This window comes from Triturus cristatus, chromosome 7 (assembly GCF_964204655.1).
Source record: "Triturus cristatus chromosome 7, aTriCri1.1, whole genome shotgun sequence".
Lineage (NCBI taxonomy): Eukaryota > Metazoa > Chordata > Amphibia > Caudata > Salamandridae > Triturus > Triturus cristatus.
This window is the reverse complement of record NC_140590.1, coordinates 1,645,394,546-1,645,466,634: the sequence shown is the minus strand read 5'-3', so window position 1 is coordinate 1,645,466,634 and position 72,089 is coordinate 1,645,394,546.

The following is a 72,089-nucleotide window of genomic DNA, read 5'->3' as shown; positions in this document are numbered from 1 at the left end:
ACAACTCTCTATCCACTCACAAGTTGGTTCAGTGGTTTCTGCTTGTTTTTTTTCACTAAGACTAATTAGGAAAGTATCCCGTTTTTTCTCCCTCTCTGCCTTAAAAATTATTGTGTTGGCCATGGTGTTGTCGCGAGTTGACTATGGTAACATCATCTACAATGGAGCTCCAGCCTATGCGTTTTATCGCTTGCAGCTCATTCAGAATCAAGCGGCTCGTTTGATTTATGGCTTACCCAAATACCATCGTGCCACTCCCCTGCTTAAAGCTTTGCATTGGCTCCCGGTGAGGGAGCGTGCTCTTTTTAAACTCGGTTGCCTCACTTTTCAGGCAAGATCGGGTACAGCCCCCGAGTTCATCTGCGCTGCCATAAAACCGTACCTCCCAGGTCGCGAACTCCGCTCTGCCCACAAGGCTCTCCTGACCATTCCTCGCTTCAAGAAAAAGAAATCTAGCGGAGCGAAATTCGCTTCTCTCGCCCTGGTCTTCTGGAACTCTCTTCCTGCCACTCTCCGTACTTCTCCCTCATATATACAGTTTCGGAAAGATCTTAAAACCCTGTTATTTGAGCAAGCCTACATTGTCTAGCCTCTACTGCCGACTGCTACTGCACCACTTAAAGCGCCATGAAACCGCATGGTATAAGTGCGCTTAATAAATGTTTTTAAATTCAAATTCAAATGTTCACTGCACAAGTGGTGTTGTTAAAATTTGGCTAGGTGGATTCGTTTGCAAATTAGCCCTGTTCAACCAGTATTATAGGGCTCTGGAAGTTAGTAAATTTGCCAAATGGGTCTGAACTCAGATGAAGCACTAGGAACAACTTGTTAAGTCAAAATATCTGATCTTACCTCAAACCCATCTGAACCTAAATCCCACTGAGTAAAAATAAGTAGAGCACAGTGGAACAATAGTAAAGTCTCTAAAGCAAAGAGATAGGGGAGGATATTTAGTAGAAAATTACGCAGCACTGCACTCAGGGCCGGACTGACTACCGGGCGTTTTGGAATTTTGCCGAGCAGGGGGCTGATTTCACTGCGGTGGGGGATGATTTCGTTCATGGAGACCTGCGTGTACTTCAAAATAATTAAAGCAAAACGAATTTTGTTCAATACACGCAGGTCCCCATCAACGAAATCAGCCCCCAGCTCAGCAGCATTCCAAAACGCCCGGTAGTCAGTCCGGCCCTGACTGCAGTGCAAGCCATCTTTCTGCGCCAAGCTGCATCATTAGGAAAGTGCAGGCATGCATCGTATTTACAGCAATATGAAGCATCCCTGTGCTTTCTTTTGCATTGGCGCCCAATTGGCTGCCTAGCAGCAACACAGGCATTCTTGCACCATGGTTCAAGGGTGCCTGCATTGCAGGGATGATTGTTTTTGTGAAGGAAGGGACAGTGGGGAGTTAATGAAAAAAAAAACGGACTTAACTGGAACGGCCGGCCGGCCGGCTGGCACCTCCTTTCTCCCCTTGTCCTCTTCCTTCTTCTTGTCCTGGCCTGCAGCAGGAAGCAACTGGGCACACAGACTCCACTGAGCCAATCACAACGCTGCACTGCAGTCACTGCAGCATTGTGATTGGTCTGAGTGCCATGGTTCAGCACTCAGATGGGGACAGGGAGCTTGTGTATGTTTCTCACCAGGCTGTGTAATGCAGCCTGGTGGGGAACATGCAAAATGTGCATGACTGTTTGACCGGCCCAAGAGGGCCCACCAAACTGTTATTAGCACTTAGGGAGTGCAAACCACTCCTCCCCCTGCTCTGGCCATCCCGCCAGACCACTGACTGCAATAGGAAAAAAAAAAGATAATAAAGTTATGTTATTAATAATTTTATTTTTCCTTTTAAGCAGTGGGGCGACGCTTGTGCCACTGAACATATGCAAGGGTATCACAGCTCAAATGCTGAACAGCACACTTCCTCATGAGTCAGTGATGAGTGCTCAGCCCCACACCCAAGGACCACCACTGGCTGATCAAGGCTCAGCATAAGGACTGATATTGGCCACCAGAAGCACATTCACACTGTCAGTTTCAAGCAGGGCTGGTTTGTTTACAGTTTTTGAAGGCCACAAGAATGTGAGACAGGCACCAGCACATAGTATCCAAAACATGTCATACGATGCAACTGTAGTGTAATTCCTATATCCGTGATAGGCTCTGCACATTGGAATAATATACACTATAGATTTGACATAGGACTGAGGTCAGTATGTCTCTATCGAGTACATTAAACCTAATTACTTGTGTGTGGCAGCTAACTCAGAGGTCACTAGAAACTTTTCGAATATACAAGAAGGGATTAGTTTCTGACAACCGCATAAACATGACAACTTTGTTTCCCTTAGAGTTGGAACAATTTCAGAACCGTGGAAACAATAGATAACAGTTTCACTCAGTCAATCGTGCATGCTTCGTTTCTACAGAGTTGCACAAAAATAGAGAGACGGGCGTTTTCAATGAAAAGGGTTTATTAAACAGTCTTATTTCTCATGCAAGAGATATGAACTGCTACAATCATAAGACAGGCTGCGAAGTACAATATGTACAGAGTTAGCAGTAAGATAAAATAATACTGCATTAGCATGGTTTGTAGCTATGAAATATATTAATTAACATACATACATAAATAACACAGGCTAAAATGTGAATACTCATCTGATGCTTCTAAATAGTTCTACCCCAGTGTACCTAACCTAAGTGTAGTACGAGGTAAGAAGTAGGTGCTGTTTTTTAAAGTATAGCTAGCTATAGCTATAGTTTTAGTTTTGCCAAGAGTTGCCAAAAGTTTCTATAATTTCTAGTATGCTCCATACCTTAGAATGTGCGAGGTTGGAATCTCTTTCCGGGACTCGATATCTAACACCCCTCAAGGGGAGTCAGAAACACTTGAGCTGGATTCTCTGCGAGGAGGATGACAACATCTGGTCAGTGCATCAGGCTGGAACTCGATCTCCTTCCGAACTTGCCGTGGCGAACTGCAAGTAGGCAGTCGAGCTGGACCGTACCGGAACCGTGGTTTGCCAGGGCAAGTGCAGGTATTTCTATACCTTGAAGGTGTTTAGGAATGCCTGTATTGACGTAAAAGTCGGGCATCGGAATGTCATGAATGAACCCCTAAGGAATAGATGTTCATGCATACTAAATGAGTTCTTGGAGAAATAAATATCCAGGCCAGGGAAATTCCTAAAGGTTTAAGAGTCTGGTTTTCCAAGAATTCGTTGTGACGTGGATGGACGGATGTAGGAGTCCATGCCTGTATTTGGTTAGCATGGACAATGCCTAAATAAGGGCTGGATTTTCTATGCCTAAATAAGGGCAATATGAATTGTACCTATATAAGGGCATAAATCGGAAAACCTATATACGGGATCTAAATCTACACACAACACCCACTCCAGTTTCGTATGAACGCCATTACTAAATCCTAAACATACTAAGCATGTCTAAAAGAGAATATTGCATGATAATCGAAAACATGCTAAAACATATCCAAAAACATATGTCCTAAAAATGCATTACAAACCCATTGCTATGCATAAGGTGCTGTACATATTAAAAGCAATGTTTCATTCTAAGTATATGCGTGCATTGAAAATGCCAACAAGAATTAACCAGAAATATATACATATGATGAAATGGCTCGTTAATTCAGAAGAAAAAGGGCCGAAACCATTTCATATCAGGTTAATATAAATCAATTGTTGATGTGACAAGGTGGCATAATGTCCCTGGAAGTTTTTCAAAGAATTCTGTTCTCTATAAATAGTTCTACTATAAGAAGATTACTGTGCCAACAAATGAAAAAATACAAATTTTGGAGAAAAAAATTAATCATAGGAAAAAGTTCCAAAGTTAGTCCCTTGTCTGTAAAGAATGAAGGCCAAATTCAGAGTCTCATTGGAACACAGTGTGCCTGAATCAAAAGTCAGTATGTGGATCTGGAGAAAACATGAAATCTTCTAATCCTTTAGACAAAAAGTCATCTACCGTTGTAGGTGAAAGTTGGAATACCTCGTTTAGAAGATTAACTGCACATAGATGTGAACTATCGCCTTCAGCATTGGTTGCATCAGCAATGTTCGAATCGGATGTTACCTGCGTGCTTGATGTTTCCTCTCATATCTCAGCAGTAGCAATTTGCGTCTGTGAGATCTCAATGAATGCCGTCATCAGGATTGGTGGTTATGAGAGACAAGGGAACCCGGAGGTAATACACTAGGGACCTTGGGCGTTAACTTATTACAAAAAACAGTGGACCCTAGTAGTTGGGGGATTAAGATAAGGATAGACACAAACTAAATAGTATTTATGTCCTTTGTCCAGCCGGACAGGAATTTATTTGGCGATGCACAAAATCAGAAAGTAATGTCAAGGGGGCACAGCCCGTGACCTACAGTGAACAAGACAAAACAACAAATATAGGCAACAGCGAGCAAATCGGTCTGTATACTTATAATCAGTGAACAGACTTGATTATAATTTGAGTGACCATTGTACATAGCATTCACAAGCATATTCAGTACATATGATCCTAGTGTATCGACGACGTTTCGATGCCGAAAAACAAAATAAATGGCATCATCTTCAGGACAAATATATAAATCGTGTTTGTCTTGGAATTATAAACAATTTGTCTTTCATGCAAGGCTGGTCCATAAAGCGGGGAAGGTAGTTCAGGTAGAGAAAGATTAAGATCCCCGCCAGAGATGCCGCGTCCTGCGATTCTGCAACCGGCACCACTTGAGCCGTGATCTGGACGGTTTCCTTGATAAATACGCGGGATATCCTGATATCGACCACCACTGATGGTCTTAATCTTTCTCTACCTGAACTACCTTCCCCGCTTTATTGAACAGCCTTGCATGAAAGGCAAATTGTTTATAATTCCAAGACAAACATGATTTATATATTTAGTTTGTGTCTATCCTTATCTTAATCCCCCAACTACTAGGGTCCACTGTTTTTTGTAATAAGTCATCAGGATTGGTAGCTGCTGGGGACAACACAGAGCATGGGCCGTTACCGGGTCCAGCAGAGTATCGATATCCGTAGGCATGACTGATGGGAGTGTTAGACAGATGTCTAGCACGCATTCTTCACCGCAGGTCAAGCAGCGTAGAACAGGTAAGATGCAATCTTGCCAGATTGGTCTGAATGACAGAAACCATGTGGTGTTTAATTCCCATAGACGAGGTAAACCCGAAATTTGGACGATGCGCTCACGACACTTCATCTCCAAAAGAGCTCTCTCCATGTTGATTTGGGTGTCGATGGTGAGTTGGCTTGCCATATTGTAGCAGTAGGAGCAAAAATAGGATCCCTGCAACAAGGCTTTTGCCTTTACTTGAAAGTTCATACAGTGGCGTCACTAGGGGGGTGCGGGAGATGCGGACCGCACCGAGTGACACCATCACATGGGGTGACACTATGTGGAGGTACGGGGCACGGAGCCACTTTTGCATTTTGGACACTGTACGGTTATCCTTGGGCATTTCAAACTTCAAATTGAGCAGGGGCGGCAGAAAGATCAATCCAGCAAACGTGGAAACGTCATATTGGCCAGGAATCGCAAATAAAATAACATGTGCAGGTTGCGTTGGATCCATTGCAAAAAGCTAATTTACCATAAATCAAACTCAAATGTTTTGATTTCATTCTGGACATATTTCTGAAGTTTGATGCCGTTAACCGTTCCAGAAACAATTTTATGCAATGACCAGGGCCAATTTATTACACCTTCATATTTCATGTTCAGTAGAGAAGTTTCTTTAATGCAAAGAGTGAGCATGTGCTATTGACTTTCATCTCCTGTAGACTCAGGCCAATGTGGAACGCTGCGAGGAAAACAAAAACGTGTTTAGTGGAATTGTCGAATTAATCCCAGCCACTGGCAATTAAGAGGGGTCAGAAAACTGCTTCTGTAGCATGCTCTGAAACACGTGTGATTTACGTAAAATAAAATGGTAACCTCACTGCTGAAGACTGGGGAGTAACGTAAAAACACGGTACCAAATCAGTGTTACACCACTTTTCAAAAACAATTAATGTACTAACAAGGTATTTGTGAGTGATACTACAAGTCAGGTTTTGTAAAATAACATTGCCAGTGGAAGGTGAAATGGAACCACTGAAAACAGTGCAGAGAGACCCTATGAACAACTCACCGACTCAAGCAAAGGCCTGTGAAAGAATGAAAGACTCCTTGGCACAAAGCACAGACTCGCATCTTTACCCTTCATGTGGTGAGGCTCGTATTACTTTGGACTGAAGCACTGGCATCCAGCTGCTGTTTCTACATGCTCTAGGATTAGGTGGTGATATCCCACAGTTATGTGGTTGAGATGGGCATGTGGCTTCATCACTGTAAAATTCGGCATTATGGAGTCAGGACAACTAATGGTTTATAAAGATGAGGGCCCGAGTCACAAATGTAAACTTACACTTTTGTGTAAGTTTACTACTTTGTGGTATTCTCAAACTATGTGCAGTGTTTAACTATTCTTCACTCCCTATACTTACGTGGGCAGAGTTCTCCCCTCGAATACGAAGTCACTGGGTATGGAGAACTCCGCACACATAAGCATAGAGCCAGTGGCATCACTAGGGGGGTGCGGGGGTGCGGGGGTGCGGACCGCATGTCACCATGAGGTATCGCACTGGGTGACACAAACTCTAGTGACGCCGCTGAGTTCATTTCCTAGGAAAAGGACATTGAGATGGGCAATTCTGGACTTTTTAAAGTTGAACTTGTAACCCTCAGAGGTGAAGCCCAATATAATGGTGTTCACCCTGTTCAAGTGTCTGTCCAGGTCATCGTCTGTCAGATAGATATAATCGACATATGACAATGCCTCGTCATCATAAATTTGTAGTAACTCTGTTACTCTTGCTGAGAATAACCCCGGGCTGTTTTTTGAACCCCTGTGGGAGTCGACAAACTTGACCCTGAGTACCCATTATTGAGAAAGTGGTCAAATATCTACTTTCAGGTGCAATATTTTGACAAAAGAAACCATTTGAAATGTCTAATGTGGTTTTGTACTTTTTACGCACAATGTTATTCATTAATGCTGTACTGTGTGCATTTTGCACTGCAAATGTTTTACAACATGAGTTTAGGTGTCTGTAATCCAAAACTAGACAATATGTATTGTCTGGTTTGGAAACAGGAAACAAAGGATTGTTCATTGATGAGGTACATGTTTCAATCACCCCCTGGTATTCAAGTTGATCTAAGATCTCCCTGACTTGTTTGTTAGCTTCTTGCTTAACTGGGTACTGCCTTTGTGCAGTTGGTTGATTCTTTAACTGGATTTTGTGGTGAGGTGAGTCCTCATCCCATCCTACATGATTCTTGTATAATGCTGGGGCTTGGGCCACTGCCCATTTCCTGGCATAAGTATATTTTAAATGTATTGGAACATCGTTGGAGAAGGCTGGCATAATGATGTCTTCACCATGTGGGCACTCTCTGACAAATTCTGGTGGCCAGTCTTGTTCTGCTAGAAGTATATCATAACCCCTTGAAAGATGCTCCCAAAAGAGTGCTTTCACTTTTCTTGGTATGTCTCCCTCCATCTGGAGTGTTATTTGATATAACCTATGCGGAGAACTAACCCTGCTGTCTGGCGTTTCAACTCAAATGTCCTCATTCAAGTCCACTGTCTCCAGAAGCCCCTTTAGGTTCTGGCGAGCTACTGTAACTTCTGCTGCACTGTCCAACATTGTCTGAGCCCATTCTCCGTTCTTGAGTTGTGTTCTCAGAATCCTCGGCATGTCTGAACTTCAGACCTGCTTCCTTCTTCTTGGAGAATTGAGGATTTTGTTTGTTTTTCTGAACGTGTTGATCGTCTTTGGGCTTCACGCGCTCTTCTTTGTTCTCTGACCGTCCTCTTCTTTCGGATGTCTGTGATGATATCTGAAAGGTACGAGAGGAATGTGTATCAGTATCTTGATATCTGTCAGGTTTTCTCAAATTATCCCCATTCCTGAGATTGTACCTCCTTTCAGAGGGCTCCTTTTGAGGTGACCTACCTCGGGATTGAGAACGTTTCTCTTTGGAATGCTGTTTGCTATTTTCCCACTTCTTTTTAGAAGAGGTAGGATTGTTTTTAGGAAAGACCTTATCAGGACTTTCAGACAGTTGTGGTTTAACTGTATATTTCTATTAGCTTTTGTATGTTATTAAGTAATTCCTCGTCTGACATTGATTCAATGTCAGGGCCAGGTGTGTAGCCGGCTAAAATCGGCCATGTTGCTCCTGGTCTACCTAGTGGACCGAGCCTGGTAATGTGATTGTAATGTTTTAGGGCGCCTTTAAACCAGAGCTCATGGTCCTGGTATGTGAGTGGAATTTCAATATCCTTGAAAGGAATATATTCGTCAGGTAGATCATCTTTGTAGAAGTGAAACAAGTGTGTTACTGGATTTGATTCTGGGAATACTATCCATGAATAGAATACCTCTGTCTGGTGAGATTCATGTGCCTCTATCACAAAAATTGCTCTACCACCTCTTGGTGTTAGGCCATGTTTTATAAGTTTTAGAGTGATGGCTCTCCTTAAATTTGGATGGATGATTATAGCATCCTCGTCGGTTTCTTGAAAACCTGTACGGTTAAAAGCTGCTGTGACTTGGTCAGCCGCAGCTCCACCAGTATTGGTGTTTGTGCCGTTTTCGGTCATTGTTTAATGAAAGTTTCACAGCGAGTTTCAAGGGAACAAAGATAAGGTGCACAATATTTTTGGAACACACTGTATCCTTCAACGCTGAACAAACCAAACAGCTAATACATAGGATTTTTTGTCCTACTCAGCTATGGCGGATATTTTATCCCTACCCACTCCAGACATCTTATGGAGTATTATGAGTAGGGGTCTCTGAGAAAAGCACGACTGAGTTACTCCAGTATCTAGCATTAAATTAGTGCCTTACCAAACCGTTGGGCGCCATGTAGTGTAGTTCATATATCCCTAATAGGCTCTGCGCATTGGAATATTATACACTATAGATTTCACATAGGACTGAGGTCAATATGTCTCTATCGAGTACATTAAACTTAATTACTTGTGTGTGCCAGCTAACTCAGAGGTCACTAGAAACTTCTCGAATATACAAGAAGGGATTAGTTTCTGACAACCGCATAAACATGACAACTTTGTTTCCCTTAGAGTCGGAACAATCTCAGAACCGTGGAAACAATAGATAACAGTTTCACTGAGTCAATTGTGCATGCTTCGTTTCTACAGAGTTGCACAGAAGTAGAGAGACCGGCGTTTTCAATAAAAAAGGTTTATTGAACAGTCTTATTTCTCATGCAAGAGATATGAACTGCTACAATCGTAAGACAGGCTGCGAAGTACAATATGTACAGAGTTAGCAGTAAGATAAAATAATACTGCAATTGCATGGTTTGTAGCTATGACATATATTAATTAAAATAGATACATAAATAACACAGTCTAAAATTTGAATACTCATCTAATGCTTCTAACTAGTTCTACCCCAGTGTACCTAACCTAAGTGTAGTACGAGGTAAGAAGTAGGTGCTGCTTTTTAAAGTATAGCTAGCTATAGCTATAGTTTTAGTTTTGCCAAGAGTTGCCAAAAGTTTCTCTAAGTTCTAGTCTGCTCCATACCTTAGAATGTGCGAGGTTGGAATCTCTTTCCGGAACTCGATATCTAACAACCCGCAAGGGAAGTCAGAAACACTGGAGCTTGATTCTCTGCGAGGAGGATGACAGCGTCTGGTCAGTGCATCAGGCTGGAACTCGATCTCCTTCCGAACTTGCCGTGGCGAACCGCAAGTAGGCAGTTGAGCTGGACCGTACCGGAACCGTGATTTGCCAGGGCACGTGCAGGTATTTTTATACCTTGAAGGAGTTTAGGAATGCCTATATTGACGTAAAAGTCCGGCATCGGAACGTCATGAATGAACCCCTAAGGAATAGATGTTCATGCATACTAAATGAGTTCTTGGAGAAATCAATATCCAAGCAAGGGAAATTCCTAAAGGCTTAAGAGTCTCGTTTTCCAAGAACTCGTTGTGACGTGGATGGACGGATGTAGGAGGCCATGCCTGTTTTTGATTAGCATGGACAATGCCTAAATAAGGACTGGATTTTCTCTGCCTAAATAAGGGCAACATGAATTGTACCTCTATAAGGGCAGAAATCGGGAAACCTATATACAGAATCTAAATCTACACACAACACAACTTTACAATATGTAGGCAGTAGTGGTGCCAAATAGTGATGGCCTGCTGCCTACAATTGTTAGGTTGGCAAGTACGGGTTGCACGGGAGCTGTGCATACCTTCTTTCCACAAAATATGAAAAGTTGGTAAACAGAAGTGTAAGCCTACATCGCAGAAAACGTACAGAATTGTCAACAGCATAGCAAGTGTTCCTACAATTCAAGTACCTCTAAAAAGAGGCTAAATGGGAACTTTGGGAAAGGAAAGATGTGCACAGCAGCTAGATGACCCTGTGCCAAATTAGACTCTTCAGCTAGTCCTAGTGTTTTATCCAAATCACTCTGAAAGTTGGAACTCTTAAGCCCATGCTCATAATACTAAAAATGTAAATGAATAAAAGGGTGGGTCCCAGAATGCAAAGTGATGTTGGCTAAAACTTGTCTCATGTCATCACATATGACATGAGGGCCACTTGCCAGCTTTCTCTTTGTTTAATAACACTACGAACGAGTGCCTGGCACCTTTCTTTAAACTGCAACAAAAAGCAGTTACTGACAGAGCCTTCAAGTGAAGTTTGAATTTAAATGTGAAAATTTGTGTTTTGAGCCCAGGAACAGAGCTAAGCAAGTGAATATACGATGTTACATCATGGTGTTTACACCGCGATACCTTTACGATGCAGGCATTACAACGCAAGTCGTTACAACGACTTGCGCTGGAGGGCGCTGAACTTAGGAATAGTATGATTTACTATTCCAACCCCTGCCTACGTTACAGTAGGGAAGGTGTTGGAATAGTGAATCATACTATTCCTTAGCTTAGAGCGCCATCCAGCGCAAGTAATTATAATGACTTGCGTTGTAATACCCGCATTGTAAATGTATTGCGGTGTAAACACTGCGATGTAACTGATGTTTTCCATGCAAGCTTGAACAAACACAATTCTCAGGGACCTGAAAGATTAAAAATACTCATTTGGAGGATTATTTGTGCATTCATATTTGATTTTTGATTGAGATCTGGTATGAAATTGTGTTACTGGTTGAGGGAGTAAAACCCTATTCAAGAAGCGAACATAATCCTTATCAAAGTGAAGTCACAAGCAAACTTCAAATGAACTTGTGCTCAACCCTCTGGTAGCTTGGCATAGAGGAGTTGGCTTATCTTAGAGGCAATGCGCAAAGTATTTGTGCAACACTACAAACAGTAATAAAATGAAAGCCTGCCACAAAAAGTAGCCCACCAATTTAGAAAATAGAGTTGATTTTGCTAAACAAAACAGGACCAAAACAACAAAAATCCAATTAGCAGAGCTTGCAGTATACAGGTTTCAAGGTTTCAGTGGGAATAGTGCCAAAAAGCACAGAGCGCCAATTGTGGATATCTTTTCATGCTGGGCCAGGACAAAGTCAAAAGTTTATCCCAACCATGATGGAACACGGGCCTGCTACAGGAACCCAGTTAGGACCACTGACCAGCGTACCTTAAATCCTGGCTGTAGAGCATTGTGAGGTCCCATGTCAAAGATGAGTCACACAGCCATAGTGTTGTGTTGGATCCGAGGGAGTGCAGAGCTGCAGGGTGAGGTTGTGCATTGTTGTCAAGTATCCCATAGATGATGGCCTGCGATGTGAAGTCCGGCATTTAGGATGTGTTAGGCAATCAAGGTGATACATCTGTTCCGAAGAGCTGTGAGGCTGTGGTGTGGGATCCTGTGTCGTTGAAGAGGTTGCTGTCCATGAGAGGTTTTCGATGCATAGGCCTGGGTTGGCGAAGCTTTGCACAGCAGCTGTTCTGATGCAGTCTTCAAGGTCGATGCAGAGTCTTTTCGCTGGGAGAATCCTCACACTAGAGGAGATGCATTGGTTTTGCTCGGGGTTGCACCGAGCAGCAGAGGAGGTGCATCGGTGTTGCTAAATCCAAAGATGGGCTGGAAGAACACCTTCAGACTCACTTCCAAGGGTCCAGGACTGGGATGGTACCACCCATAGTTGCAGACTCTGGGTGCTGGCTATAAGAGACTAGCCCTCACTGGAACTCTGGTAGTCCTGGGTTCACGTTGCATGTCCAGTCCTTCTCAAACAGGCAAGAGGGCAGTAGGCAGCATGTTAGCACAGCAGGAAGAAGTGCTTTGGAGCAGTAGTCCTGCAAATTGGAAAGCCTTTCAGCAGCACAGCAGTCCTTCTTCCTGGCAGAGTTTCCACAGGTCCATAAGTGTACTCAAGAGTTGGTATCTGTAGTCCAATATTTATGCCTGATAACTCCTTCGAAGGTGGGAGAAGCTTATAGACGTTTCCCTTTGGAGTGCGCAGCTTTCCTGGATCCCCTGCCCTGGCTCCATACTAACTACAGGGGTTACTCAATCCTTTGTGTGAAGGCAGGACGCAGCATATTCAGGTATAAGTAGGGCTGTGCCTAACTCTGACATACCGTCCTGCTAGTGATGACCATCCTGGCACACCTAAGCTCTCTATTGTGTGTGGCTGTTCTGGGAGGAATACACAAAGGCCAACTGCCAACTATAACCAGTCATGTGAGACAGGTTGCAGACACTAAATGGCTATGGCAGGGAAATGACAACATTTTAAAAGTTCCAGTTTCAAAGTTGAAATACAAAATCCGCCTTTTCCATAAAAGAGGATTTTTCATTATATTTTCAAAGACACCAAACATGAATTGTTTATCTGTTCCTATTTAGAAGTTATAGGTTTTAAAATGTATTAAGGTGAGTCCAATTTTGTCCTATGATAGAAGCTAGCCTTGCAGAAGTGAAAAACACATTTAAGAGTTTTTCACTCCCAAAACATGTACACATTTTAATTACATGTCCTGCATTTTAAATACATTGCACTTGTGAGCTGTTTAGGGCCTACCCCAGGGGTGACTTACATGTAATAAGTAGGCAGGTTTGAGTCTGGCAAAGGGCTTGTTTTGCCAGGATGACATGGCAGTTTGAAAACTGAATACACAGGCTGCCGTGGCAAGACTGAGACATGTTTAAATGGCTATTTAAGTGGGTGGCACAGTCCGTGGTGCGGGCCCACTAGTAGGACCTGGGCACATGAAGAACCATTTTACTAGGGACTTGCCAGTCAAATAAATATGCCAATTTGGTGTAAGCCAATTCTTTCATGTTTTAAGGGGAGAGCACTAGCACTCTATCACTGGTTAGCAGTGATAACGTGCACAGCATCCTAAATGCCAACAAAACATGTTTAAAAAAACTGAAGGGTAGAGGCAAAAAGTTTGGGGATGACCCTTCAGAAATGGGCCGAGTCCAACTCAACCCCCCTCCAGCCAATAGACAGGGTAGACTAATCAATACCTTGGTGGTGCTTCCCTGCTTAGGCGATAGAACATGGATGAAGGCCCTGTTATGGAGGGGCAATTTTCAGTTCTATGACTCTAAGAACTCTGTTGGACCCCTCTATCTACACTCTCCTGAGCCACTGGACTGACCGCTGGGGAACCTTTTTCCTCACTTTTGGAACCCATCTGTTAAGCACCAAACCTTAACTTGCTCACAGATGCATCCCAGTAAGCAAACAGTACCACCATGGCCAACACAGTGATGTGGCCCATTCTACCACATAGAGCAGACGTCTGTCCCCAACCCAAGGAAAACTCTGCCCTAAGGACAGCAACCAAAAGAGAGCACTGACAGATGTCAGCATCAAGAGCCAGGCCACAGACGATCCAATGCCAGGTGGAAGCTCCAAGCGTGGCCAATGGGTATGCCTCTCTTCCACCTTTGGGGCTGGCAAGGTGACCCCTTTGGGCCCCTGAAGTTTCTCTCACCTTTAAGATTTCTCTGAGTGGGTGTTACCTCCCACCAGTTTTAGTGACAGTATCATGAGACTGGCCACTCAGCTCGGTGACCATACAGGGGACAGGGTGAGTCCTCCCTCACCCTGCCCCTCTATCTAGGCGCCCATACCCTTCAATTGGGAGTGGCACACCCAGATATTTCCACTGTCAGGGCACCCTGGGGGGCTATCCCACTCAGTTCTCTTTACACTGGGGGCAACTCCTTCCCCAGGATGCAGTCTATGGTCATCTGGGGACTAAATATGACTCTTCTCTGGGTCACCACCCCACCCCATTCCATGGATGCCAGGGCCATAGGGTGGGAACAAATCTACCCATTGGCATAAGTTACCCTGTTCACGTGGCCAGTGTGCTGCTCTGTATAAACTAGCCTTTCCACTATGCCTAGCCCCAGTGTCCCTCAGAGTAGTGACAGTGATTATATTCACTTTCACTTGGTAGAAGTGATTACTCCTATCCTCAGTGATCAGAAGCTCACCCATTGAGTCTATCCCCCAGGTAAGGGAGATCATGGCATGGTCTATTACCTGCCCCTGGGGATTACTTACCCCTAAATCCATATTGGTCATCCCTGTAGAGTGAGTGGGCAGTTTCATAGCACAGAGAGTCCCCCTGCTTGTGTCTTAACTGGGAGCTCTCAAAGCAGCAGGGTTGGACATGGTGCACCCTGATCCATTGCCCACAAGAACCACCTCCCTATTTCTTAGAATGGGCTTGGGAACCATTTCCCCCATCTTGGCACTGGTCTGGGTCATATTTACCTTTTTAGACACTCTGATACTGACACAAAGGTCTACCTCCTCAGCAAGCTTCCTGCGGTCAGTCAGCTTGCTGTCCACTAGGTGGTGTTGCAGATCTGTAGAAAAATCTATTCAACATGTGCTCTATTAGTATCAGATTAAACAAACCCAGTGAAATAATCAACTTTGCTGCCCGCAATCAACTATTTAGTGCCTTGCTGACATAATCCAAGAAGTCCAATCAAGAATGATTCTTTTTGCAATCCCTTAACCTGATGCGGTATTTCTTTGGGGTGGGTCCAAACTTGGTTTCAAGGGTGGCTTTCCGGAAGGCATATCTGGTTTGGTCCTCTACTTCTAGTGTAAGGAATGTTTTTCTCCCTACTGGAGACATATGTTTCCACAAGCCACCCCCAGTGCTCCTCTGGAATCTTTAGTACCTTTAGAGCTACCTCATATGCAGCAAACCACTTGTCTGTGTCATCCCCTACTGCAGAGTTGAGCACCAGATATTTAGAGATTCTGACCTTCTTGTTTCTATCAGACACTGTGGATATGCTCCCAGCATTTCTGCTGGACTCTGACAGCTGTTTGGCCTTCAAGTTCAGCCTTCTGAGGCTCCTTTCATGAGCCATTTTCTTCTCCTCAGCTTCAAACTTGAGCTTAGCCATTTGCAGCATGAACTCCCTCTTTACCTTCTTATCCTCTAACCCCTCTTGGGACAGGCTTACGAGAATACCCTATTTCATGCTCTAGTAGGGAGCTCCAACTCAGGAGTTAGATCATCCCCCACCCCTGAAAGCTGTAATTCAGGGCTGATATCCACATCCCGATCCTGCTCATCCATATCATCCTCCTCATCCTGGTCCCCCACTGCTATTAGCGACTGGTGAACCTCCCACCAGGTCCTCAGAGCTTTCTACAGCTCCAACTTCTTGGTACCCTTCTTGATGGGGAGTTTCCTTTCGTTGCAGAACTGTTTGAGCTCAACCACAGTATAATTTTCCAAGTTGACCAGCTCAAATTCAATCACTGCAGGTACAGTCACAGTCAGTCAGGTAGTAATGAAAGTAGATTTGGAAAAATCAAAAGAGCCAATCAAGGGGAAATTAAAAACTTCCGATTGGTCTCAAAGTATTTATCTGGGATGGTAGTGCAACAAAAGATTGGTGTATGGCACTGCACAAAAACAAGTCTAAATCCTCACCCCTCAACACCCGTGTAAGAAACTGGGTTACTAGTTGGGGAGGGTAAACCCCTACTCAAGCAGCAACCACAATCCTTGTCAGGGTATTGTCACAAGCAAACCCCGTGGCACAGAGCAGTCAGGCATAGCGGTAATGTGTAAAGTATTTGTGCAGTACTTCAAACAGGAATAAAATGAACAAAATGTACTTACACCAATTTAGAATAATACAGTGGATTTTAATAAATAAAATAGGACCAAAACAACAAAAATCCAATCAATAGAAAAGAAATGGAGATATGCGCGTTTCAAGATTTCAGTGCAAATAGTGCCAAAAAGCACAAAGCACCAGCTGTTGATACCTGATTGCGCTGGACCAGGGCAAAGTCACAAGTTAAGTCCAACCACGATGGAGCATGGGCCGAATACCGTTTAAATCCTGGTTGTGGAGCTTCAAGGATACATTGCGCAGCAGAGGCAATGCCTCTGTTCTGAGGAGTTGTGGAGCTGAGGTGAGAGGTTCTGCGTCATCATCGAGGATCCCATTGACAAGCGTTTGTGATGCAAGTCCGGCATCGAGGATGTGTCACCCAGGCAAGGCGATGTGCCGGTCCCGAAGGGCTGTGAGGTTGCATTGTGAGAACCTATATCGTCATCAAGTCTGCCATTCAGTAGAGACTTGTGATCAGAAGGCCAGAATCAGCAAAGATTCGCACAGTGGCAATTATGATGTGGGCTGCCGAGTCCTTGCATTGGGAGAAGGCTTGAAGCGGCAGTAATGCATCGGTACAGCTCTGGGTTGCGGCGTGCAGCAGAGGAGATGCGTCGGTTCTGCTGGATCCACAGATGGGCTTGCAAAGCACCTTCAGGCCCACATTCAAGGGTCCAGGCCTGAGGTGTCAGCACTTGACAGGGTAGAACTCACAGGTGCAGAGTCCAGGTGCTGGTTACAAGAGATTAGCCCTTGTAGTAACTCTGGTGGCTCTGGATTCAGGTTGAAGGTCCAGTTCTTCTCAACCAGGCAAGGGGGCAGCAGGTCAGCATAACAGGCAGCAGTCCTTCGGAGCAGCAGTCCAGCAGAGTGGTCATCCTTTCCGAAGCACACCAGATTTCTTCCTGGCAGAGTCTCCACAGGTCCAGAAGTGTGCTCAAGAGTTAGTGTATGAGGTTCAATATATGTACCTGATGCCTCCATTTATGTGGGCGTGGTTTCCCTTTGAAATACACAGGTTCCCTACCTCCCCTGCTCTGGCTCTAAACTAACTACAAGGGGTATTAAATCCTATGGTTGAAGGCAGGACACAGCCTATTCAGGTGCAAATGGGGCTGTGCCTACCTTTGCCCTCCCATTCTGTGAGTGATGGCCCATTCAGGCACACCTAAGCCCTCTATTGTGTGTGACTGTCTAGGAGGAATACACAAAGACCAACTGCCAACTACACCCAGTCATGTGACACAGAGACAGGTTGCAGGCACTAAATGGCTAAGGCAAGAAAAGGCCAACTTTCTAAAAGAGGCATTGTCATTGTCAATGTTGTAATTTAAAATCCAACTTTACCATAAAGTAGGATTTGTCGTTACAATTCCAAAGACACCAAAAATGCACACTTACCTGCTCCCATTTAGAAGTTACAGATTATTAAAGGTAATAAGGTAGCACCAATGTTACCCTATGGGAAAAGCAGGCCATTACAATAGTGAAAAAGAATTCTAAGAGTTTTTCCCTACCAGGACTTGTAAAACGTAAAATTACATGCCATACGTTTTGAAAACATTGCACCCTGCCCTGTGGGCTGTTTAGGGCCTACCTCAAGGATGACATTTATGTATTAAAAAGGGAGGTTTGAGCTTGGCAAAAGGTTTATTTTTCCGGTTCAACATGGCAGTTTACAATTACACACACAGGCTGCAATGGCAGACCTCAGGCATTTTTCAAGGGCTACTTAAGGGTGGCCCAATCGGTACGGCAGGTACACTGATAGCATTTAATTTACAGGCCCTGGGCACATGTAGTACCACTTTACTAGTGACTTACCAGTAAATTAAATAAGCTGATTGGTTGCAGCTAGTTCTACCATGTTTTAAGGAGAGATCAGAAGCATTTTAGTACTGGTTAGTAGTGGTAAAGTGCACAAAGTCCTAAAAGTCAACAAAAATGGCTAAAGAAACAGGAGCGTGAAGACAAAAGGTTTGGGGATGAGCCTCCAGAAATGAGCCAAGTCCAACAATATTTTAATGGGGCTATAAAACCATCAAAATTGTTCTGAGGGCTCCTGTCTTATAGGTCAGGTCATTTAAATTAAGTTTTAAGAAAAAGTATATTTCAGAAGCACTGTGGGATGAGGTGTTCCAAAAAAATCAGAGCTCTTTGCGGAGGACAGTTTCCAACTTTGTGAAAATTAACATAAGGACAATGACAGCACTTACATGTGATGGAGTTATAAGCTGAGCAATGTTTACTGAGATACAATGATCAATTTCAAATTAATTGACATTTGATCCTGTTCAAAATAGACTAATATTTGAGTCTCACGGCTGATTAGCGGAGAAAGCCTAGAAAAGTCAAGCAATAGTCCCAGATAGATCCAACATTTGGTTGTGTCCATTGTCCTCGAAATCAGTCTGAATGAAAGACTATCACAAATATGTCTGAACTGTTACTCTACCTGGGTAAGAATGCATTTGAGTAGTTTTTCTGCTGAGGGTGTTTAGAAGGAATATGGCACCCTCCATTGTACTTTAGGGAATGATTAATGGCCTCTTCTTGGATTGCTCGTATCTCCTTTCCTCATGCTCGTTGGAAAATAGATTTGTGGGAGGGACACAGACTCCAATGAGACTGAAGAGTAGGAGGGGGCGTTTAGACCCACAGACAGCCCACTGAAGCCACACCCCAATGGTCAGAGGAGACAGCAAATCTGCCCTGACTCGAAGTCAGGAGGCAAGCATCTCAAGGAGCCACCCACACTGTGTCCCTCAACAATGACATTTGGAACATCCAGCAGGCAACCTCAAGGATCAGGGAAAGTGATGGAGAAAGACAAGCCCGAGCACAATGATGGATGGCAGTGTGGTGTCCCATGAAGTACATGAGGATGCCACCTTTAGGAGACGCACAACTTACCCATCACCCTCGTGGGGCTCTTGAAACCTTCCATGGATGCCTCAAGCAGCCCTCCGTGTACCAGTTGGGCAGCCGTAAGCCAGTGGATGGAAGAAGTAATTGGGAACACTGGGGTGATGCTCCCAGAGAGCAACTCCTCACATCATTTGTAGGAGTGGGCATATCTGGCATAATTCTCTCTTGCGTAATTACTCGGAATTACCACAAAATTAATAATAATTATGCATAATTAAGTGAGAAGCATAATCCAACATTTAGTGCTATTTTCTTACTGCAAAATGCACCCTTGCATTAAAAATGGACAATAGGATGCATTTTACATTAAGAAAATAGCCCTACATACTACAGAACAGAATCAGCAGTAGCCAGCAGCCTCTAGCTCTCTCCTAGTTTGTTGTTCCTGTGGTTCTGTGGTAGTATTTATGAGAGAATATTACTCTAAATTATTCAAGCTGGCATAATCACGTAATTTCTGTAGTTTCAAATCAAGGGAGTAATGCATAATAACTGAATTCCCTCCGATTACTCCAGTGTAATAAAAATGTCTCCTAGGCCTAATCATTTGTTCTTAGAGTGCCAACCTCTGAGGTAACCTCTGCAGGCGAAGACCACATTTAGATCTTTACACCACATCATATTTTGTTAACCTTGCTAATGCCCTATGTACTATCAAATTCCTGAATGCTGATACAGCCACATTCCTTCCCTGTAATTTGTAACTACAGTCACAGGGCAGCCATGGCACTTCATCACTGTCCAGTTACCCTATCAGGGATATCTGCAGCGTAAGGTGCGCAAATGAGGTTCTGCAGTCCACAAAGTCGTCTTCAGACTTCCTGCTGTTGAGCGGTGTGAAGTGCTACGCCTTTCTTGTGATCATTCTGTGATAAAGAGCTCCTCCCGCTTATGGTTTCCTCACAGGGCAGAAGAGATTGGTGTGAGCCCTACATCTGCCAGCTCTGGGGAGTGGATCTAGTGAGGCATTAATCCTGTAAAGGTGGTGGAGGTGCCAACATCCCAATGATTGCTTGGCAGCAGCAGACGAGATGACTCATGTGCTGCTGAAGCACAGTACACCATCCTGGTGAGCACTGTTGCTATGGTACAAAAGGCCTCCCAGGTCAGGCTGACAGGGCTCTTAAAGAGCCTGTCAGCATAGTGCTGCTTGTCTTCTTTGAGAAAAGCAGAAAGCACTGCTGCAGGAGGGGGAGAAAGTCAGGGAAGGTGGTGGGGTTTGGTTAAGCATGGCAGGTAAAGTATTTTTCTCATGTTTAGGACAGGGAGGAGAGGCCATGTTAAGAAGGGTAGAGGAGTTGGCCTAACGGCTAGGACGGTCGACCTCAAATCTGGGGAACCGGGTTCGAGTGTCGGCAAGGATGCACAACATCCTGTGATTCTGGGCAAATCACCTAATCTCCCAGTGCCTAACAAAAATGAATGTGTCCTCATGTAACGCAACTGGTGTTCGTGTAAAGCGCTCTGATACCCGATACCTTTGGGTCAAGTTTGCGCTATATAAAACACAGTGAAAAAAAAAGTATGGATCACCATTACACGTTTGCCTAAGCCTAGCACTTATAAGCAGGGCAGATTATTTTGGAGGCTGTTTATCAAATAAAATTATAGATGAATAACTGTGAGTTACGGGGATTTCTTTCAACTCTGGGTTCAGAGTGACATTACAGACAACTCTAGCTTCACTCTAGTGGTCTATTTGATATCACTCAGAACCACTCGGTGGAACTGAGTTCATCTTACCGGCGTTCAAATGACCCCCACATTCTCTACCACAGTATTGGGGTGACTGTTGTCTTCAATAGTTGAAGAGCTGGAGCAGCAGTATTTTACCACCTAGGGCATTGGTAAGTTTCCACTTGTCAAGGGATATTTAAAGGCACATGCTGCTTTTGGCTGGAAATGTAGCAGCAAGTACCCCTGGTTTACATGATAAGGATATTCCAAGTCAACTCGGAATTCCTTACCCTTATAAAAGAACTCGACCTTCACACTCATTCCTTTATATGGTTATGGAACTCCTCAGTGACTTGCAATATCCTTACATTGTATGACAAGGGGTACTTTATCCCTAATATAGCATTTAACAGTGGTTTCTTTATCCCATATTTCGTTATACCTCTCTAGACATTAGAATGATGCCTATGGGGCCGATTCACAGAACTAATCTGAGACAAAATCCTAAACTTACTACTTTTGGTATTCACAAGAAGGCATTTAGTAGTAGTAAAGTTAGGATTTTGTCTTAAATTTGACTTAGACAGACTTAAGACAGACTTAAGACAGACTTAAGACAAACTTAAGACAAACTTAGGACAGACTTAAGACAGACTTAAGACAGACTTAAGACAAAATCCTAACTTTACTACTACTAAATGCCTTTTGTGAATACCAAAAGTAGTAAGTTTAGGATTTTCTCTCAGATTACTTCTGTGAATCGGGTCCAGAGACAGGATGTATTGCTGGAACTGTGTATAGGAGTGTGTGTGAAGTTTCTACGTCTTCAGACTCCTAAATTTAGATTTTTATAATAACTTTCCAGGCTTCAAAAACTATTAAAAAAATAATGTGGCAGTTCACCAGCCCTTTGCAGCAACAACAAAAAAACATTCTGGCTGGAGTGTGAGACCTGAAACTTTGCCTCATTGTCATCTTGGTGTGTGGACAATTGCGCCCAGCTTCAGGGATGCAAAGCTCCCACGTTTATCTAATTGAAAGTGAATGTGAGACCTTCGCCAGAACCTGCAGAGTATATGGAGGGAAGGTGTGAGAATGTTGATTATGATTTATGTTGCATGGTATTTATGAATTGACCAGGCTAACCACACTTTCTACCCTCGGTTGTCCCTACCAGTGTTACTCAAAGTACGGCCCGGAGGCCACATGCGCCCATTCTGACCTTTACATGCATCCCCCTGCTCAACAGGAGCACTGGGCTGCTGTCTACTTGACTCAGTACTAACATTAAAAACGTATTGAATATACTGGCAAGCATTAAGTTAAAGGTTAATTTAAGTTAAAAAAAGGAAGTAACTAGGGTGTCCTGTACAGCTGAACTTTGGGAATACATTCATTTTTGAAGGCATGTGTAGCAAGTGAATACAAATTTTATAAAGTCTATTAATAATTCTGAAATTCACAAATGCAGAACCGTTTCACCTTAATACATCAGATTATATCAGGGCATTGCATGGAGAAGTATTTTTTTAAAAGCTATAGTTTTCAAATATGAATTTAGAAACATTCATGCTTCCCCCCACCCTGACAACAATGTCAATAGTGAACTAAGTGGCAAGTCAGTTGTTATGTGCACCCTTTGGGTGGCCTGTGTTGCTATTATACATGAACAACGTTATAGTTTATTAAATCAAACACATGAGAAGGATTTATACAGTGCACATCCTAAAGTCATGTTTTTCGAGGTCCTCATATGTGATAATGAAGAAAAAGGAGGGAAAGTGGAATAAACCAATTGTCTAGGATCACAGAATTTGGTGAAGTGGGGAAGCCGGGATTGAGCCCAGGTTTTGTTGTTTCCCTTTGTGCACTTCAACCACTAGATTTACATGCTCCGCTTCCACTATAAGCCCCCCCCCCCCCCGCCCGTCCCCCGACAAAAACGCCACCCTGTTGCCATCAGTGTGATCTTCGGTCACACCACAGACCAAACTATGTGGCTCCTCGGAAAATGGGAGTACCCATGACCTACACATTAGTGCAGCCTCACTGAATAAGCGTCTTTCATAAAAGTGTTTAGTTTGATGCCAATCAATCGATGTTTTTATCAGTAACAAAGACGTTATCTTACTTTTCACTCCCGTGGGCAGGCACCTGAGAGGATGCCAGGGATATGCAGAAAATTAAAACTCATTCAGGCAACCTGTGGATGCTGAAGCAAGGACATATTTCAATAGGAATCATAAATAAGGGAAACACAATGGGTTTGGTTTCATATGATAATTTGTTGAACATGACCTTGGCTCCAAGCTGCCCTGCAGGCATTTAATTGCCACTCAAAAGGTGATTTCTGAAAAAGACATTTTGTTTACAATTGAGAAGATTTATTTGGTAGAACTGTGCCATCTCCAAGCACTTCTGAACTAAATGGAACCGTGTGGTTCATGCTGACGACTTGAATTTAAGATGATCGTTCAGGAAACAGAGATCTAATGGAAGAATTTCAGGGAGTGACAAAGAGGAGAGGAGAGGATGTTGATCTCTAATGCAAATGACTTAACCCCTTCAGTGCCCGCCCCTTTCCCCGTCCTGTGCCGCGCCTTTCATTAGCGGGCGGGGTCTATGACGAGCTGGACTCGTCATGGGCACAGCGCAACCGCGGCCCATGACGAGTCCAGCTCGTCATGGGCACTGAAGGGGTTAAAGGAGACAACAGTGCAGCTGACTCGAGGCCATTCTTAGGAGCTTGGAGGGAATGTGGTGAGTGAAACTATGAATAAACAATCCAAGGGCACAACAGTGAAAAACATACCCTACAATACAAAGGATTTCGAATGTGTAACCTTTTTCTAATAGAAGACAGTTGAGGCTGCTCAAATAAGGTTTACATTTATGTGAGATTAATTTAGGGATGGTATCTCATTGTTGTTTGTTGAGAGCTGAATCCACTGGTCCCATTATTCGAAAAAAGATGATTTTGATTGTATTCCATGAAAGACAAAAGGGTCACGTTTACTTCCGCCATAGATGGGGGAAGTCCCTGGAACCAAGCAGTAAAGTTCTACAAGAATAGTTGTTACTATAAACAGACAACAGAACTGTCTTGTGGAGTGCAGGAGAGGTTTCACCATAGCTCATTTCAAAAGTAAGGGTTTGATTACGACTTAGGTGATCCTCAGGCAGCCGTAGGACCGTCAAAGCAGTGGTGTGACTGCCCGCCATATTAGGAGTTAAATCCTGGTCTGGCAGGCAGTCCTGCAGGTCTGATGGAGGTGGTCTGCTAAGCTCATAGAAGAGCCTATTGTGCAGACCGCTACAGTCAGAGCGCCGAGTCCACCATCCTGCGCGGTGTGGCATATATACCGTGCAAGAAGGAGGGGGGGTTCAAGTCCAGGGGGCTCTACATGTGCCCCCTGCATGCACACCCAGGCCCAAATCTGGCAGGGGGCCTTGTTAGGGCCCTCTTTGTTTCTATTCCTCCACCCTTTTCATAGCGGGTTCACCGCCTTGAAGAGGGCTTTGAATAGGGCAGTGAAATGGCAACTCAGAATATGCTTGGCGGTGCTGGCAGCGTCAGCACCAGAATATTCTTGAGAGTGAAAGTCTGCCAGCCCAGCGGGATCCTTAATACCGGCGGTGCTGGCATTCTCGTGGTGGTTCGACTATAGCAGTCAGAATTCTGCACCTCTTACAGAATGAGCCTTGAACATGCTCATATCCCCACTAGCTTCATGCATCACAGCTTCCACCCATCTAGCTACAGTAGCTGTAGAAGCTGCCTCATATGGTTTACCCTAAGAAATCAACAATTGTCTCTCCCACACAGCCATGTTCTAAAGTATCGTCAGCTCGTATCCTTACGAGCATTTCAGAAAAACGAAGATAAAAAAAGCATACTGAGTCATAGTCTTAACCTATTTTTTAAATCTAAAGGCTTTACACCCAAGACTGTTTTTTATTAAATTTGAATGGCCTGCATCTACTGCTGACCTTTAACAGTTGATAATCGTATAACACCAACCTTTCCTATATAACGTACTCAGGAAATTGACTACCTCAATCTCATCAGCTTCCATGGGATCCAAATCCCCCCCCCCCCCCAAGGCACCAGCTAGTCCAGATGTTTCCCAGGACTCTTGTATCTGTGCCCAGTACCCAGAGCCCAGGATTCATTGAGGAGCTTAGCAGCCTCTCCAAAGCTGCTCAAATGTAGCTGATTTCTGTATCCTTCCAAACAAGAAGATAGAGCACACCTGACACCAACAGGTGTTCTTCTCCTTCCACTTCTACTAACAATCCTTTTGATACCTGAATCATGAATACTTCCTCCATCGCCAGTTACAGAACTGACAAGAATCAGGTCTGATTTGCCCAAAATGGAGCTACCAGGATCACTTGACAACACTGTCTCTTCACCACAAATACCAACCTCTGAATTATTGCAAATGGGGGGAAACATATACCCTCATACCCTTATATACCTGATTGAAAGTATCCCCTACCAAAGCACCTGAATCTCAAAACGAACAGAAATTTGTCTCCAGTTGGAAAGTTATTCGGGAAGCAAAAAAGGTCCACGTCTTATGGACCCCACATGGTCTGGACTTCCACGTGCTGTAATCCACTAAATGATGAGAATTACAATTTGCTACCACATTCTCTACTTCTGATAAATTCCTGGCTCCCAGATCTACTTTGTGCCGTGGACAATAATGACACATTACTTTCACCAGCCCCAAAAGTTTCCTTGACCTGCTGCCATCTAACTTGTTGTCATATGTTACCACTGTCACGTTTCATATTTTCTGAATTACAAAGAAGACTACTGCCATCTCTAGCATGTTTATGTGTTCTGATCCTTTCTTTGTGAGCCCATCTTCATTTCCCCCATTTCATAGTGAAGGAACCTTGCTCCCAATCCTACCTTGCTTGCATCTGAATCTAAAACAAAGTCCGGGTCTGACTCACATATGGCTCCTCCGTTATAAGCCTCAAAATTCACTAGCCACCAATTCATTTCCAGTCTCAATTCCTTCATTAAATCCACCTTGTCACCATACCATAGACCCTTTGCCAAACCATTTGTCTTCAAATGTTGCATGGCTCTCCGATGAAGCGGACCAGGAAAAAAACCTCCCTAGTTCAAGGATGATGCTAATAATTTAGGGCTTAATTAGGATGGAGGTCAGACTTACATCTGGCTGCCATCCATTCGGAAACGGGACCGCCCGACTACAAGTCAGTGGTCCCGCCAGCTAAATTAGGATGTGACCGCCACCACGGCGGTAGCAATGTCTATTTTCTTATTGCGGTGGGTGCTGCGGTCTGTAGCACATTCCGCAGTACAAAAAATGGACATTACACATATCCTCGCACTACGTGGCAGGCACCATGTGGTGCCTGCCACATGGTGCAGGGTGCAGGGATATGTAGGGGTGCACCATAGGTGCCCCCCTAATCCCAAAACTGAGGGGGAAGGGTGGACAGCTATGGGCCCCTAATGGCCCTTTCTGCCAGCATTTTCATGGCAGGTAAACCGCCATGAAACAGCCAGAGGGGAGGGACATCAGAATCCCTACAGCAGTGCCTGGCAGGCACCACCACCATTGTAGGGATCGATGTTCCCTCCGATGGTCCGACGGGCTACTTGAGCCCGTCAGATCCATGGAGGTCGGTCTCTCCGACCTCCATCCATTCACCAACCATCCTAATGTTTATGTTCTTCAATGTTAACAAATGTTGTAACTCCTGTTTTTATCTAGTTCACCTTCTTTTCCGGTAATTGCAAATGTTCTTTCACCTTACTCACACTGAACTCCAGGAATTCCAAACTTCAAGATGGAATAAAAATGTATCTGTCCAAATTTATTAGGAAACCCTGCTTCTTCAAACTTACCCATGTACAAGCAATTTGCACTTCCATCTTTGAAAAGCTTTGACACATTGAGAGAATATTGTATAAATAATGAGTCGTTCTCCCCTCTGCTTCAGAGTACCTATCACAGGCCTAAACACCTTCATAAAGCACCAGGTGCAGAAGTCAGTCCACAGGGAAAACACTGATACCGATATAGCTGCCCTTTTCACCTGAACTGGAGAAAATTCTCACTCACCTGTGCTACTGGTATCGTAAAATACATACTCTTGAGATCCAGTTTCACTAACTATTCTTCTTTCTACAGTAAATCTCTCTAAAAGTGAGCCCCCTCCATTTTAAAATGCCTGTAAACAGACACCCTGATCCTTCTATTTTACTGCTCACAAAATGTCTGGTTTGCTTTCTTACTCTCACTAATACTCCTTTCTCCAGAATTTGGGCCAGGACACTATCCATTTTTTCCTGCAAAATCTCTTGAGACTGCGACTATCTCGGTTCTCCATAGGCCTCCTCTCAGACTCTCTCTTTTTAAGTATGGATGGTTTGCAGAACCTAATAATCTGTGGGGATGCCAAACAAATTTTCCTGAAAAATTCATAAATCTGTCAAACACCACCACAAAGAACCATAAATAGTATCCGTACTCAGCATTGGCACCACCTGACTGCTGACCTTTACTTCTAGATTGTCTACGTCTTCCTTTCTGGGGATAAAACCTTTCTGGTACTGGTCACCTCAGAAACCACATCTCCACTGATTACACTGGGACTTGAAAAATTCACAGCCAAGAGTTTGCTCCTCCTCCATGCCCTACCAAATAAAATACTGCAAGACACACTTCTCATTGATCTTTGTGCCTAATTCAAGGATGTCCAAGTTGCCACAAATTTTCCAAGGTTTTTTGACATCTCTTCTCTGAACTTGATTCCTTCCAAGCTAAATCCCTCTCAGCAGTCAGACAGTGTATTTGTGTTTCCTTAGAAACATGGGACTCTCTGACACCACTCTCATAGCAGCTGTCAAAGGCATGAGGTCATTTTCTGTCCAAAATACCCCAAACCTATCAAAAAAGGTGACACTTGCGTGAGATGAGTAGGTTTCGCCCCAAATCAAGTTGGAAGTGGAGGTCCTCCACGTGTTTGGGAGTGAAGCGCAAACTGAACCAGGCCTTATCAAAGCCGCACATGGGGCAAGCAAAGCTGCTTGAGCAGATCTAGAGCCAGTTAACCATCAAAATTAAAGTCAGTATGGTACTGAAGGCTTTAAACAATCAAAGTAATATTGAAACCTATTAAAGAAAGAGCTGAAAACCTTTTCTCCATTGTGCTCCTGGAGTTAGAGCTATAAGAGGTGTTATAAGCACGTCTAAAAAACAAATCTCACCAAAACCTGAATTGAAAACATCTCCACAAATTGAACATGTCTAAACCCCATTACTAAACCATGGGAATTAACTTCTGTTCAATTCAGTTCAAAAAGACATAATTTCATTTTTTTAAATCATAAAAGTACTTTAACGAAATAAATAATTCAAATTTCTATAAAATAGCATTCCTGTTATCATAATAAAGTACATATGTGATGTACAAGAGAACTGCCTACAAAGCAGTCCAAAATACATTGGAGGGTATGGCAACAACACCAAAGATGCTGCAAATCCCCAGAGCAGCAACATTTCTAATGTCAAAACCACTTCAGGTCGATAGTGAACAAAATAGAAGGATGAGTGTTAGCAAGTCATTATTAGAGGGAACAGAAAAAAGCCTTAAGCCACAGGAAATAACAAAGCTAAAACACTGAAGAAAAAATGCTAATAACCAATTATTCTTCCATAGATTTACATGGTGTTGCCGGTGCTTTGAGGAAGGAACTAACTCTAAAACACACCTCAGCGTTATCTAAAAGTTGCAGATAGAGGGCGATATTCTGCATTGCCAGAATGCTAAATGGTTTAAAAAAGGTTTTAAATATAAATCAAACTATAGCCTAAATATTTACAAAAAACATAAAATGCAATACAGACTGGACAGATGTATCATCACACTGGCAAGTTGCTACCGTATGCACCAGGCCAAAAAAGGGAAACATAAAAATCGCCTAACTGTACCAGACCTATATAGGGCTAGGAGGAGGGTCCTTTTCCACTGAGTTGAAGAGGGATCTAAAAAGAGGGCTGTAGCACTGAATTCCTTGAGTAGGATATAGTCCTTAACGGCACCCCTGACTGTTTCGTCCCTTAGCCTCTCTGACCGGCAAAATTCCAGAAATCTAAGCTTAATGGTCATTTGTCTTACGTAAGAACATACTCTGGTGTGTCAAAGAATTTTGAGAGCCTTTCTTTCTAATAGTATCATTCACATAAGCAAGCAACGGTAACCTCAGCCCGTACTCACAGGATAAACATTCGTTTATAATATCCCCATCCAGGCCTGTTTCCAAATTTGATACCCAGAGCATCAAAGGTGCAAGATGCACTAGGTCCAATACATAATGCAATGACAGCTCTGTGTGCAAAATATAGTGTGAACTTGCTGATGGGACAGAAAGGAGTCGTCTGCTGACCCAATGTTTCTCATACTGGAGCGATAATGGCTTACAATAACCCAAAACACCTTCCCCATATTGAGCAGCTGGGACACATTGGGCCCGATTCACAACGAGTCTCCACAGTTGTGGTGGAAGCTCCACAGTTGTGACAGAATTTGCACAATGAGAATTGGCATTGCAGAGATTTAGCCATGACTGCGGAGCCTCTGCCACAATTGTGGAACCTCTGCCACATCTGTGGAGCTGCTGCCATGACTGCGGAGCCTCTGCCATGACTTTGGAGGCTCTGCCATGACTGCGGAGCCTCTGCCATGACTGCCGAGGCTCTGCCACGACTGTGGAGCTTCTACCATGACTGCGGAGGCTCTGCCATGACTGTGAAGGCTCTGCCACAACTGTGGAGCCTCTGCCACGACTGCAGAGTCTCTGCCAGGACTGCGGAGCCTCTGCCACAACTCCACAGCTTCTGCCACGACTGCGGATGCTCTGCTACAACTGCGGAGCCTCTGCCACGACTGCGGAACCTCTACCACGACTGCGGAGCCTCTACCATGACTGCGGAGCCTCTGCCTTGACTGCGAAGGCTCTTTGTGAATCAAGCCATTGAGCATTATGGATTGTAAGAAGAGGGAACATTGTCATGTGGCCTAAAGGCTGCGGTAAGTTAAATAAAGTTCCTGTCAACTTTGACATTTTCAGACAAGAGTTTCTAATGTGGCTGTGCCAAGTACCCAATTAGTCAAAGACAACTCCTAGATATAGGAAACTATTGACCGTGGTCAAGATGTTAGTGCAAATTGGTAAATGTGAAATATTAGCCCGGCCCACAGGCCATGATATGAGACTTGCTGAAATTCGTAACCAAGGGCCAGATGTACAAAGCATTTTACCTCTTGCAAATGGCCCATCGGACCGTTTGCGAGAGGTAAAATGCTTTTTGGCATGTATCAACCCCATTTTGCGAGTTGGTAACCTATTGCTGACTCGTGAAACAGTGTTTGAGAGTCAATATTAGAGAGGGGCATGTTAAGGGAATCCCTTCCTAATAGCGAGTGGCACTGGTATGAGGGAAAGTTTTGCGACCGGGAATACGGTCACAAAACATTTGTAGTTACCACCAACTTCAAGCTGGTGGTAATCCATTCGCAAATGGGATGGGATCACCAAGGGACCCCTCCCCCTTTGTGAATGTGGGCGCCCACATTTTTGAAGAGCCGACAGTGGTCCCATGGACCTCTACCTGCTCTTAAAAAATTACATTTTGGAAATGCATCCCATTTTCCTCTAAGGAAAACGGGCTGCATTACAAAAAAAATTGCTTTATTTTAAAATCAATCACAGACATGGTGGACTGCTGACCCCAGAAGGCAACCATCCCTGTGATTGTTTACATTCACAATGGGTCGCAAATTGCAACCTGCCTCAAGACTATTGATGAGGCAGGTCCATTTCAATCCCTCTGCAAACCACTAATAATGTCAAAAACACTGTTGTACATAGCAGGTTGCGATTTCCTAATAGCAAACCACTAAAATTCGCTATTAGGAAATCGCAAACACGCAATTTCATACATCTGACCCCAAATCCAGTTCACCCATAAAGGATACAAAGGAGCCCCTCAACTTGCGGAGAGCATTCGTTGTGTGGGAGCATTCAGTGTGTGGGTGGGTACGTCACCGCTTATAACAAAGCTGGGACATGGGTCACCCTACCACCAGAATATCATTCCGGAGAAATAACTTATCGAAATACACTTTTCACAAGAATAAAACGCACACATAATAATGAGTTTGAATGTATATTGTTCTCTGGCAGAGCAGCAAACAAAAGAGGAATGGAGCGGATAGAGGGAGCCCATTATAAGATTACCGTGCTCTATTTATCATTGTGTTATCATGTCAGTGTTCTAGTGTTTGGCCATTCTTGAAAGTGCTGCCGAGTAGTGTATACAAGTAGTTATGCATAATGCTGGTGTTCTGTCTTGTAATAAAATTGTTGCGAGACAGAGAGGTAGAAGAGAGTTTGAGTGGAAATTTAAAGAGCAAGGTAATGTATGTGTGTGTGTGTGTATGTATGTGTATATATGTGTTATATATATATATATGTATATATTATTTCCAATCCTGGTTTCACCAATACAAAACAGGCACTGACTCCGTGGGATGCAGTAAATCAAAGAAAAATCTTTATTCCATACGATGTGGCCCAGACGCGTTTCGGCGGAGTACGCCTTGCTCACTATATATTTATATATATTATATATATATATACGCGTGTGTACGTGCATTTGTGTGTGTGTCAGCCACAGTATCTTCCTTTTCGTAGCACCTTCATGGGAATTGAACAGGTTTTTCCATAGGGATGTATTTTACTTTGTGATTTTATTTGTTGCATTTGTTGGGATTGCTTAGCGGAATGTTTTATGGGAGATATCACAGATCTGTGAATGTTTGAGGGGTTTTTTTTTATCAAGGACCCAGACGCTGATTTTGTTGAGCATGATGTTTTTGTAAGATGGGTGACTTAGTTACCAGTCAGCCGTCATGTCAGGGACATCCTTTGATTGGGTAATATTAAATATGGGATAAAGTACCCCCTGCTGTACATTAATAAAGATATTGCAAGTCACCGGGAGTCCATGAGCATATAGAGGAACCAGGACAAGGCCAAGTTCCTCTATAAGGTTATGGAACTCAGATTTGACTTGCAATATCGTTATCATGTACGGCTGGGTGTACTTTATTCCTTACTATAAATGAGCATGTTTACAAACTTGGGGTGAGATGTAGGTAAATGCATGTTTGCGATTCCTTAATAGCGATTTTTAGGGAATCGCTATTAAGGAATTGCAAAATGCCATGTAGGTAGGAATCGCAATATTTTTTGCGATTCCTTAATATTCCTTAATTGTGAATCGCAAATTGCTATTCGCAATTAAGGAACACCTTCCCATTCATTCCTATGGGCCAAGAGGCCCATAGGAATGAATAGGAATTGCTCCCGCAATTTCAAGGGTGCCAGGGTTCCAAAAGGACACCCTGTTGCACCCTTGAAATGTGCATATGTGGCGCACATACATGCCCTGAGGGCATGAATGTGTGCCACATGCGACTTGAAAAAAAGCAAAAAAGTGCTTTTTTAAAGGAAATCTCTAATTACCACCAACTAAAAGTTGGTGGTAATTAGCGATTCCTTAAGGCTAAAGTGCACTTTCTTTTGTGCTGCTTACATTGCATTTAAGGAATCATAATGTGCGATTTCTTAAATGCAAGAGCAAAATAAGGAATCGCAATTTTGTGATTCCTTATTTTGCTAGTAGGTTTCAACTTACCTACATTGCTCGCTGCCAAATAGCGAGCGCTAACGCTGAAATTCTGTGAATTTCAGCGTTAGCGCTCGCTATTTGGCCACCTACATCTGGCCCCTAAAGAATAAAAATAGAATCTCTAGTGCAAAATTAAACACATCAAACAAGCTGTTAGATATTTGTTGCTAAAAGGCATTAGAATCAGTTTAATAGGAGTCAGTATTTTAAAAAAAAGCTGCAGTAGCTCGGAATGTGTAGAAATGTGTATAAAGATTCTAACTTTTCTATAATTACCTTAGAAGTGCAAAAAATAAACAGGTTGCCATAAATATCTTTGTTATTCTCAGTGTTCAGTTAGAAAGCAGAGCAGAAACAGAAGGGTCATGTTACACCGTGTTCCTTAAATAGCTGCTTTAAGTATGCTCATTTATGAGTAGTAAAGTTAGACTTTTATCACAGTCTAACTTAAGTTTTGGTCTTAAGTTTACCTGAGGCCAAAAGTCTAGTCTCAATTAAACTTAAGACCCAAACCTAAGTTAAACTGAGACAAAAGTCTAACTTTACTACTCGTAAATGCCCTTTGTGAATACCAAATTTCATAAAGTTATGCATTTGTCTCAGTTTACCTTTATGAATCGGGCCTGTAGTCTTCATTAAAACCAGGGATCTTTTTAATCACTGAATATTTGGACATCTTTCCAATAAATGGCATATTAGAAACATGGATACATTTGAAATTTCATGAGACCACATCAAATTTTTTCTTAGAGCTCCTCAGAAGAGGGAGGAAGGCCTCTGGTGTTTTAAAGGAGACAAAGAACAACCCTAAAATTATTGAATTTAGGAGTTAATCATCTCTAAAAAAAAAACCCTCAGGGAGACTTTCCCATGTGGCCATCATGGATCATAAGATGAGCAGGATATAGAGCATGATATGAGCAGGACAAGTATCATGAGATGAGTTTGGATAATGAGATAAACACTCAAAGATCATAAGATGAGCTAAACATGAATCATGAGATAAGGAAGAAATGGGCCAGTCGCACAAAGATCATGAGATGAGTTACGCAAGTATCGAGAGACAGCAATGATGGCATCCGTCAGGGGATCATTAGATAAGTTGTCAGTCTCTTGATAACAAATGAGCCCCTTGTCTGTGGAAAATGTGAATCCACACATGATAGTGGATCTCCCATCAAAGCCCAGGCAGGCTCCAGTGGGAGTGTGGATCATAAAATAAACATGGTTGAACTAGTCATAGAAAGGCAATCGCTAATAAACATGACCTGTCACACATAATAGTAACCCAATTGCCTCTAGCTACTTCTAAAGCACCTTTGGTGCTTTAGAAGTGCTGTATGTGTGTGTACACCATTCACAGCATCAGGAGCTTCGCACACTATCTACCACTCGGTGCCAACACTGCTCATAATGGGGAAGAGGAAGTTAGATTAACACAAGCACACGTATATATGGCACACATTTACAGTGACACGGCCAGACTCTGTGCACTATCACCTCTCTGCTTCTTGGCTGACACCCTACCATGTTGGATGCTGAAGGTTGTTGTACTGTTTAGCTGGCTGGGACTGAGTCCTCCAATTCTTGGCACAAAGGTTCTCCAACACAAAACGCGACAGTACAATATCACTGACCTTTACTCCTTCACACCATCTACTTGTAGATGAAAGACTTTTCAGCAATGTGTAGCACTGGATAGTCATGCTACCCCATGGTATTGAGGGGGCTGGGCTACTGGAGCAGTCCAGAGCAACTAATGCTCAGGCTTTCAGCTAAACAATAAAAGTTGACCGGAGGAAAGCTTGCAAGACGTCTGACCACAGACAATCGCTCAGAGTCGTATTCCAACTCATCTTTCTTTGCCCACCACGCCACCCCAGATTAGATCCAGCAGATCCTTTTTGGTGCTGCTCCAATAGGACCCGCCCTGCCAGAACTGCCAAGCCAGGTCGTCTCTGAACTGGGACACAAGGAAACCAAGACTGATATCCGCTATCACTATTGTGGAACATTTCCACATCCTGAATTATAATAAATATTAAAATTAATTGTTCTGCAAAAGAATTTACACATGTGTATTGACATGTGGCTGTTACACTTAGGGCCTGATTTAGATCTTGGTGGATGAGTTATTTCGTCACAACGGTGACGGATATCCCGTCCGCCAAAATATAAATCCCATTATATCCTATGAGATTTATATTTTGGCAGATAGGATATCCGTCACCGTTGTGAAGGAGTAACCCATCAGATAAGATCTATTCAGGCCATAAATCATTACAATGTGTTTTATGTGTTTTTTTGACTTAGATTAACTTGGTCACAGGTAGGGCTCGGCACCAGCTTTTATTAAAATGGCCACCGCATCATGATGTGCATTCTCTGTTTATATTTCTTGTTTGACACTTCATGCGGCAAGATGTGCCCTGTTTAATTTTTTATATATTGTCCTAGAAGAATGCACTGGAGGAAGCTTTTCGCTACATTTCAGGGCTCTATGGCAGATGGTAGGGCTATTTGATGTGTTGAAAATAAAGATTGTGATTTGTTATAATGATGTTCAACAGCTCCACAGTTTTCATAATTTTCTGCGCTGAAATTGGCTAGATAAATTCCTGAATTTAGGTGTGAGACAAACATTCTCAGGGACTCTTTCTGATCCTCCAGGAATGCTGCTAGATTTGTTTTTGATCTGCTTCACATTTGAGACTTAGGTTCTTATTTATATTTCGGCAGTCACAAATGTGAGGGATGCCCGTCTGCTGTATTACAAGTGTATTATATCCTGTGGCACTTGTAATACAGGGAACAGGATATTGGTCACGTTTGTGAGAGAGTATCCTGTCTGTTGATATATAGGTCAGGCCCTTGACCGATTTCCTGATATTTTGCTCATTGCATTATTCTGAGGGCATTATGGCAATTGTTTTCTGTTTTCTACACAAGCAAGGACCCGCCTACATTAAACACGGCCTGAACCTCCACCAACCTTTGAGAAGACTCTGCTTCACCTTCCTTTCATTTGCCCGTACTCCCTGCATCTATCGAAGCAGAAGTGGAGGACGCTCCTTCTCCCACATCGCAGCAAAGACCTGGAACAGCCGCCTCACCTTCACCTTGCATCTGGAATTCCAAATGGCCCTCTGGACCTGGCTGTTTGAATATGCCTTCAGGGCCTGCAAGCACCTGGATGCCTTATAGGGTGATTAGCTGTGCTTTATGAATCCTGATTGATTGATATGGACTTTATTGACTTCAATAAATTATTGCTGCATTTGCATTTCTGTATTGCATTTTTAATTTACACTACGCCTTCATCTTTTTGTTCCGATTCCTGATCTATAACTCGCTTTTTGAGTCACTCCTTTCTTATTGACTGTATTTTGAAATGCTGTTTGAATCTTGTCTCTCGGGACACATTACCTCATAGATTTAACACAGTCCCCGGCCCTGCAAACTGGGCGCACCACTGACAGGCAGATTTCTCGATGACAGTGGGCCCACCCTATCAGGTACATGCCTCTGCTCCTCAGCATTGTTAAAGGAAGATGTGCCCATAGGCGTGACCGCTTCTCTGACCAGGAGGTGGCTTCCTTCTTCCTTGTTCTGGTACTGTAAGCTTGTGGGATGCTTGAGTTTTGCTTGTTCCCTTAATTAAGGCTATTGTCAAGACCCTTTTCACCCACAATATCTTTCTGCAGAGGTCAAAAGCATGGTCCAGCCAGAACTGTTTCACAACTGAGAATGTTTGCTTCACAGCTGGAAGGATTTCTGCAGCACAGTGGAAGGATTTCTGCAGCACAGCTGGAAGGAGAAAGGAAGCTAGCGCGAGAAACAAACTGATATGGAAGGCAAAAAAAAGAGGTCGGATAGAGTGAGTAAAAGGAAAAGGAGAAATAGACAGCGTGAATGTCAAAAAGAGGGCAGAGAGAGCAGGGGTAGGATGGAAGAAAGAGGGGAACGGAGCTAGTGAGAGAGAGATAGAAAGAGAATGAGAGGGAGGGAGATCGCAGGGAGGGAACGAGAGAGGGAAGAGAAAGACAGAGAAATAAAACGAAATAGCAAAGACGTGGAAGAAAGACAGAAATACAAAAAGAATAGGTGACGTAAAAACAGAAAGAAAGATAGTAGGTTAATCGATAGAGAGAAATGTCAACTAAGAAATGGTGGTAAGAGAGTCATAGAAATCAAAAGATAGGTAAAGGGGGGTGCAAAATAAAAAGATTGAGGGCACGAAAAGAATGGAACCTAAACTGAAAGACAGAGAAGGACAGATAGGTCAACTGAGTCAGCGAAGGTGAGAGAACATGGAAGGGAGAGGTAGCAGAAAGGGATTTGAGCTGAGCAGAAAGAAAACAAGAGAAGAAATGGGTACGAGATGAATAAACAAGGAACAGAAGAGGTAGAGAGGTGCAAAGAGGGTCTACAGCAAGGAAGAGTAGGAAGAAGACAGATTGAAAAAAGGTAAAGTTTTGTAAGAGTCTGAAAAGTGGGGAAAAGGCAGAGAGGAGGCCAGAGAGAGAGATTGCCGGGTCACCTGCTTCCCTTGTTGATTGACATTGGAGTAGAGTCGTCTCGTAAGGTGTCAGGCTAACAAGGAGCTCTCTGCCCTTGAAGAGAACATGAGACGTGTGATGGGGGAGGAGAGAGACGTGAGCTGTCAGGACGTCTGCCAGCGCGAGGCACGCTTCCACAAGGCACGTGGCTGACGGCCATCACTTAACAAGCCCCACTCGAGATACGGATACCCTACAGGTCTCCGCGCTCTGTAACTCACACCTGGGGCCTGCCTGCGCTAGGCTGAGTAAAAGGAGACGCAGAGCCCAACGGGGATGTAAAAAAAGTACTAGAATGTACAACTGTTTTTAAAAGATTCATTCACATAGATGAGAAACCTGAGGGCACTCTTCTTAATAGACAAGTCTCGCTTTACAGTAGACTTCCATTTGAGACCTTTGTCCTTGGAGCGGTAAGTTGTGTAGAGATAGATTTCCCTACAATTCTTTTCCTGTGGTGTTCGGCGACATTACAGGTATATTTATTTGAGTCCTTCTCTTCTGTGCCCCTGTCCTAACACTTGAGGTTTGACATGTCTTTCATACAGGATTTACCTTTTTAACCCCTCAGAAAGTAATGCAAAACATATAGGGGCCGCTTCACAGAACTAACAAGACAAAATCCTAAACTTACTACTTTTGGTATTCACAGAAGTTAGGATTTTGTCTTAAGTTTGTCTCAAGACAAATTTAAGACAGACTTAAGACAGACCTAAGACAGACTTAAGACAGACTCAAGACAAACTCCTAACTTAAGTCTGTCTTAAGTTTGTCTTAAGACAAACTTAAGACAAAATCCTAAATTCTGTGAATACCAAAAGTAGTAAGTTTAGGATTTTGTCTTAAGTTAGTTCTGTGAATCGGGCCCATATACTCCAGGCCCCTTTTTGTGTGCCATCAGAAGGGAGCAGGAAAGTACAAATCTTGGACCATAAGGCAAACCCAACTCTTCCTGGGGTAACCCAAGGAAGTACAGAGAGGACGTCCAGGACTGTGATGAGGCAGGCTGAGCTCTCAGTGACTTAATGTTAATAAAAAGCCAAAGAGGGCGACACGTGGGGTGCAAATGCAGCAGAAAAAGCAACAACCATATTCACTCTATCATGAAAACAAGGTGTGAGACTTCCCAGAAGGCAGCCCCAGAGGAATAAAGATTCTGAGTGGACGCATCCTGCACCGGACCAGGCGGAGTCTGCTGTGAGTGAGAACAAGGGCAACCCAATGTGCCTGGTAGGAACCCGAGTCAATGGTTGCGCACCCTGAATATCGACCCCATAATATCAATGGGTTAGACTGGCAAGGAAAGAATGCTAAAAAACACTATAGTTAGGTAAGTGAGTCTAGATTTTCTATGCCTGACTCTTAATATGTGTACCTATGCTGCAGAGATATCTTCCAGGTCCCTTGAAGTGGAGTTAGGAATAGTAAATCTATACTTCACTATATGCACTTACTTTTCAATATTTTGTCACTCTGTATTCTGTCCTCGATATTCTTCTACCACAGTATTTTGTGGGTTGATATTCAGTGGTATAATCGTGTCAACATGTACCTAAGTCGCAGTCGATCTCCGTCAGTGCGTCGTCGTCCATGTGTTGCGGAGCTGTGACTGTCTTTGCACGTTTACAGTTTTTCCACCACTGATGTGTCTTCCTAGCCCTCCTGTGCCAAACTGATGCTATTTCCAGCATGTTCACTTATTGCTCTCTTCGAGTCGCACACTGATTTTTGTCCTGATGACGGCCTTGTAAATGAACCATAAGATACTCACCAACATTTTAGCAAACAGCCCAGGTGCTCTCTGAAATATTTAGAGACTGTGCTGTGTATTCGCAGCTGTATTCCCAGGCTGTCTATCCCAATCGCATTAGTTTGCTTTGTACATGTACACACCAAGAGCCTCCGTTATTGATTCTTACAGTGCCGCAGGGGCGGCTTCTTCGTTTGAACGGAGGAGCGTCGCCCCCACCAACCAAAATGCCCCAGAAATTAAAAATTAAATGGTAATAAAGTTTATGAATTACCATTAAATTTTTCAACCTCCCCATCCTTAACAGAGGGTCAGGACGGGTGAGGCGGGGCTTGTTGCGCGGTAGCAGCAGGGAGGAGGGTGGGCTGCCTGAGCACTTTTCAAAGTGCGCATGTCTCTTTGGCCAAACGTCTTGCGACAGCCAGCCAGACATGCGCACCTTGAAAGCGCTAACCCAGTTGTCTTAAGATAGCTGGGTTAGAGCAAGTGCAGGGCTCCAGTGTCCTAGGGAGTGGCGAGAGAGGCCGCTCCCTCCAATCATGGCACTGCTCCCAAGCAGCTTGAGAGCAGCACCAGGATTGGTTAGGGGAGTTGTAGAGGGCCCTGCGCTGGATGAGAAGACGAGAAGATGAAGACCGGACCGCAGCACGAGGACGTTCAGGTAGGTCAGTGCTTTTTTCTTTATTTCCCCACTCACCACCCATTTGCCAACCCCACCACTCTCTAGTGGTGCCAGCTGCGAGTGACGGTGATCACTGAGGGTGAGGGGGGGCACTGGGAACTGTATTTTTAGTTTTCTGGAACATATCTATTTTTATGTTTGTAATGATTACAAGTGTTCAGAGTGTGTTTTATTGGCTCCTTCCTCTTCGGCATTCATTGCATTAGGAAATATGTTACTAAAAACGTTGGCATAGCTTGACCAGCTGCCTAGTGGGCAAGAGAAGTACAAAGCTAAATCAAGTGACAAGGAGTGGCAGAGGAGGACTTCTTCACCGCACCAATAGGGCCAAATGATAGAAAAAAGGGAACTCTCCTGCCAAAGTGAGCCTGTTCTGCCAAGGCTTACAGAAAGAGTGCTGTGCATGCCAGTGTCTGTAGCTGGACCTGCATAACTGATGAAGGAGAGGAAAAAACAGGAAGGTCAGTAAACAATGAAGAATAGAGGCGTCCAACAGAAGGAACTGAAAGAAACGAATGGCAATGCTCTTTACAAAACAAAGGGGGCCATCAACAAAGGTAACTTGCACTTGTGAGTAATTTACATGTGTAATTTACTCCTGCACCTTTCAGTAACTTTACTACTTTTGGCTATCATAAAATCCGAGTGTAAAGTTACTCTAAGGTGTAAACTTACACTTCCCCACCTCCTGAAAAATGGGGTGGAGCCAAACTTACTAAGTTACTAGTGTGAAAAAAGAAAGAGTATTAGGTTCAGCAGCACACATGGCCTACTACTGGTAATGTAGCACCCTCCCATAGAAAATAATGGAGTTAGGGTCATAAAATAAAACCCCATAGGAAATAATGATTAATTAAATCAAATAATTTACAATAGTTAAAATATAAATACATATAATTTAATGTTACAAAAAATCTAAACATAAAGCATTTATTATTTAATTATAACACATTTTACCAGCAGTTTTTGAATTTATAAATTACTGCAACTATGCTTTTTATTCAAATATATTTCAACTGCTTTAATTAATCCCATACATCACTTTTGAGTACCTCTACACTCAGATTTTGTGACTAGCCAAAAGTAGTAAAGTTACTAAAAAGTGTTGGAGTAAATTACACATGTAAGTTTAATTTACCTTTGTGAATAGCTCCTCCAGGTGGCAATGCAGAAAACAGAAGAAACTATTTCCATGAACACCAGCTTGGCGGACAGAAGCTTCAAAATAACTACTTGATGTTCCGAGGGTCACCGCTGCAAACCCCGGAGGACCCGAGAAAATCCCAAGAGGCAGGGAGGTATGAAAGAGAGTTTTTAGGAAAAGCTCCTCAAAAGTCTAGTAGCCGAGAGTTCTACCTCTGGATAGTAGACAGCAGCAATCCCTTTGAAGTGTATGATGTCATATGATTTCTCCATCACTAGCTCATATACAATGAGAGCAGCTGGATGCCAAGCCTGCACTGTAAATAGGCACATCAAAGGAAGATGGTTAAGTCAAAAGCCCTGTCTTTGCATTACCAACACCATAATACATACATACATACATACATACATACTTAGAGACATCAAAAGGGATGGGACTGGTATGTAGACTGGTATATAGGCTCAGTCGAGAAACCAAGGATGGCAGGTGCCAGCAAACGAGTACCAGGTGCACCTATGCATTGACCTCCTATACCTTCTGCAGGTTCCTGTTACTGATACGTAATGAAGAATCTAAGAACCCTTGATGAATTAAAGTATATGATATGCTTCAATAGATGGTCAACATTGATTCTATTAGGTTTAGGTTATGCTGTGACTGTTTGACTCTGGCTGCCCTGATGGTGTGCATGCAATGGAAGGGGGATGAAGAGATAGGCTCTCGCTTGTCTTTGTAGGGGAACCTTGTGGTGCTGATGCCAGTGTGGTGATTGCCACTTGGATACCCATACCCACCATTTTCAGACCACAAGGACTTTATAACCCAAAGCTGTTAATAGAGGGGATTTTTTGGGGCATATGACGTTGACATAACAGGGTCATCTGGTAGCAGAAACAATGGGCAGTTAAAAAATTATGTTTTTACTATTGCCCTGGATGATCCAGATTGGAATAAGAAGTATTTCATTAGCAGAAGGTGTACATAAGGAGTTCTAGCACAGATGGTGCTGGATGATGTTCACGGATAGAGTTTGTTGGCTCAGCAGCCTGAACACATCTATGCAGAGGCCCAAAGGTTCCAAAGAGCAAACACAGTTTTAGAGTGGTTACAGATTTAATTTGAGTAATGTGGGGATAGGGTGCACGACATCAATGTTCATGAAATTACCATCATTAAGCAGAAGACATTTGTACCATGCATCAATAAACTGAAAGTTAATTTATTCTAATGATACAGATGTTGTACTCCTCACATACAAAACATATAAAGCATTCCACCCCATGGACACCTCCAGATTCTAAAGGGTGATAATCCTAGTGCTTATATTTATGGAATTCATGCTCTGGCCCCAAATTTAGATGAAAACAGTTCTAGGAGCCAGGGGCTAGACATTACCTACTGAGCCACATCTGTGGGGGTCGAGGTCTTTTGCCTCTGGTATCCAGGGGTCCCTTGTACTTTGGAGCTGAAAATAGGGCAAAGTGCACCCAATGCGCTTGACTCTCAGGATAGCGAGGGCGATCTGTCCGAGGCGTTTCAGGGAGGCAGTGTGGGAGGTAGAGACTCAGAGCAATCTACACAATAAGTAAATGTCCAGCCCATTGCCTTTCTTTAATCACACCACAGCTCAATTCCATACATAAGGAATATGTAGCACTATATGGAAGGGTTTCGACAAAGTTACTACAGGGACGTGTACTTCCTGAGGCAGAAGCCGGGAGGTGATCTTTTTGAAAAACATTACTGTTACGTTATTTGTCCTGCTTTTCGATTTTTAAACCGTTTTCTGCCATAATCCTTAACTATGCCTTCTGTGTCTGCCTCGCTACCATCGTTGCTGCCATTGTGTACTTCCTGAGGCGGAAGCCGGGAGGTGATCTTTTAAAAAAACATTACTGTTACGTTATTTGTCCTGCATTTTCGATTTTTAAACCGTTTTCTGCCATAATCCTTACCTGTGCCTTCTGTGTCTGCCTCGCTACCGTCGTTGCTGCCATTGTCCGGACCCATCGCGTTCTCGTGGGCGGAGGACTCGGTAGTCAGCAGCGGGGCCGCCATTTTGGGTGAGGGTGTTGTTTTGCGCTCTAGACACCGCGAGCCAGTGGCTATAAATTCCCGATGCCAGCGCAAGCGCGCAGCATATGTTGTACTTCCTGAGGCGGAAGCCGGGAGGTGATCTTTTTAAAAACATTACTGTTACGTTATTTGTCCTGCATTTTCGATTTTTAAACCGTTTTCTGCCATAATCCTTACCTGTGCCTTCTCTGTCTGCCTCGCTACCGTCGTTGCTGCCATTGTCCGGACCCATCGCGTTCTCGCGGGCGGAGGACTCGGCAGTCAGCAGCGGGGCCGCCATTTTGGATGAGGGTGTTGTTTTGCGCTCTAGACACAGCGAGCCAGTGGCTATAAATTCCCGATGCCAGCGCAAGCACGCAGCGGACGCTCGCAGCGGGCGCGCCGGCAGCGCGCCGAAGGCGCGCTAAAGGCAAGCCCGTCTGCACCCGTCCGCGACCGACCGGGACCAGGGCCCAGCCATTCTGCCCATTTCCTCTCATATTCCTCTGGGGAGTTACGTGCTCTCCATCATAACAGGTCCGCTACGCCACGTTTAAAACAAAAGCTCTCCTCTTGTGGAATTTTATCCTCCTGTCATACTCTGCCCTCACTCCCCCGTCCACTGCATAGAGAGGGCCTTCTTGTCCTCCCGCCAGCTATTCTTAACCCTTCCCACCCCACCAAACTGGCACTGAAGTTTTATTATCTGAATACGCGGTCTTTACCAAAACATCAATCAGAAATCTTCTATCTTCTTGATTCTCAAAAACCCGATGTTCTTGTTCTCTCGGAAACCTGGCTCACGGACGATTCTCTACCGGATATCCTGGCCGCTATCCCTACGGGGTATTATATATTACAGACCAACAGACTCTCTGGGCAATCTGGAGGTGGTGTGGCTGCTATCATCCATCACCAGTTACAGTTTACTGCTGTAACTGTCACCACTATTCCCTCTATTGAGAGTCTTGTTATTAAACTTGAGTCCTCTCATGCCCCTCTTATCTGCGCCCTGTTCTATCGGCCTCCCCATTCCATGCCCTCCTTTCCTCAGTTAGTAGGAGATCTAATCTCCCAAGTAATTATAAACAACTCCAAATTAATGATAATTGGCGATTTCAACTACTGGCCTTCTGACCCTAATGAAACATCCAATTCCCGAGAATTTACAGACCTTCTCTCGGGTCTCAACTGCATTCAGCATGTCCGCACTGCCGCTCACACCAAAGGGCACCTTCTGGACCAGCTCTGGACAACCAATCTGTCCATCTCTTCCTTATCCATTTCCCCATGTTCTTGGTCCGACCACTATTCTATCCAATTCTCTCTGGACCTGCCCCGTCCAGCTAAACCCTTAATACCGGGAAAAATTTGAACCAGGAACTGGAACCGGGCAAATAAAGACAAGTTCTGCTCCTTACTCTCCACCTCTCTGCCCATGGAAGCTGACTGTCTTAATGCTCAAGCAACTGCCATCAATAACTGGCTATGTGCAGCCAGTAATAGTGTTGCCCCCTGTAAATTTCCCATAACCAGGCGGCCCCATGACGCCCAGCGGTGGTTTACAGAGGACCTCAGACAAAAGAAATTCTCCTCAGACAAGCGGAACGAAGGTGGAGACGTAATTATTCTACAGACACAAAAGACATCTTCGCTAAGCTCCTAACTGAATATAAAAAAGCCATTATCGCGGCTAAATCCTCATATTATTCATCAAAAATTACAAGTTCATCCACCAAAACCAAAGACATCTTCTCCATCGTTAATGAATTATCTCTACCTGACAGAGTAACAGTCAAACCAGCACCCACCCAGCACCTTTGTGACGCCCTTAATGACTTTTTCATCCAGAAAATTTCCATTATCAAAAAGAGTATTCCTCCGATCCCCACTCCCTCTGTCCTGGGGACTTCGCCCAAAAACACGCAACTATTTGACCAAATACCTCTGATCTCCAAAGAAGACTTTTTCATACTTTAAAAAAAGGTTAGTTCCGGTTCCCCTTCAGATCCCTGCCCTCCTCTCTTTCTCCAAGAAGCCTTTCTCTCCTGCCCCGATCACCCGCTTGCGCTCCTTAACAACTCACTAAAAACAGGTGTTGTCCCTGATTCCTTTAAAGTAGCAGAGGTCATTCCCATTTTGAAGAAACCTCATGCTGATCCCACCAACCTCACTAATTATCGCCCCATTTCCCTTCTTCCTTACTTGAGCAAGATCTTGGAAGCCCATGTTACGCAATGCCTCAGCTCCTTTATCGAACTCTCGTCTTTTCTTGACCCCCAACAGGCAGGTTTTAGGCCTGCACATTCTACTGAGCTGGTCATACTCGCTGTTATGAATGAGCTCCGCAGGGGGGCCGATAACAATCTCTCCCAAGCCCTCGTCCTTTTGGATCTCTCGGCCGCCTTTGACACGGTCAATCATAAACTTTTGATCGACCGTGTCAGGGATGCTGGCATTCAGGGCACGGCCTTAAATTGGATCTCCTCTTCTTTGGGGAACCGTTCGCAGGCCATTCGCCTTGACGCCTTCTCCGCCAAAAGGACCACTCTAACCTGCGGTGTGCCTCAGGGCTCTTCTCTCTCTCCTCTTCTATTCAATCTGTATATGGTTCCTTTAATCCACTCTCTTCGCAACTTCGAGGTAGTCTGCTTCAATTGTGCGGACGACCTTCAACTTGTGTTCAACATTAACTCCTCCCACACGTCTATTTCTAGCTTTCAGGCCACTCTTTGTTTCATCAGGGACTGGATGAACGCCAGCCAACTCAAGCTCAATCCAGATAAGACCGATCTAGTTTTGAGCGGCTCTTCCAATCCCTGGAACAATAATTTCTGGCCCCCCTCGTTAGGAAATCCTCCTTTACCTACCAAGTCAGTTAAAAGCCTTGGAGTAATAATCAGTAATGACTTGTCCATGAAACCTCAGATCGGTGCAGTTACATCCTCATGCTTATTCCATCTCCGCAGAATTCGCAAAATCTCAAGATTTCTCACCATCGAGGCCCTCACTGTGGTTCTCATGGCCTTAGTCATTTCTCGGATAGATTATGCCAACTCCCTCTATGTTGGCATTCCTGTCTATCAACTCCATCGCCTTCACCTGGTCCAGAATCAGGCCGCACGACTCATTTTTCATCAACCACGCACTCAACACGTCCGCCCCTTGCTGAAACATCTTCATTGGCTTCCAGTAGCCAAACGCTGCTTGTTTATATTGGGCTTTACTATTTCTAAAGCCCTAGCAGGTCGGGGGCCCGCTTTCATCTCCTCCTTAACTTCTCGTTACACCCCGACTCGTGCTCTTCGTTCGTCTCATGCCAACTTTCTCACCACCTTTCGCTTTAACCGGAAAAAACACGGCGGACTCAGTTTTTCCTTTTCGGCACCTCAAATGTGGAATTCCCTTCCCTTGGAACTTAGACTTGAAACATCTTTGTCACACTTCAGATCCCTCCTCAAAACCCTCTTATTCACACAAGCTTACCAATAACCTCCTGATCTAGTACGTCATTGCTGTAGCGCCATGAAACCGCTGGGTGTACGTGCGCTTTATAAATAAATTTAACATAACATAACAAGCGAAGCTTTAAATGTAAGCATAGGAGCAGGCTTTCTAGTTATATGGAGCAGCTTTTCTGGGTTCTGTGACCAACCGATAAGTCAGTCAGTAGGCATTGATATGCAGATCTCTTATGTGGGTTGCAATAATCTCAACCAAAATTTGTTAGTCATGTTCCTAGTCAGCGATATGTTCAGTAACCCTGGGAGGACAACTACGCTGCGCTTGCGTAGTTTGCGTAGCTTGTGCTACTTCGCGCTACTCAAATTGCATGTAGCACAGTGCAAAAACACGTAGCGTAGTATAGTTGTCATTTTTTGCTCACTCGCGGTCCTCAACGTCAAGTTGGCGACCGCGAGCGAGCAAAATGACAACCCGGCGAGACTTTTTCCTCGTTCGCGATCAGCAACATAAAGTTGCCGATCACGAGCGTGGAAAATAAACCTCCCGGTGAGATTCTCAACGCAGGGAGGTCAGGTTTCTCATTGCAGACTGGTCGCGTATGCTCGCGACCAGTCTGCGTTGAGAAAGCTGCCGCTCGAGTAAAAATCTACTCAAGCGGCAGAAAATGACAGCTCGCACTGTGCAAGATGACGTTTTCAATGATTGCACAGTGCGGACAAGCATCCGGCACTGTGCAATCATCGCGAACAGCGCACTACGCAGTTCGCGTAGTGCTACGCGTATCTCGCCTAGTGCGAAGTGCACTTTGCGTAGCTACGCGTAGCGCTACTACACAAACTACACCCAGGGTTAATTTTCTGGTGTTCGCTTTACCTGAAATGAAGTGCACTCTGGATCTCCAAAAACATCTGTTAAATCTTATGTCGCTGAGTGTGGGGTCGCAGGGGTTTGTTTAGACAGCCTTGCCTCTTCTCTCCATGCCAAACCAGCGATAGCAGGCAAACCCACAGCTTTCCAGTATGATGCTCAGAAGTGAGGAATGATTTGCTCTCAGAAGCACCAGCCCTGAATCTTAGCAGCTCTCCCAGTAATCAATGAAATGCCCCCATCTTAGGTAGATGATGAAGCTTGGAAGTTGAAGTGGGAAACTGTGGGTCTGACTTTTATACATGATTTCCAGAGAGGAGATGTGGATCTACTATGTGAAGTCCAAGAACCAGTTTGGTGTGCTTCCTTTTCAGTATCAATTTATAGGCTGCAGCGTAGACACTGTGTTTGTGCAAGGTGATGGCTCTCCCAGCAGCCACTGATGAGGGTGGTTTTCACCAGCACTACTCATACCATGAGCACAATGGGCCCAATTCACAGAACTAACTTAAGACAAAATCCTCAACTTACTACTTTTGGTATTCATAGAAGTTAGGATTTTGTCTTAAGTTTGTCTTAAGACAAACTTAAGACAGACTTAAGACAGACTTAATACAAACTTAAGACAGACTTAAGACAGACTTAAGTTAGGATTTTGTCTTAAGTTTGTCTTAAGTCTGTCTTAAGTCTGTCTTAAGTCTGTCTTAAGTTTGTCTTAAGTCTGTCTTAAGACAAACTTAAGACAAAATCCTAACTTCTGTGAATACCAAAAGTAGTAAGTTTAGGATTTTTTCTTAAGTTAGTTCTGTGAATCGGCCCCCATAAGTTTAAAGCTCTGCACTTGTCTTTCATCAACTTTCCTGGATGGGCCTCTCAAGGGAAAGACTAAAGGACCAGGCCGTATTCCAGAAACGTCTTTGCTGGAACTGCTGTATGCCCCTATTCACCTACCACCAATATAATGGCAGCGGTCAGCATACATACAGCATTTTGAAACAGGAAAGAAGGTGATAGTGAAAGACAAATTGGGTGATTTATTTTCCCTATTGACTAACATTGAAGCAGAGAAAACTTTAGGTGGGAGACAGCTCAAATAAAACCAATTTTGACTTTGAAAATCGTGTGTCTCATTCCTGAATCTGGTCTGTTGGCATGTACAGTCCAGAAAGGACTAATCAGCAATCTCTTGTTGTAAAGGTTACTATGACATTTCTCTGTACTTCAGAGGCTGGGGCTCCTTATCTCAGCACAGGAAGGCAGGCAGTATATTTCTAGTGTCTGGGTATGCTGTATTCCAATTTCCAACATCCATCTTGAGCCATTGGCTGGAGAAAAGAAAATCAAGATACTAGTTAAACATGCAGTTGGGTTACATACAGGCGCATGCATCAATAAACGTTTTTGCAAGCCCTTAATTGCGATTATTAAGGAATCGCAATTAAGGACTCTCAAAAGCCTACGCATGTAGGAATCGCTATTAAAATAGCAATTCCTAAACATTCCTTAATTGCGCCTCAGAAATTGTGCTTCGCAATTAAGGAATGGCTTCCCATTCACTCCTAGAATGAATGGGAAATTGTATGCGCAATTTGCGAGTACCAATAGGTACTCGCAAGTTGCGCATGCAATTTCAAGGGTGCAAAGGTGTCAAAATGACACCCTGTTGCACCCCTGAAATTGTGATGTGCGCCCATGTTGCACACACACATGCCCCAAGGGCGTGTGTGTGTGTAACCTGAAACCTTGAAAAATGCACTTTAGTTTTTGCAAAATACAGACCAGAGTAATTTCTTTGTATTTTGCGGCCCCAAATAGCGAATTCGCTATTTGTACGTGCTTCTAGCATTGCATTTAAGGAATCGCAAATTGTGATTCCTTAAATGCAATCGCAATTTAAGAAATCACAATAAATTGTGATTTTTTAAATTGCAAGTGCCTAACAGTTTAATGCATCGCAAAAGGCCATTTTACGGGCGCAAAAACCTTTGACGCATGTGCCCCTAAGAGTGGTAATGCATTCCTGTACAGACATAGGTGGGAAATTCCTAGAGATTAATGCTTATCTGTAAAGTTAAAAGATTTTTGTTTAACATTTATGGGTTCAATTTGGTTGCTTTAAAAAGACTCTTTATAACAGAACATAACCCTCTGGTTGATCAAATGCTCTGTAGGTGGTAGTGGGTACTAATACTCCTTTACTAGACCCAATGGAACAGGTCATGGGTAGGAAGCCCACATGATCAGCAGCTTCTGTAACAAGTGTGAGTGGTTGTGTGGTCTGATAGACATATTTAAAACTATACCTGGGTGAAAAGCATTATTTTTGATAATCGATAGTGCACAATGCATCAGCAAGAACAGGCTGGTTGTTTGTACCACTGCAGGCGGTGAGAGCCCATAGAGTGCATTTTACATTGTGGAGTTTACCAGAGCATGGTTCCGTATTGTGAGAATGCAATATACTGATACAAACAATGGGCCTGGGGTAAGATTTAAACTAGGTAAGATTTAAAGTAGGTTACTAACCAAGTTAGGCTCCTCACTTAAACTAGGTTCCTAACCAATTTAGGCTCCTCACATAGATGTAAGGCATACATGTGTTCTGTGAAAGCAATGATAACTAAGTAAAGAAGAATCTATATAATGAAGTGTAGAAAGTTGGGTTACTGATTGAGGGGGTGAAACTCAAGCATCAATCACAATTCTTGTCATGGCAAAACACAAGCAAACCTCAATTTAACCAGTGCTTTTGGTGGCTTGGCACAAGTAGTCAGGTTTAACTTAGAGGCAATGCGTAAAATATTTATGCAGTAATTAAAGTAGTAATAAACACAACACAAGAAAACCCCACACTAATGTAGAACAATGGAGTGAAATTAAATAAGTTATTTGACACAAAATGACAAAAATGTAATTAGTAGAATCAGAGCTATGCAATTTTAAAGGTTTAAATAGAAATAGTGCTTAGAAGCACAAAGCGCCAAATGTGGTTATCTGATCACGCCAGATGGGGACAAAGTCTCAAGTCTAGGTGGACCATGATTGGGCAAGTTCCTCTGAACAGTGTACCTTGAATTCAGTCTGTGGAGCATTGCAAGGTCCCACATCGAGGATGCGTCACACAGAGGTGGCTGTGAGGTCCTGTGTCGAGGCTGCATTGTGCAGTGGGGATTCCGAGAAGCTGCAGGGTTTGCAATGCAAGGTCTTACGTCATTGTCATGGATGCCATTAACAAAGGCCTGTGATGTTAAGTCCTGTGTCGAGGATGTGTCAGGCAGCGGCAGTTTCTAGGAGCTGCAACGCGAGGTCCTGTGATGGGGATATGTCGCACAATGGCGGATCCAATGCAGAGCTACAAGGAGATGTGTCACTCTGCATCTCTCTGCCAAGATACCACAACTTGGCAGAGCACCTAGGTCCAGGGTCCAGGACGGGGTGACACCACTAGGGGGGCAAGACTCACAACAGACGTAGTTAAAGCGTTTTTTGTCCCTGAGACTCTGATCAGGAGGTCCCCCAAATTGGAGTCACTCTGGTGGTCCTGCATTCAGGACGCAGATCCAATTCTTTTCTCTCAGGCAGCAGGGCAGCAGAGTAGCAGTCCTTCTTGCATAAGAGCAGCACAGCAGTCCTTGTTGTGAGTCAATATATGTACTGAATAGTTAAGTCTGAGAGTCCAATATTTATACTTTCTGCCTACTTCGAAGTAGGAGAAGTTTCTAGAGGTTTCCACTCACAGAGGTGTTTGGATTTTCTTGCCTCCCTGTCGACACCACAGGTTTTCTGGGTGCACAATAGACTTGTGTCAAACCCTTTGTGAGTGTGCTGAGGCAGGCTCTATGTGATGTGCAAGTGTGGTAGGTGACATCTCCTCCCCTTATCAAGTCAGAGATTGTCCAACCTGCCAACAACTATTCCTTTGTCTCACTGTCTCGGAACAATACACAATGACCAACTGCCAGCTAGACCTAGTCATGTGACCCAGGATATATGTTGCAGGCACCAAATGGTAAGGACAGGAACATGCAAACTTCAACAGTGGCATTTTCAGAATTGCGACTTAAAATCTGACTTCAACATTTGAGAGGGTTTTTAAATTACAATTCATTAGAGACCAGCTCAACTTTCCTACTTGTTCCCAATTGAAAATTATCACTTAATAAATGTAATAAGGTAACCCAATGTTATCCTGAGGGAGAGGTAGGCCTTGCAGTAGTGAAAAATGAATTTAAGAGTTTTTCACTAATAGGACATGTAAAACCTAAAAGTACATGTCAAGCTTTTTAAATGCACTGCAACCTTCTGCCTTGGCTGTTTAGGGCCTACGCTAGGGGTGATTTAAAAAGAAAGGCTTAGACCTGTCAAAAGGATTATTTTGCTAGGTTAAAATAGCAGTTTCAAACTCCACACATAGGCTGCAGTGGCAAGCCTGAGACATGTTTAAAAGGCTACTTAAGAGTGTAGCACAACATGTGCTGCTGGCCCACTAGTAGCATTTCATTTACAGGCTCTGGGTACATGCACTACCATTTTACTATGGACTTAAAAGTAAATTAAATGTGCCATTTGAGTTTAAGTCAATATTATCATGCTTGAAGGAGTGAGCACATGCACTTTAGAACTGGTTAGCAGTAATAAAGTGCACAGAGTACTAAGGTCAACAAAAAAGAGATCAGCAAAAAATGGAGGAGTAAGGCAAAACACTTGGAGGAAGACCATCCTAAGGCTGACAGATCAAATGTGAAGAATCTGTATGAGAGATGTTTTAGGATGTTGTATGTCCCTCGTGAAGGGTGCTCAATCAGAAATGAGCTAAGATGGGTGAAAGACCTGCTGACCAATTTCGCTCAGGCAAACTTTCTCTATAAATGTCATTTTGCAGGAAAAGTGGATTTGCAAATGTATTTTACACAAAATAAATCTTTAAAAAGGCACTTAGATCTTGGACGATGGGATACACTGCCACAAATGTGACGGATATCCCGTCTGCCGTATTACAAGTGCAATAGGATATAATGCGGCAGACAAGATAGCTGTCACGTTTGTGACGGAGTGTGCCATCCACCAAGATCTTAATCAGGCTCCTATTTTTGCGCAAAAAAGACAATTCTAATTGCTTGATTTTTCTCCACTAAAAGCATTTCTCACAAAAAAAGCATAAAAAGACAGTATGCTCCAATACAATCAAGCAGATTTCCTGCGTCAATGCAGCAGGCATGCCTAGCCATTAATCTGATAGCTAACTACATTCTGATGGTTGTAGTCCTGATTCTGGAAGCTTGTTCTACAAAATTGAAAGAAATGCAAAATTTTAAGTGTCCAGAAAAATGGCATTAAACCATTTAGAATGTTACAGCAAATTACAATTGTTTTGATGACGAAATCCAAGGACTGGTAATATTGTGATAATAGGCCCTATCCACTTGAAAAAATAAATAAAAGAACATACCTTTACATTTGTTTTGGTATTCATAAACATTCCCAGAAGTGTACCTGAAATTTGGAAAGCTACCTTAGGTGCCCCATTCCACCTTTACTGTTAGGAATGTGACGTGATAAATGCTGCAGGCTACAATTCCTGCTGGGCGGAGGTCTACAATGCATAGAATTCTGCTTGGGGGAATGGGGCCTCCTGTGGAACTGCACAGGACTTTTGGGTTTTTTTCCAATGAGGAAAACATTTCCCTCATGACAAACCTCTTGCCCTATATCCCCAGCAAATATGGGGGTGATCCATTCCCCTTCACATCCTAGGAGAGGAATTATGACCGCTCATTGGTGAAAGTAAATCTCTGACCATTTCCAGGGTGGAAAGAGGTAAGAGATGAGTTTCAAGAATGGCCACCAATGTTGATGTCTGTGGATGTTTCCCGACGTGCAAAGCAAACCACAACTTGAAACGTACTCCCCAACTCTTGAGAGGCATTTACAACTGCAGCTTTCGCCACACTCATGTCAGAGAAATCCATGCAGTAATAAACACATTTACACCTGCCAGGAATCCCTTTGTGAATTCCTGGTGGGGGGTTATGTAGACATTTGCAGGCATAATCTCACATTTACAGCCTAAGAACACCAGGCCCCCAGTGAGTGACCAGATACCCTTATCCAACCCTGTCCACATTATATAGGTTGGCCACCTCACTCCATGTAACCATGAAACCTGTTTTCCAGTCATAGGCTTTTGAGAGGCACCATGATGAATTTTGGGTGGTTTGCCCTCGTTTAATTAATTGGAATGACCATCAATCAATCAATCTGGATTCACAGAGCGCAGCTAATCACCCGCGAGGGTATCCAGGCGCTGAGAGCCAAGCTGCTCGAGTGGCATCAGTTAAATAGCCAGGTCTTCATCTGACATCCTGGAGGGAGGGTGAGGTCTGGAAACAATGTTTCATAGTTGAAAACCCCAAAAATAGAAACAGTGATCATGAGGATAAACGATGAGGTGGCAATACATCCTTTATCCTCCCCACGATTGGTCCTCTTTGCTAGTCACCCATCGCCTACCCCCGCGGCTCCTGCATCCTCTTCATCGTGGTGTGCGGTGCACAGTTCAACATTTCGCCTGTTTCCCTCTCAGGTGCCTTGTCCGTGCCCCTGTTGGCTCCTCTGTCTTGATTCACCCTCTAAATATATGTCTTGTGTAATGGGGTGACCTATTATTGTTAGCCTTGCCAAATCAGTATCTACTGCAGCATGTTTTTAAACTATGGAACTGACCTGCACGTCTCGCAGCCTCCAGGAAGCCCATCACAGATCACCATGGAGGCGGCGAAACCGATGAAATAAGGAGCTTCGGGCATCTTCCAGACAGCAACCAAGAGATATTTAATGGCATCATCTGTGTGCACCATACACGTGGTGTAAGAAAATGATTGTATCTGACCTTGTCTAAAATGTGTGAGGAGAAGATTGATGCACGTAAAATAATGGTTTATATATATGTTTCAGAAAGCTAGAAGTTGACCCATGGGGGGCTTCAGAGTCCCTTTGCAGTTGGAGTAGGTAAATGTTATTACGGAGGCATATTTTAGTGAAATACGATGTCTATTCATTTAAAACGTGGTCAATTTACATATTGTACACACTCAGGAGAGCTATAGTGCAATTTCAGTGAGGTCAAAGATATTGTGATTTACTTCATATGAAAGGTAGGGAGATACATATTTTGTGATCATAGTCTGTGGCCGGCACTTTTATCTGTAAAGGTGGTAAAAAAAAAATATTTTTATATGCTATTGCACCTTATACAGTGGCTCTGGAACAACAAGTATGCAAGGAGATACATGAAGAGCACTGTAAAGATACATAAAGTATAAATATGGGACATTTATTAAAAGATATATCAGAATTATGAAAATAATGAGTGGATTGAATGAACATATTTCAGAATATTTTTGCAAGAGTTCATAAGAAAGAATTATTTTATGTGGATATGTAAGGTAGGGAGCAATGTATTTCTTGAGTCATAGAAGATACTTTCAGGCACATGCATCAACCATTTTTGCGAGCGCAAATGGTGCGGTTCGCAAAAATCGTCCGTTTGCACCCGCAAAAAGGGCTTCTGCAATGTATCAACCTGCCAGCCTCCCGCATTTTAGAAATCGCAAATTATTGAGATTTCTTACATTGCGATTACATTGAAGGAATCGCAATTTGCGATTCCTTAAATGCAATGCATGATGGAATCGCAAATTGTGATTTTGCTAATAGGGGCGCAAATTACCATCAATTTGTACTTGATGGTAATTTGGAAAAACTTGGAAAAATGCACTAAAGTGCATTTTTCAAAGTTGTAGGTTACACACACACGTGCCCTTGGGGCATGTGTGTGCGCAACATGTGTGCACAGATCATTTTCAGGGGTGCAACAGGGTGTCCTTTTGACACCCTTGCACCCTTGAAATTGCATGCGCAATTTGCGAGTACTGGTACTCGCAAATTGCGTATGCAATCTCCCATTCATACCTAATGGCCTGTAGTCCCATAGGAATGAATGGGAAGGCATTCCTTAATTGCGACTCGCACTTTGCGACTCGCAATTAAGGTATGTTTGGGAATCGCTAATTTTATAGCAATTTCTACTTGCATAGGCTTTTACAATTCCTTAATTGTGATTCCTTAATAATCGCAATTAAGGAATCACAAAAGCCTACATTGATGCATGTACCTGTTTATGGCTTAACCTGTAAGTACTGGACCATGACCTAAGATTAGCATGTCATTAGACTACGTAGTAATTAAAAACACTTCTTAGAAATCACTGCAATCATGCTAGCTTTTATTGATATATTTGCTTCTGATAGTAACACTGTTATATGTACTATGGCAAGAGTCTTATACTTTCATTATAGCTACTTTATATAATTGCTAATTACATTTAACGAAGTTTGTATCTACATTATTATCATTAAGTAAAGTTTTTACTCCAACATGCTGTTTTAGTAGTTTAATTGGTGTGTTTGGTTGTAATCAGGACTACAGCTTGCTGAATGGTTTAACTTGTTTAATATACACCTAAGACTAGGGCATTGTGTTCTTAGTGAAATGGAGTTGGTGAATTAGCATAACTAGGAATTCATTCTTACCTTCTCCTGAGGTGATCTTCACCCTCTCCCACCATTTCTGTTCTAGTGGGCGCTCACAATCTTCCTTCTCTTTCCTTTCTTCTCATGTTGTCCTCTCTAGTTTTTCCTCACCTGATCTCTCTCTTTTTTCCTCGCCTTTTTTCGAATACACATTTTTATTGGTATTCTGAGGTAAGACTGATCATGTTTATAATTATAAATTAGTGATCATGAACACAAGGGTAGTTTTGCATTAAGGGACTTCAAGGAACATCACACACCAAAGTGAGGGCTAGCTTGAACAACCTTCATTTATGAATTCTTGCATTGAACTTCTTTGTATTTGTTTCAATCTAATCTTCTTCTCAAATTACATTCTCTTTACGGAGATCCCAAATTCCCCATGTCCATGCTTGAGTAGCGTATCCAGTCTTGCTTCACTCTTTAGATTCTTGGGCTTGTAGCCTTCATGTTGCAACAGGGTCAACATAGGGTGAGAGAACCACTCTGCCAACACCATCCTAGAGACAGGAAGTATATGATGAAATGATGATTCTATCTGATCAGTGATATCATTTTCTTGTCCTGGGCTTTCTAGTGTTTTCCAGTTGTATTAGTGCAATTAGCTTAATTAACATAGGCCATGAGTACAACTCTTAGGCAGTTAAAGGAAAGCACAGGAAAGGGAGATGAAATCTATGATGATATGGAGTTGCCTGGTACCCTTATGTATAAGGGGGCTATACTATGCATCATCTCTCACTAACTACTTCTCCCCTCATTTGGTTCCCTCCATATAAAAAAGTAGTCATCATTCGATGAGCAAGAAACTTCGTGCAAACTCAGAAAGCACAACCTTGAGTCTCCCACCAAAGGAGCCTTAGGCAGTCCTACTGGAAAAGGAGATATAGCTATCAGAGCGTTGAGGTACCCTGAGCTCTAAGCCTGGGAAGCATTTTGAGGTCAAACGTTTTCTTTGCATTCTCAGAAGAGTAGTCCTGATTGTATGACTCAATCAAGAGAAGCACAAATCCCAAAATGCAAAGCTAAACTTGAGGAGATTGAGCCTCTCACACATTTTACTCTTTGTCCAATTGTAGGGATTACAAGGTTGGGAATGTTTTATCCACGTCCACCCGAAATGTCTATAGAAAACTTGCAACTTCAATAAGTTTGTCATTTTTCTTGTTCGCAGTTTATGTATGAAAACAGTGGTGTTTGTGGAACGCTATTTTACATATATCTTTATTTAACACTAACAAAAGGGTTGTGCATAAGATTTCTCTTGCAAAATGTGCAGCTGAAGAAGTACTTTAAGCGCCCCTGTTATGCTACTGGTTCAGCTAGGGTTTGTGTATAATTAGGCATTCCTGTTTTCAGTTTCTATTTTTGGTCAATTCTGGTGGGGTTTTTTCTAGGCCTGGGCGTAGTGGGGCTACGCGGATTGCCACGGAGTTGAAAACAAACTCTGCACACTCCGCGTAGCTCCGCTACGTGCCACCCACCTCCCACCTGCCTCCCACCCCCCCTATTAACAATTATGTGTAAGTGTAAAAAAATGATTTAAAGACTATGAAAACTCCTTACCTTATCTGCGGCATCCCCGGGCTGCCCTCTTCCTCCATTGTGACTTCTTTGTAAAACTGGGCATGCGCGGGCACCTGCGCATGCGCAGTTTTCATGAAGAATTCGCGATGGAGGAAAAGGGCAGCCCGGGGACGCCGCAGATAAGGTAAGGAGTTTTCATAGTCTTTAAATCATTTTTTTACACTTACACATAATTGTTAATAGTGCGGGTGGGAGGCCGCAAGTGTGCAGAGGTTTGCCTACTTCGCGGAGCGCGGAGCAGGCAAAACTCCGCACACTCCGTGGGCGAAGCGGAGTTCTCCGCCCACGGTGAGTTTTTTCAGTATTTTCAATACCTTTTTAAAACAGTGATTATCACTGTTTACACATGTTTACGCCATTAAAAACAACAGAAACAGTGTTTTTCTAGTGTTTATGGAATGTTTTGCTTTTATTATTGCTTGCTTTCTGCACTGATATTGCATGTCTCTAGATAGTGTGTTTACAGGGTATACGATGTCAAAATACATTTTTACAAATCAAACTTTTTATATTACACCATACAATCTTTCTTTATTGAGTGTTTGCTCATGCACTCGCTCTTTCCTTCCCATGTAAATGTTTATCTGTTGAAAGACCCTCTCAACATTGGCACTTGAGACGGACAATGGCAAAATAGCCAGTACACAATTTGCCAACTTTGGCCATTGACAGAGTTTTCCTTGCCGATACTGGTGCACCTGAAGATTCCCATTCTCAGGGACAGGTTCTGCAACATATGCGTTGATCTGGGCGCATATGCCCTCAATTATTGTAGCAGTCAAAAATGAAGCAGTACTTTCCAAAATCCTGAGATTATTCCCCTTTACAGAACGGATCTAGAACTTGTGCAGAGTACCTCAGTGAGGCTTCATTGACTTCAAATGCAATCGCTGGTGAAGGGACATTTCTGTGCAGCATTGCAAGCCATTTCTCATGCACTGTAAAATAAAATTTCCTGAATTGCTGCTAAAACATTTCTTTGCTTACCAAATGGCAAGAATTCTAACACTGAACATGTTACAGTGCCAAAGTCACTAAAAGTGTTGCACATGTTTCACGTCTACCTCAATTACTCTGAGCACTTAGTAGACATTGGTGTTATCAGGCTCTAGTTTCTTGATCATGTCCACTACAGTAGTCATGTTTTCCTGTAAAAATCTAAGAATGCAGTACAGTGTACTTTTTTCACATCAATATGCAACCAAAGATCCTCACATTTATTGCCTTTGGCATCATCACTAAGAAGAAATTCTGTAAATGTTCACCACATCGATGATATAGCATTCACAGGCTCTAGGACTGAGAATCACCGGCTAAATGACAGAGTTGGGATGACTCTTCCTTTGATGCCACACAAAGCACAAAATGCAAAATATTTGCATTTCATTTACTGTAAATAACGAAAGAGTGCACCAGACTGGACTACAAAGTCGGTAGTATCCCTCATTAACTCTGACGATTGTAAAGATGCTTTCAGCATTGCATCTAGCAAGTGGCAAGGATCTCTTACAGGGAAGCAGTTCACTTCAGTTATCGATTTTGACAGGTCATCTCTCAACTTTTTCATATACGTAGTTGAATTACTGCAAATACAAACAATATCAGTCCAATCTTTGTTGAACCCGGTAATAATGTTTTGCCCCAGCACTCCAAGTGACACTGCATTCCATGTTTTCCAAATGTCTGGTGACATGTTCTCACCACTATCCCAGATGCTTGGTGACAGCACCCTTTTCACATATACCTGTCATTAAACCTTGCATTGAATGTTTGAAGCCTGGAGTTTATGGCAATTCACCTACTATCAATACTGACTCTCTCGAAAAGAGGGCTAATGTGTCAAAGGTTTTCCCTCATTCTCTGTCTATGGATAAATGTGATGGTATGTATTGGGAAAGATTCTTATGAAACCAGCCATTTTACCTATCAGTGAAAGAGTCAAATGTAGCCAGAATATCAAATATGATTTTGATATTTCCTGATTCTCTGCCGTTTATAAAATAATTAAATAAGGCTTAAAACATGCTTCTAAGAACTGCATCTTTAGACCAAAGACCACAATACTGAAAAAAGCAAAAGGAAGAAGAAGCAATATTTTAGTGACATTCCTAAACAACAAAACTCAAGCAGAATAATATTAGCCCAGTCTTTATTGTTGCTGCATTGTATAACAAAGTTACATTGTATTGGCCCCTTTAGGAGGAAATAAAAATTACTCTTTCACTCGCCTTTTCCTGTCTTTGAATGGCATTTAGTTTGTGGTTGCAAAGGTGTTCTTTCAAGTGTTTATATGTTTACACTGGTGAGCGCTATTTTCCTTTTGGTAGGGTTTTATCAGTTATTATAGGTTTAAACCTAAAACAGTATAGCATTTGTATAATAATCTAGGGCTTTAATGCATTTGTGCATCATTTATGCATATTATATGATAATCATATTAATCCGTCTCAACGGTATTAATTAATTAACATTAGATGGTTACATTTATTTTAATAAGAGTCACATATGTATATTTGAAATGTAATCACAACAAATTTACTCATGTTAACTGTACTTGTTTGTAAGCTGTCTTTGATGCTAAGTTAGCCTAACATGATGCAACCAGGTCAGAGTAACATGAGTTTATTTGATAAAAATGCATTGCAAGTGTGCTGTTTTTCTCTCCTCTGCAGATGTTTTATTGCATGCCTCATTAGCTAGATTAGGCTCATTGTTCACTGTTTTATACTGTTAGATAGATAGCTGTGGTGTAATGAGAAGTTGGCTTCTGACACAGAGAATGAGACGGTGGGAAAGATCCTCCTGTGCCAGGTAAACTTGACCGATGTTACATTCAAGGTCTCCTAGATGGTTGTTTCTTTGTTCGGGGCTGGAAAAGTGGAGAACTTACCTGTTCCCAGGGAATGGTCATTCCAGATTAGCCCATTTAGTGAGAACTGATATATAAAGTCTTCTAGAAGCTTCTTTTCTGTTTAATTATGTGTTCTTTAGAATAGTTTTAGCAGACGCTGCCCTGACTTTGGTGAGAGAAGATACCTTCTTATCTCTGCTGATATCCCCTTCCCAGGAGTTGAGCTTCATGCTTCAGCACTCGTATCTTTTCCCCCTGAACCTTAAACTTGGTTCATCTGATGCTGACACCTTCCACATATAAATCCCCTTGTCACTTTCAGTGCTTTATTTAGAAAAGGGAACCTGCTTGGTTGATAATGTGCCTGCTATATGTACTCATATTTGGCATTTATTTCCTTATAATATACAAATTCAGATTAATGGATTGTAGGACACTGGCTCTATATACCTACTATACAAAATAAGGTTTAGTGCGCACAGAGTCCAGTGGATCAGCAGAGGCTTACAGAAGCTGAAGTAGATAATACTAAAAGATATATTTGTGGTAGTGTGGTCAAGCAGTAAGGCTAATCAGAGGGCTGTGTTAAGCATTTGTTGTACATACTCAGGAAAGAAATGATTATATGCACTGAAAGACTGAATCCAAGACCAATTGTTTTGTATAAAAAGTTATTTCTTTGTTACTTTATTTTAGAACCAAGAGGAACTCATTTGCAGGTAAGTAACAGTTTCAAGAATAGCAATAATACTTTTCAAGATGCAGTAGGCATTGTTTTGCAGGGCAGTAAAATATGCTTTACAGTGCAAGAGGTACTTTTGTAGTGTCAATCGGAATCTGTAGAACTTATCAATGAAAACAAATAGACATTTGAATGCAATAGGAGAAATGCATTGCAATCCTATGGGAAGAAAACAGTGATATGCATTAACAGGCAAGTACACAACTTATTTCAGTCTTCGGGGTTTAGACCAACACTGGGAAAGGTTCAGTTTAAGGTAGGTACGGCATCACCAGCAGCACTGGGGCAGCTGGTGCTGAGGTCATTGAGCCCGATGTTAGTGGAGACTGGGAGACTCGAGCAAAGAGCAGATTGCAGGTAGGTACACGCGGTTTCAGGGCACAGGCCTCGGGGGTAAAAGCAATCATAGGGGGGTGATAAGGCAGCACCAAAACTACACCACCAGTTGCGGCTGGGTGCAGGGTGCAAATCCGCTTCGGGAACGCAATGCTTTTCAATGAGGGTTCTAGAGGTGGCAGGCTCGGTCCAGTGAACTGGATGAAGGTGACTACTCACTGGGCAGGTAATTTGGGATGCAGGAGCAGGTCTGGGCGCCATCAGCTGGGCTCCCTAAGGTCGGGGGCTGACGATGTAGGGGAGCCATTTGATGCTGGATTTTCATTACTGGAGCCAGTTGCGGTCAGAGGGACCGTTTGTGTAGAAACTGCAGGCGACTGTCTGTGGTCCAGGAGAGGTCAGCCACCAATGGAGTTGAGGTCCGGATCGCTAGGAAGACATCACTGGGAAGGTGGGTCACTCAAACTCAGGCAGTGGGCATCGGGTGCAGAGTGGACAGAGGTCACAGATCCACCTAGATCTGAAGTCCTTGAAGTTGGCTTTTTCTGGACAGGGGAGATCTGGCCTTTGTTGAAGAGTAAAAGACACACAGATGATGGACGGATGGCAGAGCAAATCAAACATACACCCCCAGTCATTAGATCTGGGTTAAAACCATTATTCTTTTGCTCACCATGCCACCCCAGTTTATACCCAGACATATGCAAATCAGTCTTGACACTGTTCCTCATGGGAACAGTCCAGCCTGAACTGCCAAGCCAGGTCCTCCCTGGACCAGAAACAAGCATCCTGGGAGTGGTTTCAGGGCATCACTCCTCATCAGCCAGGCTATCTTGAATCCAGTGTCGCAGTGAGCACAGGCCCTACTTCTGGGTATACCTTTCCCACTTAGGGCGACAAAAGGAACAAATGATGACGGAATGCTGAACAATGCAAACATTCACCCCAGTCACAAAGATCTGGGTTTAATCCATCTAGCCTGGCTGATGAGGGGTGTTACCCTCAAACCGGTCCCAGGATGCTTTCGGTCCAGTAGAACACAAAAAGAACAAGGTATTCTGACATACGCTAAAACTCTCTACTAATAAATCATTTTAGATTTATAACTCCCCAGCAAGTGACTGTACAGTCTCTGGTCTCCATCTTTACCCTTTCTGTTTGGAGTCATAACTAACAACTACTGATAATACCACTAGGTCTGGCTTTAAAGAAATGCTGTGAGGTAAAGCAAAGCATTACAGTTAAACAGCACGGGACTAGATGTGTATTTGTGTGGAATCAAAGAATTGTAAAATAATATTGATGTAGGTTTAAAGGGCAGATAACAGTTGCACTCTCAGGCCAGACCTAAAAATCAATGTAGGTTAATGACCGTCCTTCTCACACTTGTGCTGCTGCCAGAGAAAATCAACATAAACTATCTAATTATTTAAGACACTTTAATTGCATTCTAATGTCCTGTGTTTGCCCCTGAATGTTCAAGCATTGTCAGATGGATAAATAAACAAATTGGTCACAGCTGTGTGGAGGGCAAGCACTATTTTGGTGGAAGCACACAACTTCTGCCCACCCAAAACATGTACCCCTGGCTACCAAAATGTTGGCTGAGCCAAATCCCTTCTCTAGTGATGCTCACATAATTGTCTGCTGACAGCTGTGCTCTCAAGCCAGACCATAAAAATTGCCTAAGCTATAGACTTGCAGTAGTGAATAACTCCTAGTGTTACTTGCACACGTCTGTTACTAACAGGTGGAATACACCTGTGCAAAGTATATTTGCATGGCGGTTCTGGGTGTGTTTAACACCCATCTAATACATGTGTGCTATTCTTAATTTGAAAAAACATATAAGAAGCACCAGAGCCAAAAGTTGCTCTTCTGAGTCCCCCAACGGTGCTGCTGAATTCCAGGGGTGCCGAATAACAAGGCATCTCTTGATTCCACCTCATGCCTCTTTCTTCCACCACCCTTTACATCCAGTATCTTTACCTCACTCTTGCAGGTTCTTTCTCACACCTGCTTTCTCACTTTGTTGCTGTTTTTCTGCATTTCCCAGCTACCATTTTTCTCCCTTTTCTTGCTTCTTTGTTTGCTGTAGGTCAAAGTGTGTCTTTATTCTCACTCTTTTGGCATCTCATGCACAGGGGCGTAGCTTGGTCAGTGAGACTGGGGAGTGTGAGCTTCATATTTTCCGGCGGTCATGCTGGCAGATCATGTTAATCATTATATGGGAAGTGCTGCATGAGGTGGGCATAAGGGCCAGCTGGAAGGGAATGGAGTGCGGGTTGTGAGGTGTACTTAAAATACAGTCTCTTGTAAAATAACCATGTTTTAAGACCTTCAAAACAGAGACAAGAATGTGTATTTGTGTTTTTGTCTAAGTGAGTGTTTAAAAATCCCCGGTGAAATCGAACAGACATCTTACTATACCCGACTGAAAGCTCCTGTACCCAACTATTTAATAAATAGTACATTTATTAAGGGGAATAACACCCAAACACCCTCCCTAAAGCAACGCCCCTGCTCATGTATTCTCACATATCCCAGCACATTGCTGTGCATGTCGAATTTTGTTGCAACTAGCCTACCTTGAAGTCCCTTTTTTTTTTCTTTTACATTCTCTCAGCAATCTGCGGGGTCGGACAGATCTCTTCAGTCTCAGGCAATGATTTAATAGGTCCCAAAAATGTACTTATGTAAGTTTGCCTCTGAGTTGGGCCCTTCAAAAGCACACTGGCAAGAGTGACAAGCGACAATGAATAATGTAGGAGGGCATAACAGGTGAAACGTTGCAGATTTTCATCACCTGCAACCCCAAAGTAACGACCTTCCCACCTCTAAACATGTTCCACCTTTGAAAGGAAGGGCGGGCCTTAGAAGGGTGGGTTTTGTGTGGAGTACTGCAGCGGGAACTACAAGTAAACAGCCCTAAAAATGCTGTGTATGCCTTGAAATTCCACCAGTTGCTCAGCAGCAGAACAGAAGCCCTTCAGCCCTTCGCACTATCTCTTGTCTGCTCACATTCAAAAGGGAACTCAAAATCCTCCTATTTGAGTGACACTTTGGTTAACATGGTGATCATTGCTCACTTCTCCTATGTTCACTTGGTCTGTCTTTCCTGTTAAGAAATATGTGTTTCCTCTGTTCTCATGGTTTCTACCTGCTGATTTACTATGATGATCAGCTAAACACTTCTTATCCTGTAATGTCCTTGCTGGTATGAACTGTTTGTTCCATGTTTTATTGGTGGTAATTTGTTGATTTATGTTTCTTAGGGCCATATGTATCAAGCCCTTTTCCCGTTTGCAAATGGGCAGATTCTCAGAATCTCCCCGTTTGCGAATGGGAAAAAGCCTTTTGGGATGTATCATCCCAAAAGGCCATCGCAAAATAGAGAATCGCAAAATATGCGATTCTCTATTTTGCGAATGCAATTAAGAAATTGCAAATTGTGATTCCTTAAATGCAATTTTGGAAGCACCAGAAATTTGCTATTTGGCCTTAAGGAATTGCAAATTACCACCAACTTCAAGTTGGTGGTAATTTGCGATTTTCTTTAAAAAAGCACTTTTTTGATTTTGTTAAAGTGCCATATGTTGCATATACATGCCCTTGGGCATGTATGTGCGCAAAATGTGCACACATGCATATTTCAGGGGTACAACAGGGTGTCCTTTTGACACCCTTGCAACCGTGAAATTGCATTCTCAATTTGCGATTCGCAAATTGAAGATGTTTTCCCATTCATTCCTATGGGCCTCCAAGCCCATAGGAATGAATGGTAAGGTATTTCTTATTTGTGAATCTCAATTTGCGATTCGCAAATAAGGAATATGTAGTATTCACAAAATTTTTTGCAAATCCTACATGCATTGCATTTTGAGATTCTCTCATTGCAATTCGCTAAAAATCGCAATTTGAGAATCGCAAAACTCTTTTTTGATATATATGGCCAAAAATTCCTGTTTTCTTGTAATGCGCTCTAATGCCTTTGGGCCATGTCTGCACTACATAAAACCACAAAAAGAAATAAAATAAGTTTGTGAGGGGCAAAGAGTGGATCAAGAGGCCAACTATGTGATGTCATCCTAAATCAAAGGGTTTGTGTGAAGTAAAGTCACATGACCCAACTTCACTGTGCATATCCACTCTGACACTCCCTTCTCTAGCCTCTTTTCTCCCTCCCTCAGTTCCCATCCGAAACCTTCTTCGTCCCCCAGCTTTCCGAATATCAATCGGTTCTGTTCCATTTAATGCCCCTGTGTACCACCCTTTTTCAGACCGTCTCCCCCCACACCTGCCTCACAATCTGCCCTTAGCCCACTGATATCGCAGGATATATCCTCAAATTCCTCTGCTCTGGGTAATTTTCCCAGCAGGAGTTCCTCAGCCCAGCTCCTCTGAAATTGAAACATGTGCTCCTCTGCAACACTCGCCTCCATCCAAAGCCCAAACAATCTTGGAAGCACTTCACACACTGTCGAGTCGATTAAAGTCTGATCCGAAATAGAAGAGATAATTATACCATTCTCGAGGTGACATTTCATATTTCACACCCAGGAGCCACAAGACAAACGTGTGACTAATGAATGAAGCGCGCAGCCATTAATAGAAAACAAACAAAGCGCTTCACCCAAGGTGGCAGCTCAGCCCGTCCACACTGCAGTGCTCTTGTCTCCGGGGTCTTTTTAATCTGGGGCACGCTTTCCGATTCTACGACAGCAGCGGTGAGAATTCCCTCAAAGGCAGAGCTGGGGAGAGCTGGCAACAGCAGTTTGAGCTGTCACCACAGATGCAGAGCAGCACAGGCAACATCAGCATAAGGTCCCCTCATACAGAGAACAGCTACGACGAACAGCACCCGTGCAAGATTACCTCCCACACACAGCAAAAAGGGACGTCAGGGACGCCTGCAGAGCAAATTCCATTACACAAGAGAAAGCTGCATCAGGAAGAGGTTCAGTGTATGCTTCCCTCACACAGGAAAAAGGTACGCCAGCAACGCCTCCAGATCAAGCTTCCATTACACAAGAAAAAGATACATCAGGGAGAGCTGCAGAGCAAGCTTCCCTCACTTAGGGAAAGGGCACACGGGGAAGAGGTGCAGTGCAAGCTTCCACCACACAAGGGAAAGATACACCAGGGAGAGCTGCAGAGCAAGCTTTCCTCACTCAGGGAAAAGGCACGTGAGGAAGACATCCAGTGCAAGCTTCCATCACACAAGGGAAATATACATCAGGGAGAGCTGCAGTGCACGCTTCCCTCACCACAGGGAAAAAGGTACACCAGGGACGCCTACAGTGCAATTTCCATTACACAAGAAAAAGATATATCAGTGAGAGCTGCAATGCAAGCTTCCCTCACTCAGAAAAGTTCTGGAAGGAAGAGGTGTAGTGCAAGTGACCATCACACAAGGGAAACATACATCAGGGAGAACTGTGGTGCAAGCTTCCTGCACATATAGGAAAAGGTACATGAGAGAGAGCTGTGGTGCACACTTCCCTGACACAGGGAAAAGGTACACCAGGGATGCCTGCAATGGAGGGGGCGTGGTCCAGCACCATAGAAGATGGCAGCTGGTTAGCGCCTCTCCGACGGAGACTCGAGGACTTTTTCGGTGACGGGCGGCGTCGGCTCCCTGTCACCTTTCATTGCATCAGGAACTGCTTTCTGAACTCCACCAGACTCCAATGGTGTTCTTGAACATCTGTGGTAAGTCCGATATTGCCTCTTTTCTTTGAAGTGTTCGCCGCGTCTCCTTGACTGTTGTCGCGCCACCATTTAGTTTTTTCTTTTTTCTGATGGCATATTATAGGCACCGCTGCACCGCTAGTTATAGCCACAGACAACATGTGGCTTTTTTCAATACTTCCTCACTTTTGCCAGTGTTTCATGGGCATTTCTTCTGGCAATACTTTATCAATTCAAATGACTTTCTCTGTATTAAATATTGCTATTTTTCCAATACTAATATCCTCTCTATATGAACATTAATGAACCTTCCGACTTCTGACCTTATATTCTATTTATGGCTCTTCCATCAACTTTTAATGCGCTTTTTCCTATATACAAGACTTTTGTAAATGTAAAGAGACTTACTAATATCAACAACAACTACTTTTATTTAATTTTCCCTCTCACTGTATACAGTCAAGGTTCATTACTTTGCGGCAGTTTTGCTAAATACTCTCACTATATGAGCCTTAGGTGAACTGCAAAACTGCGCTATTACCCTATCATACTGAATCATCTTTATTATTTAAATGATATTGTGTCATATATTAATTGTTGCAAATTGATGCATTTTTTTTTTGCCATCCTATTACTGTAACACACATGTCTATGGGGAGAATTAAGGCTGGCAGAGGTGCTATATCGTCATCCACCACAGCATCACATGCTAAATCTACCTCAATTCATTCCTCAAATCCTTTTTCAGAGTTGTAAGAAGATATTGTGGGTTCAGATCAGTCCACACATTCACAACCCACAGAAACAGCGGGCATATCACCAACGTTCACTACTTCTACCTCACTTCTCCACATCAACTTTCGAAAAACACGCCTAAAGCACCAACCTCTTTGATGTTGTCATCAATCAAGAGAGTTGAAAAAGATCCACCTTCGCCTACTACTTCTCCTCCACCAACATCCATAGATCTACTGCTAGAAGAGATCCGAGCTCTTAAACCATATATGGAGGAAACAAATATCCGCCTACAAGCCCTGGAAGATAAATGGTCTACTCTTGACCATAGAATTAACTCAATGGAACATCAAATGGAGTCTCTGCAAGTCTCTTCTCAACAGATCCACCCCATGAAAATGGAAATTCTACAATTGTAAAAACAAGTGGAGAATCTTGAAAATCGAGGCAAGGCATAACAATCTACAAGTGTATGGTTTAAACGAAGGATTGGAAGGCTCCAATCCCATCGCTTTTTTCCAAACCTTTTTGCCACAAGTTCTTGAACTTCCTGAAAACCCACTATTAAATATACAGCGAGCACACAGACTTGGCTGTCCTCCTCAGAGCTCCTCTACCCAGCGTAATCCAAGAGGTGTTATTCTTTATTTTTTGGAATTCACAGATTTGTTGAAAGTCTTACAGGCAGTTAAGCTTAAATGACGCATAACATGGCAAGGTTCTCAATTACTCTTCTCTCAAAACTACGCGAAAACTACAGCAGATAAACTGAAAAGTTTCCTTGCTATGCGTCCTGCTCTACGTAGTATGAATGCCAGATTTGGCCTGATTCATTCTTGTTTATTTAAAGTGACCTACAAAAATAAAACAACCACCTACGAGGATCCAGCCTTACTTCAACAATTTATCGACAACTGTATAGGGGATTCCATGGATTTTGCAAGATCATCCCATGATTGATCTTCTCTTTTTTTCTTACTAATGTTGTTGATTATACTAGTACAAGTATTCTCATGATTGTCTAAGACTCCCTTCTTATGTTTCTATATTCTAGGTGCCGTCTTCCCTGATCCAACCTTTCCTGTGTAATCTGTTTGAATCCCTATCTCCTCATGGTTTCTTCCGGAGTTTCGGGACTGGTTGTTTGTCTTCTCTTCATGGCCTCAACACCCTCCATTCATGTTTGAATTTTTGGTATGTGTTATTGTCGTTTTCACCTGTCTTCCTTATCTTCTCTCTTCCCTTTTCTTTTTTCTCCTTCCCTCTTTTCCTTTTCTTCCTTTTCTTCTTTTCTTCTTTTCTTTATTTCAATACTTTCTATTTCATATCTTACTTCTTCACTGTTAGAGTGGTTACTTTTCGCTCTTCTGTTTACTGAAATTTCTTTATTGTTTTCCTGTTATACTGTAATGCTTTTCGAAAGTTATTCTTAGTTTTTACAGATAATCAATGATGTTACGTATTGTTTTGTGGAATGTTAAAGGTTTGGGTACACCTATTAAACGACAAAGAGTTCTTACACATTTGTCTAATCTTAGATCAGATATTGTATTTTTACAAGAATCACATTTGGTTGATTCAGAAGTTCTCAAACTTAAACGACAGTGGGTAGGAAATGTCTTTCTTCTCCTGGTACCAGCAAAAGAAATGGGACTGTGATTCTATGTCATAAAAAGCTTAAAGTGACCCTTCTGTCTCAAGACTCCGATGACGAAGGACGTTGGTTAATTGTTCATCTTTAAGTTAATGATGTCCCTATTACTTTGTTTAATGTCTATGCTCCCACAAAACCTGATTACAATTTTTGGCCACATATTTCTATTCTCCTGATGTCTATCTCTACTCCATATGTTGTTTTTGGAGGCGATTGCAATTTAATTGTTGACCCCTATATTAATCGTACATCCAAATCACCTATTGTTTCCTCTCCAATGCACCATCACTTCACCAACCTGATCTCCCATAGATCTCTTGTTGATGCATGGTGATTTTGTAATCCACAACTTTGTGAATACACTTTTTTCTCACCCACTCACCACTCACAATCACGCATTGACCATCTCTTTGTTTCTAAAGCACTAACACAATCTATACTACAAGCGGACATTGGTTCTATATTGATATCGGACCATGCCCCTGTGATTTTGGACTTGGAGTTGCTTCCAATTAATGTTACCAGTAAAAGATGGCGCTTCAATACATCTTTGTTGACTAATCTCACCTTTACTTCTTTTTTGAAGACTTCATTATAGATTTCTTCAATCGTAACATATCTTCCATATCATCCTTTTCGATTGTTTGGGACTCTTTTAACTTCTGCCAGGGACATTATCATCTTTTATGTTACCACAAAAAAAGCCTTAATTCCCGCAAAGCAGACAAAACCCTCAAAACTATCAAGTTATTAGAATCTCTCTATACAGTTACAAATTCTGAAGCCGATCTAAACAACCTTATTAAAGAAAAGTTTAAATATAATAAGCTTTCTACGGAAAATGCATCTGCCTATCTCCTCCGAGGTAGTGCATGTTATTATGGGGGCCAAAACAGAGCAGGAAAATTACTTGCTTCATACCTTAACATTAAAAAAGACCGTAATAATATTGACTATGTCTTAAACTCCACTTCTTCTCCAGTAACTAAAAATTTGGAAATCTTAGAAGAATTCAATAAATAATATACCTCTCTCTATACTCCTGAAGTTCACCCTGACCATAGAGACATTCAAAACTATCTTTCCCCTATACCAAAACAATTTCCCACAGATATTGATTTTTCACCATTGGCGCGGGATATCTCTATGAAGGGTATCTCCCACGCAGTGAAACTTCTTAAGCCTGGGAAAGCTCCTGGCGCAGATGGATTCCCTATGGAATTTTATGCTCATTTTTCCAAATCCCTCCTTCCTCATCTCCTTTCCTTATTTTCGCACTTCATTTCCTCTAACGTTTCTAGTGGTACCTTTCAAGATGCTCTCATTTGCCTAATTCCTTAAGTGGGAAAAGATCTTCACCTGTGTAAAAATTACAGACCAATATCTTTAGTTAACTCTGACTACAAAATATTCGCCAACATTCTCGCTCTCCGTTTTGAACCCTTTCTTCAATCTATTGTGTGTAAAGAAGAATCTGGTTTCATTAAAGGCCGAAATATCTCAGATAATACCAGAATTTTCTTCAATATTATACAGAAAGCTAATAAATACCCTCATTCATTGGCAGCTATTTCTCTAGATGAGGAAAAAGCTTTTGATCACATGGATCGGTCGTTTATTTTCCACACACTATCTTGGTTTGGCTTTGGACCCAAATTTATCTCTCATATTTCCCTATTGTACACTTCTCCCAAAGCTTCTATTTTCACCAATGGTTCCATTTCTGATTCTTTTACTTTACAGGGAGGTGTTTGTCAAGGTTGCCCTCTCTCCCCACTTTTATTTGGGCTCGCTCTAGAACCCTTTCTCGCTAGAATCAAACAAAACTCTAACATATATGGCTTCCAACATGATAATTTCCATGTTAAAATGAGTGTCTATGCAGACGATATTTTATTATTTATCTCTAAACCAGAACATTCTATACCCTCTTTTATTGCAGAGGTTAAGACCTTACCTTCCATTTGTGGCTGTAAATTAAATCATGATAAATGTGAAATTCTCTTTCTTAATATTTTATTTTTTAAGCAAGATTTTGCCGTTACTAATTTCTCATGGAACCGCCAAAAGATTAAATATTTAGGTCTTTGGTTTGCCCCCTCTATTAAACAAACGCTATCTCTAAATATGTCTCATGTCTTATCTACATTATCCACATCTATCTCTAAATGGCATTCTTTGTATCTCTCCTGGTGGGGTAGACTTGATACGATCAAAATGATACTTGCTCCCATCATTTTTTATATGATTTCTGCTACTTCTCTCAACTTTCCATCTTATTTTTTCAAAAAAATAATTCTACTTAAACTACTTTTTTGTGTAATAAAAAGAAAGCACATTTGTCCCTAGCCATGCTTAAACGTCCCAAATCAAACGGTGTTGTTAACTTTCCTGACTTCCAATTTTACCATTATGCTTTTCTTCTTAAGCAACTTGCTAAACCGATTCACTTCTGCTTCTTTTCCATTATGGACAGATATAGAACTCTCTTTTTTATCTCCCTTCTCTTTCACAGAATCTTTCACATTTACTCACAAAAAGCGTTTGTTATCCTCACCTATATATAAAACGGCCCATAGACTATATAATTCTTTTCTTATCTCTCACCTTTACTCCAAAGATCAATTTCTTAATTCCTCCATTTGGCATATTCGCTTTCTTAAAATAAATAATAAACCCATATTTTGGAAAACTTGGCGAGACAAAGGGTTACTTTGGATTCATCAACTATTTTCTAATGATACTCTAATTACTTTTTCTGAAGCACAAACTCTTTATAAATTACCAAATTCTTTCTCCGCCAAGTTTATTATATTGACAAAAAACAGCTCCTCATCCCCGTCATCGATATCCTCCATTCCA